This window comes from Pelobates fuscus, chromosome 1, assembly GCF_036172605.1.
Source record: "Pelobates fuscus isolate aPelFus1 chromosome 1, aPelFus1.pri, whole genome shotgun sequence".
NCBI classification, from domain to species: Eukaryota; Metazoa; Chordata; class Amphibia; order Anura; family Pelobatidae; genus Pelobates; species Pelobates fuscus.
In genome coordinates, this window is record NC_086317.1 from 291998378 (window position 1) to 292070466 (window position 72089).

A 72089-nucleotide genomic window follows, 5' to 3' on the forward strand; every position below is an offset into this window, starting at 1 on the left:
AGGTTTTTCAACGAACTGCGTTCCCTGCGTGGATTGCTGTAAACTAAACAGATCAAATTACGGAATTCAAAGTACTACATAGCTGCTGGCTGTACATGATTCAGCAGCTTATACCAGCTAACTGTTATACCAGGAACTGTTTCTAAGTAATGCAATTCCTTGATGTGAAAAAAAAATAAAAATAAATCACACTACAAAAATGTGCTATCTTCCAGCAGTAATTAGAGCTAAATTTACCATGGGAGTCTTAGATAATGCGATAGGAAGGTCATTTTAAAATTGATTCACGTGACAAAGCCTCCATAATACCACAAATCACAAATGTTATAAAATAAAATTGGTAATTTACTAAATCAATCATAGTTCACACGTTTATAACCATTAAGATTCAAACGAGATCAAAGGAAACACAGTCTAGCTAGAAAGCACCTGGGTTACTATATAAAACCTTAATGATAAAAAAAGAGAAAAAGGTAGCGCCTGTGTATACAAATAAATAACATTTAATTAAAATTACAAGTGTCCAAATGAAACACTCCATTTTGTTTGAGAAGGTACCCCACGTTTATAGGTGTGCTGCCATTTTCTGTGGCCTGTTAGCGCTGATTTACTCTTGATTTTCTTTTTTTATAAAACCTTAAAGGACCACTATAGTGCCAGGAAAACACACTTGTTTTCCTGGCACTATAGTGTCCTGAGGGTGCCCCCACCCTCAGGGTCCCCCTCCCTCTCCATCCAGCCTGGCGGAAGGGGTTAAACGTACCTCTTTCTCCAGCGCCGGGCAGGGAGCTCTCCTCCTGCTCTCCGCCTCCTCGGCTGAATGCGCATGCGCGGCAGGAGCCGCGCGTGCATTCAGCCGCTCTCATAGGAAAGCATTTACAATGCTTTCCTATGGACGATTGAGTCTTCTCACTGTGATTTTCACAGTGAGAAGCACGCAAGCCCTCTAGCGGCTGTCAATGAGACAGCCACTAGAGGCTGGCTTAACCCTAACATAAACATTGCAGTTTCTCTGAAACTGCTATGTTTATATAAAAAAGGGTTAAACCTAGCTGGACCAGGCACCCAGACCACTTCATTAAGCTGAAGTGGTCTGGGTGCCTATAGTGGTCCTTTAATGACCCGTATGAAAACTGACCCAAGTATGTTGACATTAATTTCATTTTAATTTAAAAAAACAAAAATGTTTCAGCAGCTTTAATATGCTAGTAAGTATTTATTATTATTATATGCTAATAGTTCTGCATTACCTTTTTACAGTTCACAGGGCTTTATGGCTTACAAACTAAGCAGAAATCAAATAAACGCCAATGGATATTTTGGTGTGGAAGGAATGATACACTCTCTCCTTTGCCAGTAACTTTAATTTGGACATACAAATGACAAAAATTCATCTATCTGACTCTTCACAATGACTGGTTCAGGATGTAATGCATGTGGGAGATAGTGGGCCAGTGACATTTCCCAAGCATCTACAATAAGAACATGGATACCTGCAAACATAGACCTCATGACCGTGTCAAGCTGCAATGAAAACCAATCACTGTTAAATAGGCTCACTTCAGGCCCTAGCTCCTGGACATTTGCGGAGCGTATAACGATTGCAGTGTCCGGGCTCCGTTCCAGCAGACGAAGAATTGCTGCTCGGATGTTTCTCAAACGCCGTATATAAACCTCCACAGGGAATGTGCTAAAGTGGGACCATATGGTTATAGCCACCACTGTGTTTTGTCCACCCACTATTCCATCCAGTTCATTAGCAATGTAGCGGAGTTCGTTGCTAGAAACCGTTGAGAAACGGATTGGTGGTCCATGGCAGCGGAATTTCAGCATTATGTTATGTTCAACGTCAATGGACAAAAAAGGCCCAACATTTTTAGGGCTTCCAAGGTCAAATGGCTTAAGGTCTGAAATACAGGAAGAAATACACCATTTGCTTTTCAATGTTACTGCAAAAGCACAAACTCATATTTCCCTTCCAACATTATACATTATATATTTGAAATCAAGAGGTAAAAGATAATCTTACATGTATTGTTTCTTTAGGAAGCAGGGATTTTCCCAAACACCATCTGTTGCCAACACAGACCTTGTACCTTCTATGCTCTCACAGTTAAATTATATTGTTAAAAAGAATAACAGAGCATAAAATCCGGTTATTACAGGCATGGGCCTCTTAACTACCAACATGACCTTTCAGAAGTATTAGCTTGATAGTATGAATTGTAACAAGGTTAAAATGAGAGCAGAAAGTGTATCCTATGTTCAATATAATGAATCCCAAATTAATAATATACATGGTATAAGAGTGGTCTTAACAAAAAAAATAAAAAAAAATAAAAAATACAAATGAACTTATATTTGGCACTGCCAAACTTTAAACGGAGGGTCAATGATTGGAGTTGCAATCAAGAGGTACAAGCTAGCAAGTACAATATGTGACATGTACAATCATATTCTAAAATAGGGATCGATCCATTTAAACAACTTTATATATTATATACATATAAAATGTATTAAATAGCTTTCATTGCACCTAAAAATTAGTTGGTAAAGGTTCATAGATATTAATCACAATATCACTCATGTCTTGTGACCATATTGGTCACAGGGATTTTCCTGTAAATATCTGTGAAATAAAAATAAAAAATTAAATAAATAAAACATTAAAATGTGAAAATAAGTGTTGCTTCATTTTAAACAGAAGTGCTAGTTGTTAAAAAGCTCTGGAATTTTTGTTTTGAGTCACATTATTGAACAATATTTTCTACAACTGGCTCTTCTTGTTTAAGATAACAGGGATATGTTGCCTCCTGCTATTTTTTAGAATGAGAGTATATTAAATGTTTATGGGATATGTATAGTACAGGCGGTTTCATATTCATGAGAAGAAAATACTTCCAATTTTATGATAGCTTATTTTGCTGTCATGATCTGCAGTACCACAAAGTCAATCTTATTATTATTATGTTATTATTTATATAGCGCCAACAAGTTCCGCAGCGCTTTACAGTGGGTGGACGAACAAACATGTAATTGTAACCAGACAAGTAGGACACGCAGGGACAGAGGGGTTGAGGGCCCTGCTCAGTGAGCTTATATGCTAGAGTGACACAAAAGGTAAGGATAGTATTAGACTAATGACAGTTGCAAGAGAGGATCTTGATTTAAAGTATTTGTAGTATTGTAGTATCCCATAAACCTCTGTTGTTTAGCACAGGTGTACAGACAAGTAAAGCAGTATGCAAATCTACCAACTAAATAACAGTTTGTGGTGCGATATTTTCTTAAAAGCTACGAAATGTAACAATAAAACAAACAAATAAAAAGTCTAACCTGGTACAAACTCTGTTAGATATTCAAACCACTGCCTGATTGTAGAATCCCCAAATAAATGCACTACTTTGCCTTGTAAGCATGCAGTGACTTCTGAAGGCCGGCTGAATTGCCGTACAAATGATCTCCCAGATATCCAGCGGTCTTGGTAATAATAACCAGATGGAAGGAATTTGAAGTTATGGAGCATATAGTTATCTGAAAATACACAAGATACACAAGATACACAATTAAAAACATACACTGGTATTATAAAGCTTGCTTTCCTTAATGAAGAAAATAAAGCAAACAAACGTTTTAACTTTTAAAGGTGAATTCCAAATCCCTTTCTTGGTTACGAGAATAAATCAGCACTCTTATAATGTGAACCCTGTCAGCCGTCAGACAGGTGCTTCATGATTGCTTTAACCCCTTAAGGACACATGACATGTGTGACATGTCATGATTCCCTTTTATTCCAGAAGTTTGGTCCTTAAGGGGTTAAGCCCCAGGACAGAACTATGCTTTTAATACTCAATTCAATGTTGCTCAATGAGAAGCATTGCGGATGAATCGTTACAACTGCAATGCATACACTTTGCCCCCCACTGCTTCTCTAAGTAGATGGAGATACTCTAAGATGAGAGGACCTTTCACTGCTAGGTAAATTAACTGTTGTATGATGCATTCCAAAACACAATCTATTAGACAAGTGTCAAAGCAGGGGTAAAGTAAAAAAAAGAAAATAAACAGAGTCCTGTTATGTTGTTTTTTCTACCATTTAACATAAAAATGCTTCCACGGCACTAGGTCCACATATGAGACATGCCTTATTAAACGCAAAGTATTACATTGTGTAACATGTGCAGAGGGGAGAAACTAAAATTTTGTGCAGTACAAGGCATTTCCTCTGGGAAATGTACAGCACACATTTTTTATTATTTTCCACATTTGGTAGTGTATCTGGGCAACAATACACTGTGTGGACTGCAGAATTTAAAATAATAATTAAAAAAATTAAGTGCCTATTGATTACACCTCTTGCTGTACATTAACATCTTTCTGTAACCAACATTTTTTTAATATATATTTAAAATCAGATTTATTTAAGTAAAATGCTTTTGGAGGAAAAATCCATCTAAATATATTTTTCTATTTAAGTTATGTTATAGTTTATTCAGCATGAAATATGGATACGTAATGTAGCAGGAGGCTGCATATTCATGCAATATTTACATTTTTGGTAAACAAATTCTATTAAACCCTTAAGGATACAACTTCTGGAATAAAAGGGAATCATGACGGAATATTTCCGTCATGTGTCCTTAAGGGGTTAATGCAAGTTAGTTGAACTTGTGTCTGGAGAGATAAGATGCAGGTTTTATCAGCAATAAAGTTTAAAAAAAAAAAAAAACATTCAAAAGTTCAGAAAAAGACCTTTAATCCCATTGTTATTCTGCATATCTACATACACACAACAAACATCTTTAACCCCTTAAGGACACATGACGGAAATATTCCGTCATGATTCCCTTTTATTCCAGAAGTTGTGTCCTTAAGGGTTACTTAATAGGTTAACGCATATTTGGAGAACAATTTAAATTAAACAGACAATAGTTCACGTTGCAATGTCATCACTATCTATATATGTATTTTTAATGGTATATAAGAAAAGCAGTTATGATAATCTGAAAGGTTATTGTTCTTAATATGAAATCATCCGGTTGCAAATATTAAAGATTACAAGAGTGTCTTACATTTAAAAATCATGATTTTTGACTAGTGATTTAAACCAACGCTTGCTACAAGGAACCTACATTTATGTATAAAAAATTGCTCTGACATACATATTACACACACTATTAAGGAAAATGCCTTAAAACTAACTGTATCACTGCCTAACTATGTCAATGAAGGAGAGTAAAAAATAAAAAACTTAAAAATGATTTCCCAGGGATATCGAAGAAACATGTGTAACTCTAGTAAAGGAAGCTTTTTAAAAAGGGGAAGAAAACATAGCTGTCACCGCCTTGGATTGGATTTAAACCAAATCCAGCCCAATGACAGTGAAGCAGGGTTTCAAACTATTATGCTAGTAACGTGCTCATTGCATCACCCTAATTACAGTCTGTATTAGGCAAACATCCGGTGGATCTTCCCATGATAACTAATACTTCTTTTAAAAATTAAGGGAACAGGTAAAAATAAAACAGAAAAGTTCATTGTTTCTGTAGATTGAAATGACTTATTCATATCCATAAGTAAATTGCAGTTACTAAAGCAATTAAAATCTTCTGCTTAACAGAAAACAGATCAAAACAAAAGTAGAATTTTCTAATGAAATCTTCAGTACATTCAGTATATGCATACAAGCATATTTTATTGTATAGATAAGAATAGCTTGAACAAGTGATTTATCTTGTATCTTAAATGGCTCTCTTTTTCATATTGCATGACTGGATACATTCCAGACAGACGGCTAGAGATAAGATGCCAAAATACCAAAGCAGACTAATACAGCTAATCCAATCTACTATATATCTATAATAATACATAAATACATACATGCATATACACACACACACCTTCCTGATGGCCAGTTATATTGGCATATAACTGGCCATCAGGAAGGTGTGTGTGTGTGTGTATGTATGTATGTATGTATGTATGTATGGATGGATGGATGGAAGAGGGTACACAAGATCTGTGGAATGTAGAGCTGAAAACACAAGAACTGCAGCATGAAAAACCAAAAGTGTGGTGTTCAGGAACAGTAAAAAAAATATATATTGTATACTACCTAAACTTACAATTCTTTTCAGATCTATTCCATTAGCGGTTCCTAAAAATAGTATTATCTGAATTTCAAAAGATATTTAATCGATTCGTTTGCAACTATAAGAAACCGAGAGTTGCATTCAAAGTATTATCTAGAACCATGAAAGAAGGTGGTTTAGATCTTCCAAATATATAAAAAAAAAAAAAAGTTATGACTCAATTATGTTATCTCATATAGTGAAATGATGCAATACAAATCAAGCTTCACAATGGTTAGAATTAGAAAATAATGCGCAAAGAAATAAATTAAAAAAAGGATGTGAGAATCATTCCATGGTCAAAAGAAGTAAAGTCTGTAATAGATAACCCTATTTTAAAAGATTTAAGCTTTGTTTGGAGAAAAATCAAATCAAAACATTTAGCAATGTAGGAGCTGACATCCTATATCCTATATCCCATTAGTGTCAGGAAAACAAACCCATTTTCCTGGGGGGACCCTCACCCTCAGGGTCCTCCTCCAGTGGCGCTGAAAGGGTTAAACCCCCTTCAGCAGCTTACCTTAATCCAGCGCCGGGCTCTCTCGGCACTGGTGACCTCTCCTCCCCTGCCGACATCAGCTCCCGAGTGGAGCGTAAGGCGCATGCGCGGCAAAAGCCGCGCGCGCATTCTAACAGTCCATAGGAAAGCATTTCCCAATGCTTTCCTATGGACGTTCTGCACGCTGGATGCAAATTTTGCATCCAGCATCGCAAAAGCGCCTCTAGCGGCTGTCAGGAAGACAGCCACTAGAGGTTGGATTAACCCTGCTATGTAAACATAGCAGTTTATCTGAAACTGCTATGTTTACATGTGAAGAGTTAAAACCTGAGGGACCTGGCACCCAGACCACTTCAATGAGCTGAAGTGATCTGGCTGACTATAGCGTCCCTTTAAATATCATGGGAATTCTTCTAAGTGATATAAGTTTAAAATCTTTGGTAGATAAAGGGATAACTAATTTAAATCAAATAATAAATGAACAAGAAGATGTACCCTTTTGTCAACTTTCCCAAAACTTCAAACTCCCACCAAATTAATTTTTTAACTATTTAAGATTGAAAAATTATTTGGAAAAGTAGATACTGAGGTAAAAAAAAAAAAATTAAGAACAAAAATATAGAAGAAATATTTCTAGGGAAAATAGAAAATAAGATGGGGAAGACCATGTATAATTTAATCAATCAACAAGAACCATTTTCTGAATTGATGCAAATAAAGAGATGGCAAGAAATTGAAAACATGGAAATGGAAAACGGCTATAAATTTCACTAAATATGTTACACATAATGTAAATCTTTTAGAAATATATTTCAAACTCCTATTCCAATGGTATTTGACTCCAAATTGTTATTAAAAATTCAATAGTCGGGGGCGGGGCCTGGCTGCAAACCTGAATGGCCGCATGCAGAGTGTGCTCTGTGTGGAAAAACTCCTGAAGTGCCTTAAATCTGACTCTTTGCCCCACAAAACCAAGCCATTTAAAGGCTGTCAAAAAGCTAACTTCATCTCTACACCACCCTGCAGCTTTTCAGAAGCACAATGAGAGGCCTGGACCAGATACACACTTGCGGCCTACTTGTGGGTGCTGGCGTGGAAGAAGCGGCCGATCTTCCTGCTGGATATCCCGCTGACAGAAGTGGACACAGCAAGGGATCCCGTCCCCCCCCCCTAGCTGGTGGGGGTTATCCCGGCCCCAACACTCACACCCTACTCACAAGCCCTGCGACCCAGCACACGATCCTGCTGGCCGAATCGGCGGGAACTAAGATGGCGGGCGCAAATCCTCAAGCCATGCCACAAGGCCTTCGGGAATCCACTCTCACAAGGCTGGATGCAATCTTTACGGAATTCTGGCGCCGGCTAGAGGAGAGACAAATGGGCACCGGCAAGCAATGCTACTCACCCCCTGTGGCTGACAGCTCCACTCCTGATGCAAAGCGACGAAACAAGACTACACCTAATAGTCCGGGTGCCCAAGGGAGGGTAACTCCCACTCAGCGACCACACACCACAGGGGTCTCATGCTCCTCGGTTCCTACTAGGCGGTGGCGGAAGGTCCGCCGTCCTGATGCAACAACCCCACGTTGTGAAAGCCGGAGGAAATCCAAAGCAACAGCCGCAACAAAGCCGACTCACCTGGGGAGACATGCCAGGCTACAACCTGCTAAGCGTACTGCTAGGCGTTCCGCCACCATGATGCTGAAAGCAAAGAGGTCTGCTGGACACTGCCGACACGCATCTGATGCGACCTACTGCCAAAGGCACGACTTACACCCTCGGAGGGATCATACATGCCGAACGGAAAAGCAACACGGAGGAAGATCGCTATCCCAGGGAAAGACTCACGCTACACCACGAGCTATCACTTACCTGAGCTCATCATCAGGGACAGACAAAGCCTTGCGGCTCTCTAGCCTGACTGGACACCCCACGGACCGGGAATATGTACAGCCATGGAGGGGTATTGGTTAGCCACAAATGCAGAGTCTTACTCGGCCATAGGCCTCCCTCTACGCTAGGCCACACACAGCAGCACTAAAATCAACATTTCGCAGAGCTGTTTGAACAAGTGGAATATCAAGCTCTAATGGAAAAAGGATACAGGCAAAACAATGAAAAATTTGGAAATTCATTAAAAAAAAATATTGGCCGCAATGGTACAAAATGAAAGACAAAATATGGAGTAAAATCAAATAAACATCTCTGGGACTAGTGAAGGATTCAAAAAGATAGAGGAATCAATTCTGTAAATATTATTAAGACCAATTATCCCCAAATGGTCAGACTGAGTATGAATGTGGTATGAATGTTCATGATTTCATCGCCAAATTAGATACAGATAGAGAAGAGAAGGAAGGGAGAAGAAGAGTCTTTCTCCCTCCTTAAGTTGCTGGTGTAGGTGTTTTTAGATGTGTTGTTAGATTTATAGGTGGAATATTGTTAAAGAAAGGTAAATAAATAATCAAAATAAATAAATTATGATAGAGGTATCAGAAAAAATGTGAGATGATACACGGATATTTAAAAAATAAAATAAAAAAACAACAACAAAAAAACACCCTCAACAATATCTATTCATTGGATAGCCAAATTAAGATAATGGAATGTTAAAACATGACTTATATTTTACAGCCTCTTCAAATGGGTTCATGAATGAAAAATGTTATGCTTCAAATACACGTCATCAAAAATTACCTCCCAACATTCAGAAACCGGTAATGCAGGAAGCAGCAGCAGATACAGGGCAGAGATGAACACATAACATATTACGATTGACAGACAGTGGTTGATATAGTTCAGGTTTCTCCCAAAATTGTGGATAGAAGGCTGCAAGTGTACAGGCTTGAATTGGGTATTGTTATATTTGATGAATAGGTTTTGTCTAATTGTGCTAGTCAGTGTGCTTGGTAAATATATTTTGTAATTATAAAAAAGTAAAGTGTGGTGATTTTGCACTCAGTATTACATCAATTGTATATTATGTTACAAAACAGTTTAACATTTCCAAATACAGAAATTCAAACAAAATTTGGTGACTCAAGTTACATGTCATGGGTCAAGACATGTGGCAACCTAGAGGCAAGATAGTAGAAGCTCAATATGTCACGTGAAATGATCCAGTTCCCTCTAGTGCCGGACATTGAAACTGCATGTAATCATGTGTGCTTTTCTGGACTCCATTGTCTACATGTAATAAAAGGCAGGCCATGTTGGGCTCTGTCATGTATATAAGAATTTTATATATCACACTAGCTTATATGTGTAAGGTTTAAACAAGGTTTAAATGTGATGTGTCAGTGCCTGGTCCCCAGGCAAAAATAAACCGTATCAACAGAAAAAAACACCAACTGCATGAATAATCCCAGTAAAACCAGTTATACATAAGCATTAATCATCCATTGGAATGGTGTTTTACTGAATATGACGGGCTTGTGCCTATTTTAATTGGACACTAAGCACCATAACTACTTTAACATATTGGACATAAAACTGTTGTTTATCAGTTTAACAATGAATGAGGGGGCACCGGCAGCCAACAGTTCCACTGCTGCTGTAAATCCACATTAACCATACCAAATACATACCTACAACAGGCAGAAAGTGCTTAGCATTAGCCAGGTTACTGAGAGGAGTGGGCTGTAGGTACCCGAGTACTCTCATTCAATGTTGAACCATTTGAACATGGATTAAGACAGAACAGTGGGACAGCAAAAGTGGATTCCAGGTACCATAACGACTTAAATTATATGACTTAGTTATGATGTCTAGAGGGTTTATTTAAATACAAAAACATATTGCCATTAGGAAAGCAGATCGGGAGACCAGTATCTATTTTGGAGTCATAAACTGGAGGCAGATCCTATTAAACACACTTTTAAAAGGGCATTTAAAGGAAAACAGAACTTTTATAGGTATTTTAAATAAAAGAGCATGCCTAGTGTAGTTTTGGTTTATTTATGCATATATAATTCTTTGCATCTGGATTACTCTTGCTTATGGCGGCAGCCTTTGTAAAGTCCACTGGGTAATAAGCACCATTTATTTTATTATTATTTTTTTTAAATTCTTTATTTATTCCAAGACAATCTGAGACGTTACAGGCATTTCACAATATTATTATTATTATTATTGCCATTTATATAGCGCCAACAGATTCTGTAGCGCTTTACAATATTATGAGAGGGGATTTAACTATAAATAGGACAATTACAAATAAACTTACAGGAACAATAGGTTGAAGAGGACCCTGCTCAATCAAGCTTACATTCTATAGGAGGTGGGGTGTAAAACACATTAGGACAGGAATTTGCAATCAAATAAGGTGGGCTGCCCTTTAGGAGAGGGCAAGAGACAGGTATGTGAGGTAGGGGTTAGTCTTGGAGGCCATAAGCTTTCCTAAAGAGGGTTTTAAGGCACTTCTTAAAAGATGCAAGACTAGGGGAGAGTCTGATGGCAGTAGGCAGGCTATTCCATAGGAAGGGAGCCGCCCGCGAGAAGTCCTGCAAGCGCGAGTTGGCCGTACGAGTGCAGACAACGGACAGGAGGTGGTCACGGACAGAGTGGAGAGACCGAGAAGGGACATACCTATGGATCTGTGAGGAGATATATGAAGGGCTAGAGTTGTTCAGTGCTTTATAGGTGTGAGTTAGTACCTTGAATTGACTCCTATAGCATACAGGAAGCCAATGTAAGGACTGGCAGAGGGGTGAGGTGTGAGAGAAACGACTAGAGAGAATATCAATATCCGAGTGACATGCATAAGCAGGAATTGACATATGCTTAGTGATTATATTTAGATGCACACATTGAGCTGGTACACGTCCAGGTGTGGTGCCACCCATGTATCCTTCACTTACAGATATTATGTGGATTCTTTTGTGCGAAGCCCTCCAGTGCTCAACGTCTAACATCTTGTCCTTTTTCCCATCATTAACAATAACATTATGGTTATGTGCTAGAATAAGCACCATTTATATGACAAAATAAAAACAAACTAAAAACAAAAACATGCAGGTAAACAAACAATTAGCATTAGCAAACAAACAAGCAGCTGGCATCTAAGAAAAATGCACTATGGGATGGTATTTGGAGAAAAAAAAAAAGTTGTTTCTGACCAATTATTTTACAAAACATTTGAATATTTCAATATACAGAAATACTAACAAATTTGGCAAGTCAAATTACATGTCATGGGTCAAGACGTGTAAACCTAGAGCCACAGAGCAAAAGACCGCCCCATGGAGCATGGGTAAGCCAGGAAATGCACTAAAATAACAAACAAATTTAACTAATAAGGATAGGAAAACACCTATCAATATGCTTTATTAAAGGGGAACTGTCACTTAACATTCTGTTTATGTATCCCTATTGTATGCAAATATGATTTTGCACGGTATGAAAAGTAAAATGTAGACATCCACACATAGATCCTAGACTTGGGCCCCCATTGACCTTTCCCTCCTTGGCATAGGACAAATGTTGCTCTTTTCTGCCATTAAAGATAGTTAAAGGAAAAAGAAAAAACAAAACGTTGTTTCTGTCGACCTGTTCTACTCATTTGCATTAATCCTTAAACTGGATTGCAAGGTTACATGTTAAATATTGAAAATAAATTTTAAAAGAAAACAAAGCAGCACATGAAACAGGTTAAATGAAAACTATAGCCTAGGAGGAGGTCCAGCGTCAGGGGACCAAAAGTCACCTAACAACCCGAAAACGCCTCTAATGGTTGTCTGGAAGACAGTCACTAGAGGTGGAGTTAACTCTGCAAGATAAATATTTCAGTTTCTCAATAACTGCAATAATTATATTTGCAGGGTTAAACTGACAGGGACAGTGCACCTAGACCACTTCAATAAGCTTGTGGCGAAACCAACTTCGCCACTGTTAACTGGAGAAGCCTGGTTGCTCGCCTGCTGCCTTTAGATTATGGACCGGCAGCTAAAGAGTTAATTTCACTGTGCAGAAGGATTTATTTCTCCCTTTCTGCACAGCAGTTCGGTAGATTCCATCTACCGAACAAACAGCCGTTTTTCAACCTCCCCAGAGCCGTGGGAAGCCGACCGGCGCTGTTAGTGGGCCACCCAGAAGCTGGCATGTGCCTCCTATTGACCTCCCTGAAGCCGCGGCTTAACAAGCGTGTGCCGGCAATTGACCACCCAGTAGCTGCAGTTAACCGCAGCCTAATTGATTGTGGCTGGGTGGTCGCGGTTACATTCAGCCGCCACACGATGGCGGTGTTCTCGAGCTCCCCGGGCAGCCAGCGCTTGTCTGCCCGGCTTTCATGCACCAAACCTGGACACTTTTACGTGCAGGCACCGCTGAACCTCCAACCCCTGGTTCTATTCGTACGGATTGAGCGAATGCATGTAATTCGGTAGTTTATTTTATGTGAATGTTTTAACCTAGATAGCCATGCCATGGAGCCTGTTCGTATAATTAAAGACTTTAGCTCCATGGCAATTAAACTGTATTCGTGTGGTCTGAGTGCCATTCACCTAATAATGTGCACTCAGACCTGAGCTATGGGGATATGTTAAATGTGTGTATTTTCTGTGCCATTTGTCCTATGGTATATTTTAAAGTGATATACTGTATTTGTATCACCACGTGCATAATGGAGTCTTGCCTCTGTCCTGGGAGATAATAGAATTACTTCTCTAATTATCTCCAGGACAGAGAGGAGGAAGCCAGGATGCATTGTGGGAAAGTATTGTGTCTGTATGTACTAAAGTGATACATGTCTGTCTGCTGTTTCAGTCTCCCATATGGTCCCTTAGGGGAGTGTCCACCAGGTGGGAGACCTGCATAAATACTGGGCAGGTAGCCCTCAGTAAATGAGTTCCTGCTTAACCCTCAAAGCGATGTGTCGTCTTGTTCTTTGGGGGAATTGGATTGTATGCTGACTGCCAGGAGTGTAAGCGGATTGTATGCTTTTCCTGTTCGGCTGATTCCAGGGTTCGTGTGTTTCTAGTTCGGGAGATTGGTGAATTCGTACAGTTTGGAGTTCGGGAGATTGGTGATTGCAGTAGATGCTGGTCTCTGGGAAAGGGGATTATCGCGTAAACGATTTTAACCCCTTGTCTGCTGAAACGGTCCGCAACAATTGGTGGCAAGCGGCGGGATCGTTCCTACAACCAGAAGGACATCTACAGGTAACACCATCCCCTGGATTTACAAAGTGAGGGCAACGCCAGTACCCATACAGCGCCCCTATCTACTAAGGAACCAACTTCAGCAGAGCAAGCATGGCACCCAGCTACACTCAAGAGGCGTTTGACAGAGAGGTCACCGCGGTGCTGGCTTTATGCACACCCAACCCCTCGGAGAGTATAGTGCAGCTTGTGAGGAAAACAGTGGGAGTACTTGCCGTGGGAATCAGAGCGGGCAAGGGGGTTTTCCGTCCTTCCTCCCCAGCGGCAGTGTGTACTCCAGGGAGCTGATGGTGTCGTCCGTCCTCCCCAGCGGCAGATTGTATCCCAGGGAGCAGAAGGTGTCCTCCTTCCTCTCCAGCGGCAGTGTGTACCCCAGGGAGCTGAAGGTGCAGTCCTTCCTCCCCAGCGGCAGTGTGTATCCCAGGGAGCAGAAGGTATCGTCCTTCCTCCCCAGCGCCAGTGTGTATCCCAGGGAGCGGAAGGTGTCATCCTTCCTCCCCAGCGGCAGTGTGTGTGTCCCAGGGAGCTGATGGTGTCGTCCGTCCTCCCCAGCGGCAGTGAGTGTCCCAGGGAGCAGAAGGTGCCGTCCTTCCTCCCCAGCGACTGAGTGTCCTGCAGGGAACAGAGACCGTCAGTCTCGCACCCCAGCAGCAGGACAAGAGAATAAAAGGGGAGACAGCTAGTTCCCCTCTCCACCAGCAGATTGAGTGTCAGGGAGAGGAGCCTGCTAACCCCTCCCCCCAGCGTCAGTTTACCGCCCAGAGAGAGGAGCTTGTTACCCCCTCTCTCCAGCGGCAGCCTGACACACCAAGGGGAGATGTTAAGCCCCACAACTGTGCAGATGGGACCGTAGTCTCTGCACTTACAGCACAAGAGGTAGGGACGGTCGGTCCTGTCCCCCAGCCACAGAGCGGTGTATCCAAAGGGGAGACAGTCGGCCTCCCCCTCCGGCAGCCGAGCTATGCACCTAAAAGGGAGACAGTCAGTCTCCAGCAACCAGGCTCCAACCAGACTACTCCCGTGGTAGTGCTGGCACCAGGACAGAGTACCGCTGGTCTCTGCCCACTCAGCAACCCACCAAGGCAGCCTACCAGTCCCCCACACAGCCGTGGTGAGGCACCTGGACATGGACAAGATTCTCCCTTACCCAGGTGTAGTAACCATTTATTGTGGGTGGGCTGTACTGCTGTTACTGTCTTGTGGGTGGGCTGCTGGACTAACAAGGGCACTGACCAGCAGGAGGTCAGGTACCCTGTTAGTCTAATTGGTAAAGGGGAGAAGTGTGGCGAAACCAACTTTGCCACTGTGAACTGGAGAAGCCTGGTTGCTCGCCTGCTGCCTTTAGATTATGGACCGGCAGCTAAAGAGTTAATTTCACTGTGCAGAAGGATTTATTTCTCCCTTTCTGCACAGCAGTTCGGTAGATTCCATCTACCGAACAAACAGCCGTTTTTCAACCTCCCCAGAGCCGTGGGAAGCCGGCCGGCGCTGTTAATGGGCCACCCAGAAGCTGGCATGTGCCTCCTATTGACCTCCCTGAAGCCGCGGTTAACCGCGGCTTAACAAGCGTGTGCCGGCAATTGACCACCCAGTAGCTGCGGTTAACCGCAGTCTAATTGATTGTGGCTGGGTGGTCGCGGTTACATTCAGCCGCCACACGATGGCGGTGTTCTGGAGCTCCCCGGGCAGCCAGCGCTTGTCTGCCCGGCTTTCATGCACCAAACCCGGGCACTTTTACATGTTAAATGTGTGTATGTTCTGTGCCATTTGTCCTATTGTATATTTTAAAGTGATATACTGTATTTGTATCACCACGTGCATAATGGAGTCTTGCCTCTGTCCTGGGAGATAATAGAATTACTTCTCTAATTATCTCCAGGACAGAGAGGAGGAAGCCAGGATGCATTGTGGGAAAGTATTTTTTTTTGTAAATCTTTTTTTTATTAAGCAGTTATATGTTATATACGACAAGCAATAAGATTAAACAGGTGAAACTCGCAGGTTTCTGTCAACTGTAAGGCAAACGGTAAGTCAAAATGCAGAGGTTGTGGGAAAGTATTGTGTCTGTATGTACTAAAGTGATACATGTCTGTCTGCTGTTTCAGTCTCCCATATGGTCCCTTAGGGGAGTGTCCACCATGTGGGAGACCTGCATAAATACTGGGCAGGTAGCCCTCAGTAAATGAGTTCCTGCTTAACCCTCAAAGCGATGTGTCGTCTCGTTCTTTGGGGGAATTGGATTGTATGCTGACTGCCAGGAGTGTAAGCGGATTGTATGCTTTTCCTGTTCGGCTGATTCCAGGGTTCGTGTGTTTCTAGTTCGGGAGATTGGTGAATTCGTACAGTTTGGAGTTCGGGAGATTGGTGATTGCAGTAGATGCTGGTCTCTGGGAAAGGGGATTATCGCCTAAACCATTTTAACCCCTTGTCTGCTGAAACGGTCCGTAACAAAGCTAAAGTGGTCTAGGTGCCTAAAGTATCCCTTTACAAGTTATAGGTGATTTTAATGGATTCATTTCAAGAAAAGTGACAATTTCCCTTTACCCCATGCATCATAACCGCTATGGAAACCTATAGTGGTTGTGATGTCAGGAGTACACTGGCCCTGTTCCCCAGTTATGGGGCAAAACATTTAATAATGGTTTGGCCTTTTACTTGGAACCCCTTCAGGCTTAGAGTCTAACACTCCTCCTTGCTGATGCTAAGACTTACACAAGCAAAAAGTAGCTCCAGTCTCCATTCACTGGCTAGGTGAAATAAATTTGCACAGAACGGACTTTAATGCAAGACAAGCTAAAATAATCTTACACGTTCAGAGAAAGACAGTGTAAAATTTACCTTGTCACAGTGTGTTTTTCCAAATGACTTTTGGACATGATCACATGTATGTCTATTTTGCCTAATTCGTTTTCTCATTGTAATAACACAGAAGGCAGCAATTGTGGTTTCAAATGTGTTACAAGTAATAACACTCTGGCTGCTGAAAGCTAAAAGGTTAAAAACAGCACAGAATCAAGAAGCCTTTGTTTGTTCCTTTGAATACAAGGTCACTCAGCATCACATGACAAGCTTCACAAGTTCTTGGAAGCATTTTTTTATCTTTTTAGGCTAGTGAGGAAATGATGAAGTGCCTCTGTCAAGAAAAGGACTTTCCTAAGTGACAGTAAAATTTAACCATTCGTGAAGGAGATGATTCACAAGAAGAAGATGTGCTATGAAACTAGATATGTAAATTAGTACTTGTTTTTGGGAACAAAAATGTCACTGAAACCTTTTTTTTTTTTTTGCTCTCAAATTTTTTTTAAAAAATTATATCCTCCCGAGACCCAGCCCATTAACTCTATACTGTACATTTCGCTCACATGCATCTCCTTTTATTCTTTAGCTGTATTGTAAAGAGGACATCCTGGGCTTTCCAGTGATATGTCATGTGATAGACTGGGATGCTGGGAACTTACTTTTCCTTTTCTTTTTGTCAATCTGTTTTTTTATTTGAGGCATAGTTGTAACAATACAGATATTTTAGAAAAACTAGATTTAAACAAGTTAGGCGACACATATCTAAGCATTCAACAAATTATACTGACAAAAATTAGTCGAGATATGTGGAGAGTAGATGTGAGAAATGCTTTAGAAATAGGAAGATATAGTCAAAGCATGGTAGTTTAATAAAACTAATAAGAATCATGCGGGTATCTGATTAGGGCAACAGGCTTGCATCCACCTGGAGACACACACATTGCTAGGGACATGGCCATTAAAGCGGCACTGTCATGCCGAATCCAGTTTTTTTTTTAACCCGCCTCCACTACATCCAATTGACCCCCTAGTCACCCCCAAATGCCCCTAAACCCCCCAGATTACCTATTTTTAAATCTGTATTTTCTGCCCTGATCTTTATTCAGGGCGCCGCCATCTTTGTGTGGGTAGGTGAAGTCCCTGTGGGACACGTCATCTACCCACACTACACAGACGGTGAGATTCCCGCACATGCCCAGTGAAACACCTGGACATGCGAACGGGAATTTCATCTATTCATTCGTTCATCAGACAGACGAATGAATGAATATAAAAAATCAGATGAACAAACTAACACTGTGTATCAGTGATCGTTTGTTCGTTCAGTTTATTACAAGGAGGGAGCTACCGGCGTGCAGCTCCCTCCTTGTAATATGTAAAGACAGAAGCGGTGGGGAGCTGTGCTCCCCACCACTTCATAAGCCCCCCAGATCCCCCCCTCACTCTATGGGGGTCAATATGACCCCCATAATAGCACAAGGGAGATTAAAATCTCCCCAATGCCCCTACTCGCTATACCGCGAGTAGGGGCATGTCCACTAAACAGTGAGCAGCCTGTGGCTGCTCACTGTAAAAAAATAAATGGTAATAAGGGGGGGGACCTACTGTCCTCCCCCCTGGCCCCCACCCCTGCGCGGTGGGTGGGGGCTCTAATAAAATAATAAGGGGGGGGACCTACTGTCCTCCCCCCGGCCCCCACCCCTGCGCAGTGGGTGGGGGCCCTAATAAAACAATAAGGGGGGGACCTACTGTCCTCCCCCCCGGCCCCCACCCCTGCGCGGTGGGTGGGGGCCCTAATAAAACAATAAGGGGGGGGACCTACTGTCCTCCCCCCCGGCCCCCACCCCTGCGCAGTGGGTGGGGGCCCTAATAAAACAATAAGGGGGGGACCTACTGTCCTCCCCCCCGGCCCCCACCCCTGCGCGGTGGGTGGGGGCCCTAATAAAACAATAAGGGGGGGGACCTACTGTCCTCCCCCCCGGCCCCCACCCCTGCGCGGTGGGTGGGGGCCCTAATAAAATAATAAGGGGGGGGACCTACTGTCCTCCCCCCTGGCCCCCACCCCTGAGCGGTGGGTGGGGGCCCTAAATAAAGATAGGGGGGGGGAATAAAATAACTAACCTGTAAGAAAAAAAATTTAACTTACCATTTGACGTCTTCTTTTTTCTAAATTCTTCTTTCTTCAGCCCCCAAAAAGGCCAAATAAAAATCCATCATACCCGTCGCACTTTAAAAAAAACAAACAAAAAAACACCAATGGAGAAACTCTTCTCATTCTGTTAGGATGCAATTCGGCAGTTTTGCCGGCGTTCTGTCTAAGTGACAGGACTTTCGGCAATACTGACAGGAAGTATTGTGGGAACAGGGAGGAAAGCTAGGGATCATGGGAAAATTGCTCTGACCAGCGGAAATGAAGCACACTTTGCTCCTCCACTGGTCAGAGCTGGTCAAGCGGAGGAATCCTCCATAAGGCAAAGAGTCCCTACTTTGTCTTATAATTTTAAAGAAAACTAAAGAAGACAGGAAGAAAAGAATAACAGATCCCGAGAGAGGGGGAGAAGAGGAAGAGATTGAGGAAAGGTAAGTTCGGCATGACAGTGCCGCTTTAAGCACAACATTTTTGCAACCTAAGGAAAAAATATACATGTAAGAGTATGTCTCAAGAAGTAGGTGCTGGGGTCACTAGCAGTAGGTGGTTTGCGATCTATAAATAGCAGATTGGCAGTGGTGCCACGCTTATAAACTACTCTGGGAGCCTGCATTTAAGAGTGCCAAGCACAGGATAGGCATGCTGGTGTCTCCAAAAGTATTACTTAGCAGAAATGTGTCTAGTTAATGACTTAGAGGTTAACATTTGACTGCTAGGTATTGTACAGCAGACGCTATATAAAATAAGCTGGAGGGGTAAAACAGAGGGATAATAAAACAAACTCATCTTGTGTGGTATAGCTGGTACCCATCTATGGCAAAGTCCTCATCAAGTGTTGTACTGTGCACAGTTCACTCGCCACAAAGTCATCCAGTTCCCATACTGGGCAGCGAGATGCATGGTCGTCCGCGGGGGGGGGAGGAGGGGGGGGTCAAGAGGGGGCACTTGCCCACCCCTGGATTTTTCAGCTTGTGCTGCTATTTTTGGTTTGTGTGAATACACTGCAATACCGGCACCGTGAATGTTGAAAGGCAGGAAGCTACAGGTTATCCCTGCCTCTCGCTCATCACTGAAACCGCAGGGGAGCAGCACAGAGGCAGCCTAAGTGAGGGATGGGGGGCACTATTACCCCCACACCATCACAACTCACCATCACCCCCTCACTATCACCCACCCTCACTATCACCCACCCTCACTATCACCCACCCTCAGCATTACCCCCTCACTATTACCCCCTCACCGCCCTCAGCATCACCCCCTCACTATCACCCACCCTCAGCATTACCCTCTCACTATTACCCTCTCACTATTACCCTCTCACTATTACCCTCTCACTATTACCCTCTCACTATTACCCTCTCACTATTACCCTCTCACTATTACCCTCTCACTATTACCCCCTCACTATTACCCCCTCACTATTACCCCCTCACTATTACCCCCTCACTATTACCCCCTCACTATTACCCCCTCACTATTACCCCCTCACTATTACCCCCTCACTCAGCATCACCCCCCCACCATCACCCTCAGCATCACCCCCTTCAGCATCACCCCCTCACTATCGCCCTCTCACCACCCTCAGCATCACCCCCCTCAGCATCACCCCCTCACTATTATCCCCTCACTATAATCCACCCTCACCACCCTCACTATTAACCCCATCACCACCCTCAGCATCACCCCCTCACCACCCTCAGCATCACCTCCCCTCAGCATCACCCCCCTCACTATCACCCCCCTCACTATCACCCCCCTCACTATCACCCCCCTCACTATCACCCCCCTCACTATCACCCCCCTCACTATCACCCCCCTCACTATCACCCCCCCCAGCATCACCCCCCCCAGCATCACCCCCCCCAGCATCACCCCCCTCATTACCCCCTCACCACCCTCAGCATTACCCCCCTCACCACCCTCAGCATCACCCCGCCCCACTATCACACCATCACCCCCCCATTACCCCCATCACCACCTACAGCATCATCCTGTAACGAATATATACCCCAACACGCAGGATTCAACTTAACAAAAGACAACACAGAGGAGAGATACATCTACCGGACCTTAGAATGGCCGGACTCGACATATATGAGAGGAGACAGAGTCAGGAACGATCCGAGGTCAAGGGCACAGAGAGACAGCGTAAACTAGGACTAGCCGGGGTCTGGTACACAGTAAACAGCAAGCCGGCAAACAGAACAGATAAGGATAAAGAGAATACGTAGTCAGAAACAAAGCCAAGGTCAATACGAAGGAATACAACTGAACACAACAAGCGCTAAAGGTAAATGGTCTGAAAGACCATGTCCTTGAAGGATCATCCTTGCAGCAACCATCAGGTGAAACATTTCCAGGGTTTCTACGGGAAGAGTCACATTCTCTAATATGGTGGAAGAGATTGGGAGAGACCAACGTGAGATGGTCATGTTTTCCACTTCTGAAAAAAACAACTTCTGTTTGGCCAGAAGGGCAGGACTGCTAAAATTCTTGCCTTCTCCCATCTTATCTTCTGAACAATCCGTGGAATAAGAGCGACAGGAGGGAAAACATAAGCCATGTCGAAGTTCCAAGGGATCGATAGACCGTCCAGGACATCTGGGTAATCTCCTGCTTGGAGAGAAGCAAATCTCTGTACTTTTCTGTTTCTCCTTGTGGCCAACAAGTCTATCTCTGGCCTGCCGAAACGGGAAACTAGCTCCAAGAAAACTTGGTTTGATAGCGCCCAGTCTGCCTGAGACCAATGACTTCTGCAATAACGTTTAGAGACCCTCTGATATGGGTAGCCGAGATTGCGAGAAGATTCGCTTGGGCCCAAGACATTATACGGTAGCAGAGATCTTGTAGAGCTTTTACCTTTGTGCCTCCTTGGCGATTTAAATAAGCCACTGTAGTGGCGTTGTCCGACTGAATCCTCACTGTCCGATTGGTGATGACTGAACTGAAGGATACCAGTGCCTTCCAAACCGCTTTTAATTCCCTGAAATTTGAGGAAGCGCATGCCTCTTCCCTGTTCCAAAGACCTTGATGGAATTGAGAACCTAGATGGGCGCCCCAACCAGTCTGGGAAGCATCTGTGGTTATCGTAATCCACTGTTTTTGTGCAAACGATAGGCCTTTTGAAATGTTGCTTCTGTCTTTCCACCAGTTTAGTTGCTTTTTCACCACTTCGGATAGGTGGAAGGCAGAGTCTAGATCTTCCTGTTTTCGTGTCCATTGGGAAAGAATGTCCCATTGCAATGGTTTTGATTCTGCCTTTGCCCAGGCCACTGCCGGGGTTGCAGAAGTGAGGAGGCCTAGTAACCTCATAGCATCCCTTATTGAGCTTAGGTTTTTCTGCAGCTTTGATACGGCTCTTAAAATCCTCCTTTGTTTCTCTATTGGTAGAAACAGAGACAGGGACTGTGATTCTACCCGAAGACCCAAGAATTCCAGACTCAGTGACGGAGTCAACTTGGATTTTTTTCAGGTTCAGGATCCAACCGTGATCTTTTAAAACCTTCATAGCAATCTTGAGATGATCTTTTAGCAGTTGTTTCAATTGGGCTTTCAAGAACCAATCGTCCAGGTATGGAGCAATCGAGATACCTTTCAGATGTAAGACTGCTGCTATGGGTGCCAGGATCTTCGTAAAAACTCGAGGAGCTGAAGACAGGCCAAAAGGGTAGAGCCTTGAATTGCAAATGGAGAATTCTTCGACTTCTTGTTAGAACCGCAAATCTGAGAAACTTCCGGGAAGATTCTGAAACCGGTACATGGAGGTAAGCATATTTTAAATCTGTGATCTCCATGTGATCTCCTTTTTGTAAAATGTGCATTACAGACAGAATTCTTTCCATGCGGAACTTCTTGTACGGTATGCAGGTGTTGACTTGTTTTAGGTCTAGTATCGGCCAAAAGGATCCATCTGGTTTTTGAACCAGGAACAGGCGTGAGTAAAATCCCTGAAATTCCCAACGTTTGGGTACCTTCTCTACCACATCTTTTCTTAAAAGAAGAAGAGCTTCTGTTAGGAGTGCTTCTGTTTTTTTCCTTGAAGGATAGTTTGATAGTAGGAAGGAAGGTTGTGGTCTTGTTGAAAACTTTATTCTTTAACCTTCTGAAATTGTTCTTATAATCCACCCATTTGAGGTACTCTTTTTCCATTCGTGGGCGAAGAACCGAAGGCGTCCTCCCACTCTTTTGGCGTCAAAACTTCCTCTTTTTGTCTTGCCTGTTGGATTCTTGTCTAGACCACTGGCTGCTGTTTCCACCCTGTTTTTAAAACCTTCGAAACCGCCCTTGGTAACGAAAGGACCGCTGACCCTTGTACTGAAATCTTTTATATCCCTGTGTTCTTGATTCCAGAGGTAGGGCTTTCTTTGTGTCCGACATCTGTCTAATAATGTCTTCCAAAGGCGTTCCAAAAAGTTTGTTCCTCTCAAAGGGTAATTCACACAAGGCTGCCTTAGACGCTGAATCAGCTGTCCATGTTCTGTCCAGAGCTCTTCTGGCCACTGACGACAACCCCATAATTCTTGCTGCTAAACGAAGAGACTCATCAGAGGCATCTGAAAGGAATTCATTGGATAATTTCAGTAGGAACATAAGATGGGAAGGATCTGTATCTGATTTTCCCATAAGGGACTCTTCCAGGGCTTGTAGCCAAACGCTCTGAGCTCTGAGAACCGCTGAACCTGCAATTTCAGCTCTGCATTGGTATCCTGCGGCTTGAAAGATTCTTCTACACAAAGTTTCGGCTCGTTTGTCCATTGGGTCTTTAAGTCCTGAGACTTCGCCAATGGGTATAGTGGTTTTCTTTGACAGCTGGGCAATCTGAATATCTACTTTAGGAAGATCTTCCCATTTTTCTTCCGACTGTAGCTTGAACAGCAGTTTAAAATGTTTTGAAATAAATGCACGTCTTTCAGGAATCTTCCATTCTCTATGAAGGAGATCCAAGATTTTAGGTGACATCGGGAAACCTTTAACCTTACCCTTGGTAGGTTCAGTTTCTTGTACAGCTGTTGTCACTTCTTTAATAAATTTCTTCAGCTCTTCTGGTGGGAAGCCCTCCTCCACACTGGAAGCTAGGCTGGAAATATCAGAAGGTGAAGAAAAAGAGCACTCTCCTAAAGAGACGTCAGGCACAGAAGGAGATCTATTCCTCCTACGTTTCTTAGGCAGCTTCTCTTGAATAGCTGGTTCTTTCTTCACAGCATCTTTAAAAGACTCAAACGTCTGGGACAAATTTTCCTGAAACCAGCCCAGGAAGGATGCCATATCAGTCTGCTTTGCTTTTTCTAGCAATTCCGTAGAGCACTGATTACACGTCTTTTTGCCACATCCGTCAGGTAGAGGCACAGCACATTCCAGACAACATAAGTGCTTAGATTTGCTTGTGGCTTTTTTTGGGACAGATGTTGACATCTTGTCTTTATCAGCTTTATCCGGAGATATAGGACTGGACATATCTGTGGAATCAGAATAAAATAAAAATAAATAGAAGCATGCATAATAATAGGTGAATAAAAGGAGAGTTTAAGGAGTTAAATCTCACCTTAAATCACCTAATGTCTGTGTAGGAGGGCTGGTGACACGGATAACCAGAACTGTACACCCACCCTTGAGGTCAGAAAGGTTCTGCACAGCTTATATACCATTTTTTAAAAACAAATTAAAATTTGGCGCCAAAAACCCGGTTTCGCGCATGCGCAGTAGCGCGATTCCGTTTTTGGTGGAACGCAACGCCTCCCGGGCGTGCGTTCCACCGGTGTGCACATGCGTAATGCTATTGAGGAGGACCGGATTAAGAGCCGGATTAAGAGCCTATTGGGCCTGGTGCTGACAATTGTGATGTGCCTAATTACAGAATCTTATCGACAGAAAACACTAAAACAGTTATACCTCCCAAGCGTCATGTATCTGATGGAGGTGGTGCTGGAGGGAACACACAGTATGTATCAGAAAAAAAAATATATACCCTATGCCAATTTCTCGCTTTCATCTTTCAAGTAAATCCAAAACCCATAACAGCAATGTCTGGTGCAGCAGGTCTTCAATGGGCTTGGTAAAAGGGTGGGCCACTTATGTGAATCACGTAACCAGAACTTCCCAATAGACAAACACGCCCAAAAAGGAGGAGTGTCTGCACAAAGAATTAGACCAGCCTAGCATGAATGCACCTTTTCTGATAGCTATATCATGCAGGATGACAAACCAAGGGCATACTGTGCAGACAGCACCCTGAGCTTGGCATAAATGCATCTAATGATGTGCTAGCTCTATGCTTTTTAAGAGCTGCCCCTTAGCATATGCTGGTCCACCCCTCCCTCTCCTAACTTTCTTACTAGCAGAAGCTCCTATTACACAGTCTAGGACAGAGAAAAAGTGTATGTAGTGAGTGTAAAAGAAAGGGAACATGCCCCAGTGTTAGAGAGATGAAGCAGCAAGAGCATTTGCATTGTGCGCAAAGTCAGCTTTACCTTAACTAATATCATTGTCAGCCAGTCCTCAACAATTTTGTTCCCCTACATCACTCTCAAGTTTCCATACTAAAGCAAGAGCATGTGAAGAGTAGAAAACATAAAAAAAAAATTAAAAATTCCCTAATCAATGATCCATGCAGCACCATCAACTCCTATGTTAATCCGGCCCTTGTGTACGTGGTCTGCAACAATCTCTAGGTAGGTCGTACATGTTAAAGCAACATCCACATGAATTCCAGGACCCAAGGTTTCCCAGCAAAACATTGTGCTGAGCAGAACCTTCTTCCCATAGTGTATCATGCTAATTCATCACACCAGGCTACCTTCTTCCACTGCTCCATAGAGTTCTGACGCTCACATCCACATTGAAGGTGGACAGTGGTAATTTAGGGCTTGACTAGTCTGCTGCTATGCAGCCCCATATGCAGCAAATTGTGATGCACTGAGTGTTCTGACAGCTTTCTATCATGGCCAGCATTACACTTTTCAGTAATTTCAGCCCTTCTGCGTGAATAGACCAGGCTAGTTTCGCTCCCCACACCATGATCCTGACATCCAGGCCCGGACTGGCCATCGGGCACACCGGGCAAATGCCCGGTGGGACGCGATGGCCGTGGGGCCGAGGGCGGCTGGGGAGATCACAGGATCTCCCCTGCCAGCCCCTGCAGGGCCAGCGCTACCCGAGCGCCAGCCCTGCTGTCTGCCTCCATGGGCCGGTGGGGAGATCAAAGATCTCCCTCACCGGCCCACAGGCACTCAGATGCGGCCGCTTGGGGAGGGAGGAGAAGACCCGGTGAGCTCTATCCAGCAGCTCCGCCGGGTCCTCTCGCGGGATTCTGAGCGTTGACGCGGTTACCGCGGCAACGGTCAGATCTCGCGAGAGTGAACTCTAGCCTGCAGGCTAGAGTTCACTCTCACCACTGGACCATCAGGGAAGAAAGCACCCTCCATGGCAGCACGCCCCTCCTCATGGTTGAACGGACTCCCCCCTCCCAGGATAAAGGTAAGAAGGGGGAGGGGGGGGGGGGTCATTTAACATTTTATTTTATTATTTTTATAAATATATTTTTATTTATATATACTCACACAAACAGCACCCCCAGACACACACACAGCACCCCCAGACACACACACAGCACCCCCAGACACACACACAGCAACCCCAGACACACAGTTCATCCAGACACACAGCGCATCCAGACACACAGTTCATCCAGACACACAGTGCATCCCCAGACACACAGCGCACCCCCAGACACACAGCGCACCCCCAGACACACAGCGCACCCCCAGACACACAGCGCAACCCAAACACACAGCGCACCCCCAGACACACAGCGCACCCCCAGACACACAGCGCACCCCCAGACACACAGCGCACCCTCAGACACACAGCGCACCCCCAGACACACAGCGCACCCCCAGACACACAGCGCAGGACCCAAACACACACAGCACCCAAATAACCCTCAGTGAGTTAACAGACAAAGAAAATTAGAAACCTAGAATGTGACGGCAGATAAAAACACCCTCACACACAGCACCCCTCTTACAGACACACATACTGTGCCCCTCAAACATACAATACGCCCAAATATAATATACACACTACAGCACCCCTCACACTGCATCACTACACACATTACGCTCCAGGTACACGCTAGATCCCTTATCCTATATGCACTCTTAATCCCCTACACACACACACACACACACACACACACACACACAATCTCCTATACACACTCTAGGTCCTTTACGCAGTAGATCTCCTACACACACACACACACACACACTGCACCACCTACACACACACTACATTCCTTATCAGCAAACACATACAACATTCTCTAAACACACCCTACGTCACCTATACACACACACACACACACACACACACACTACAGCCCGTATGCACACACTCGCTACATCCCCTATAACACTATGCCCCCTATACACAAACTCTCTACAGCCCCTAGCCACACATTACACCACAAACACAAATGAAATTTACCTATTTACACAATACCACACCACACTCTACACACATGCAATCCCACAAGCAGGCTCCAAACACATGCACCATGCACTTTCCTGGCCCTTTTGTCCTCTGGTATCCCACTTGTGGAGACACCAGAGACAATTTAAAAGCAAACACAGTGCAAGCATGTTATTAAATTTGCTTGCGCTGTGCAGAACAAATTCAGGGCCTTTTTCTAATGCCAGAGCTCTTCAGTGGAGCTCTGCGCATTGAACCAACATGCTCACTTTGCGAGGGGGCGTGCTTGTCATTAGTGATGACAAAACACACCCTCTCTGGCCCCGCCCCCTTCTTAGGGGGCCGCTCTGATTGAAAAATGCCCGGGCCTAATTTTTTTGGCCAGTCCGGCCCTGCTGACATCAGTTCATCGGTTATTCTTCCTTGCACCACTTTTGGTCTAGTAATCACTATTTGGCCCTTTTTAAAGTCACTCACATTTTTGCTTCTTTCACAAACAATTGCTACCTAATAAATTCCATCAATGTGACTCGTGCAATTGTAACAATATAATCAATGTTATTCTCTTCACCTGTCAGTAGTTTTAATGTTGTGGCTGATCATGGTTGCACTATTTTAGTTAGATTTTTCTCATTTCTGAGTATAAAACCCAATGAGATAAAAACAAATATAGATTTTCATTAGCCATCAGTCTGAAGCACACAAGTGAAAGATATATTTACCTTTTTTTTGTAAGCGGTGTACAGTCACTGTGTCCGGTCCACTAGCCATAACTGGTACTTTTATATTTATGCCACTTTAATGAAAAAACAATAAAAAAAAATTTGTACATTAAATTACATTACCATCATTCTTAAAAATTTAATATATGCCATAGATCAGTGGTTCCCAACCTTTCTTTTCCTTGTGTACCCCATGGTAGTTTATTTCCATGAACTCTACCCCTCATATTAGAGAAATGTTTGTAATTAATATAGTTCAACAGATTAGAGTGGTTATGGAACCTGGTGTCCTGCATCACCGCTAAATGGTTCAATCACAATTTAGTAAAGTTGCTCTGTCCCTGGCAGCTTGCACCACAGCCTCCAACGATGAAATAATGGTCCTATACACCATACCAAAAGTAGCAGGCAATAATATGCTGCATGGGTCCACAGAGCGCTCTCAGCGAATCACTGCCTAATTCCCTACTATGACTTGGCATGGAGTGAGGCTGAAGTATAGCATTTTAACAACTTGAGGCAGGGCTGTTGGCTGCAGGGAATCAATCATCTTAGCTACACTTTTAGTAGGTATATAGTGTGATATTGCAATACAAAGTCAATTAACACGCTTGTTATAGATTGTACTCACAAAATGGAAGCTTTAAGATCGCCTTGAGGGTGCCTCCCGCGAGTGATGGGGGGCTAAGTCAACCTCTTCACTGTCACTGGTGTTCTCAGTTCAGGAGCCGAATAAAGGTCAGGAATGCAGGTAGCTAAAAATCTTTTTTTATTATACTAAAAGAAATGAATTTAAAAAAATAATGGAGCCCAGGTCCTACGCGTTTCGTTCATGTATGAACTTCCTCAGGGACCTCCAATGATAAAACAAATAAAATACAATAAAATTTCGGTATACAATAAAAAACTGGCTGAATTCCTCCCTGCCCCGAGTCCCATTATAAAGGAAAAGTCCTTCCTGTTCATTGATGGTTGAGTGGGCGTCCTTCCTGTTCCCTCAATTGTTTAATCAATGTTTGCCAATCACTACTCCTTTCTTCGTACACACCTTCCTCCCCAACTGTAAGTCCTAATGTCACTTCATACATGCTGCTGCCAGTTTCTCATGCGTTCCAGAGTGCACTTCCGTGCATTCCAGTAACGTCACTTCCGCTTTTGCATTCCACCAACGTTAGAGGTGTGTTCCATGGACGCCAATGTTCGTACTTGGATCGTGGATATCATATGTGTTCAAAGATCCGTTAGGATTAAAACTATTATCTGCTGGGGAAAATGGTATTAGATTCCAAACTCTCAACTGTAATCTCAATTTATTTCAGAGCCACAACCTACACCACATCATAGCCATGACAATGCAGGAAAACAACACATAGCCACGACCGGTTCAATATATTTCAATAAATACACCTTGAAATAAAGTGCCATTAAGTATGATATATATTTTTAAATGTCATAATGCATATAAAGTGCTTAACAAGTAATAGTTGCACATACCGGTTTCCAAACCCAAACAAGATTTAAAAAAAATTCATACATGAATGAAAAATATATATTAAAAAAATGTATATATAAAAAAATCCTGTCTGTAGGTAATAATGATGATGTCACTAGTGAGCAAATAAACCAATAGAGATGAAAACAAATATGAAAGTAAATGTAAAACAAAATAAATAAATTACAAGACCAATATTAACCCCTTAACACCGCAGCCAAATGTACAAGTTGTGAACGAAACAAAATGTAAACAAAACCTGGCATTTGCGCTATATGTCTGTCCAACCGTAATTCACCTCTTTCATATTAAATGCACCCCCCCCCTTATTATATATCATTTTATTCAGGGGAAACAGGGCTTTCATTTAATATCAAATATTTAGCTATGAAACATAATTTAATATGAAAAAAATGGGAGAAAATAAGATTTTTTTTATGTTTTTAGTTCTACATTACATTTTAACTGTCAATGTCATAATACTGTTTGCTTTTACTGCAATAAAATACACATATTTGTATTCAGCAAAGTCTCACGTGTAAAATAGTACCCCCTATGTACAGGTTTTATGGTGTTTTGGGAAGTTACAGGGTCAAATATAGCGTGTTACATTTGAAATTGAAATTCGCCAGATTGGTTACGTTGCCTTTGAGACTGTATAGTAGCCCAGGAAATAAATTTACACCCATAATGGCATACCATTTGCAATAGTAGACGACCCAAGGTATTGCAAATGGGGTATGTCCAGTCTTTTTTAGTAGCCATTTGGTCACAAACACTGGCCAAAGTTAGCGTTAGTATTTGTTTGTGTGTGAAAAATGCAAAAAACGCCAATTTTGGCCAGTGTTTGTGACTAAGTGGCTACTAAAAAAGACTGGACATACCCCATTTGCAATACCTTGGGTTGTCTACTATTGCAAATAGTATGCCATCATAGGGGTAATTTTCATTCTTGGGCTACCATAGGGTCATAAAGGCAACGTAAGCAATCTGGCGAATTTTTATGTGAAAAAAATGAAACACAAGCCTTATATTTGACGCTGTCATTTTTGAAAACACCATAAAACCTGTACATGAGGAGTACTGTTGTACTCGGGAGACTTCGCTGAACACAAATATTTGTGTTTCAAAACAGTAAAAAGTATTGCAGCAATAATATCGTCCGTGTAAGTGCTGTTTGTGCGTGAAAAATGCAAAAAACTTCACTTTTACTGGCGATATCATCATTGTAATACATTTTACTGTTTTGAAACACTAATAATTGTGTTCAGCGAAGTCTCCCGAGTAAAACAGTACCCCTCCATGTACAGGTTTTATGGTGTCTTCGAAAGTTATAGGGTTAAATATAGTGCTAGCAAATTAAATTCCCTATACTTTCGGCATGGGTTGTCAGGCAGGTCCCGCTAATTGTAATTAATTAGGATACCTAATTATGTAAAATTATTACATAAATATATGTGTAGAATTAATATATGTATATATATACATATGTGCATATATACGCATATATATATAATTTTTTTTAAATATTTTTATTTATATATAGGTATATATATAGTGATATATACGTATATATTTATGTATATAGATATATATATTATTTCGTTCTACGTGTATTTTGATATAAATATATATATAATATCACAATACAGTTAGAACAAAATAAAACATCTATATATTTTTTAATATTTTATTTTTAATTATTTTTTTTATTTTATTTTTTTACGTATTTACATATTTTTTTATATATTATATATAAATATATATATAACAATAATTCTATATATATTTAATCAGTATCAGTCTATGTGTAATTTGATATATATATATATACTTAGATCATATATATATATAATATATATATATATGATCTAAGTATATATATATATTTTTTTACACTTATTTTAATTTGATTTTCAGCCAGCAGGGGGACTAACTGTCATTACAGTTAGTCCCCCTGCTGGCATTGCTGCAGGCAGCTATCCTGGCCATGTGATTGTGAGGTCCTCGCAAGGACCTCACTCTCACATGGCCCGGGGGGGGCTGAAGAGAGCAGACGTGCCGCGGGGGGCTCCCTGGGAGTCCCCCCAACCACGATCACCGGCGACCGGGTAAGTTACTAAAAACCGGAGGGCGTACTATTACGTCCTGCGGCGTTTAGAGCCGCTTTTAAAAGGACGTAATAGTACGCTCTCCGGACTTAAAGGGTTAAATCAAAAATAATTAAAGGAGAAACGAAAATATAAAAATAAAATAAAAAAAATCAAGTGAAATTAAGGGGCGGGGCCGGACCGCCGAGCTGAGCGGTCGCAGGACAGATCAGCTCCTGCCAAATATGTCCTGCTAAGCCTTAAAGTTGTGCCTTTGGAGGGGACAAATGACCACCAACTGCGACCCTCAATATCCACGGGCTACCGGAGCTGAGGAGAGCCTTGCTCCAGTGTGTTAGTCCCTCAGATGTGGGGTCCCTGTGGCATCAGGCGAGACCTTACATGGCGATGAGTGGAGTGGACGGCCACCACTCCACTATCCTGCCCAACGGAGCCCGCAAACCCGAGGAAAATCGGCGGACCCGGTCCTGATCCCCCCCCCTCCTCTGGACCGGGGGGGTGATCCCAGTCCCCACCAAGCGGCCTCACAGCCACGCAAAGAAACACCGCCGCACCAACAGACAGGCTTAGGGCCTAGATCTAAGATGGCGGGGGCCATGTGCGTGGGAGCCGAGCTACGGAGCCTGAAAGCAGACTATGGACACCATCGGGCTTGACCTTAAAAGCGACTAGCACCAGCAACCCATCCCCACACAGCAGCCACTAAGTCCGGAGACACGCCGGGCCCATGGTGCCAGTAACCCATCACGACGCACCACCCCCGTGGCATGGGCTGCCGACGGGACTGCTCGCCCTTCATATGAGCTGGGTGCCCACTGGGAGGACTCCTCCACAGCCTGCCATACCCCCAGGGAGAGGATTGAGATCCATCGGAACCCTGGGCCCACGATCCAGCTGATGGGATCAATGGCGACCAGGCACAAGCACCCATCAAGGCCTCAGGCCGAAGATAGGCGGTCCCTGGAAACAGTGACACCACGACCCCAGACAGAAACAGCATCTAGGTGAACCGGTACAGGACTCTGACCCAGCAGGGACTCAAACAGATTCCATCATGAGAATGAAAGGCGCTCCTTGCGAAGTGGACTGAGGGCTTTACAGCACACTAACAAGCACGGGTCCCCTATGGAGGCAGCGGAACAGGTGCGCATCGACCGAGGCCCAAAACGCAGCCTGGAGTACACAGGGGGGTGAGCCCCGACCCACACTCAGGGTTTCTGCAGGAACATAACCGGACACATTCATAAGATCCCAGGAGCCACACGGACACACAAAGCCGGGGCACTGGCGGACAGTGCCACATGTCCCCGAGCATGGTACCGTGCATATACCCAAGGACTGGTACCGCCTTATAACCTGTCAGGTTGTAGACAATCATCATTGTTAACTCTGTACTTTTATTTTTATTTTTCTGTCTCACTACGTTGCCTGCATAAACAGGGTAGCGACACAGGGGTAAAACCCACAATCAGTCAGACCGCAAACATACCCACAGCAGGTAATCATATATACCCAACACATAGGTCGCACCATACAGTCTGCACTAGAGAGTCTCACATGCTGGACACACCTGCGAGCATGCCCCCCCCTCTAACGCATATATACTACACCTAGATGTACTCTATCCTAGCCTCACATGAAAGCTTACTGCCTTCTTTAATACACCTGCCCCTAGGAACACACTAGTAACGTTAACCGAAGCTCAAAAGTTATCTTCAAACGTGCTGCACAATCTTGATCAAAACTCCAGCAGGTTTCCTGCTAGCAGTGTCTGTCTATCCTCTCTAATCGATACTAGTCTTGAAGTCTTGAACGGCGGAACAATTGTGTCTGACCCTCGTTAGTTGGCTTTTAGTTAAGCCCTCCAGCCATGGCCGTTGGTGACAGCTAGTCCGATGGACATAGCTATTACCATCTGTCGGCTTAAAGAAACATTTAGTTAGAATATCTTTTCCCCTATTTGATAGAGTGACATTTTATTTTATATAGATAGATAGATAGATAGATAGATAGATAGATAGTATAATTTTTCATCTATGTATTCATTTTTAAAATCTTGTTTAAGTTTAGAAACAGGTATATGAAACTATTCCAAAAAACGAAATCTCTTGGGATCCGGTTAGTGTTTCCACTTTCCGGGTCTCAGATTAGAGTGCAGCGCTTAGTGAATAATATGGATAACTCACCCCAAATTGGTTAGCTTGCGGGGGTATACATGAAATATAAAAGAAAACAAAATACAAAATAATAGTGCAATATTGTATGTATATAGTGATTGATATTAAGTGTGAGTATAATATTACTCACATTCTTTAGAGCCTTTTTAGTTTTTAGGCTCTAAACTTCCAGGCCTCCGTGTCTTTAAGGTAGACAGCTTAACCCCTCTTTTTTCCTTCCGTTCTTTTTGTCTTGCCACCACACGGATATAAGAGAAAAGAGAGACCAGATTCTGGGTGTAGTATTTTCAAGGAAAATTTCCTATAGGTAAATTGTAATGAAAGCGAAAATTGCTCACCTTATTTAGAGCCTATTTGTCCTCGGCTCTAAGTTTGTACGCTTGGTGTCAAATTGGGGTGACACTTCCCCCTCAGTTGGAAGCTGTTGTACAGCGAAACGCGTCTTGGCAGAGGAGAACGGAGCTACTACTGCACCTTATACCTATATGGACTACTTTTTTATTTTCTAGCATTGTATTAATTTTATATATATACTTTTTTACCTTAGCTAATAAATTATTTATATTTGACTGCTGCATCCTGCATTTTGTCCGGTACAAAGGGGGAAGTGTCACCCCAATTTGACACCAAGCGTACAAACTTAGAGCCGAGGACAAATAGGCTCTAAATAAGGTGAGCAATTTTCGCTTTCATTACAATTTACCTATAGGAAATTTTCCTTGAAAATACTACACCCAGAATCCGGTCTCTCTTTTCTCTTATATCCGTATGGTGGCAAGACAAAAAGAACGGAAGGAAAAGGAGGGGTTAAGCTGTCTACCTTAAAGACACGGAGGCCTGGAAGTTTAGAGCCTAAAAACTAAAAAGGCTCTAAAGAATGTGAGTAATATTATACTCACACTTAATATCAATCACTATATACATACAATATTGCACTATTATTTTGTATTTTGTTTTCTTTTATATTTCATGTATACCCCCGCAAGCTAACCAATTTGGGGTGAGTTATCCATATTATTCACTAAGCGCTGCACTCTAATCTGAGACCCGGAAAGTGGAAACACTAACCGGATCCCAAGAGATTTCGTTTTTGGTGTTGTTTTATGGTGGGATATTGGGAATACCCACAGAGTGTTCACAGCAGCTGAAACCTACGATCATCACAAAATCCCTTACTAAAAGCGCCATTTTCCACACCTTTTGTTGTTTACATATGAAACTATTACTTGTTAAGCAGTTTATATGAATTATGACATTTAAGAATATATCACACTGGGGCGGAGCCTGGCAAGCAAGCTGGCAAGACATGTCTCGCATGAGCTCCTCCTGTCGGAGCAGTATACCCAGGGATTTCTCAGGCTAAAGTGCTGGAAAACTCACTCTAAGGAGCCCTAGGGACTCCTACACGGAACTTTTGATACTTGAACAGACGCCTTGGGAAGCCAGGAGTCGCGGCAGCAGGTTGCAGCCTACAAGAGACTATGTGGGGAAAGTGGCTGATTTCTTCCCACTGAACTAAGACACGTGCAAACGCGACTTACCTGGCCCCCGCTCTCCCCTCATCCCTCATTTGAACTGGTGGGGGGTATCCTGGTCCGAGCTGGTCTGAGCTGCCACAGCTTCGTTCCTCTCAGTGGGTCCTGCATTACTCCCAAGCTGGATGGGAGCAGAGGTCGCCAACGTGGCAGACGCATGAGGCCCTGTTACACATGGCTTACAGATGCTTTGGTCAGACTCACCAGGCCTCCATCATACAGCCATGAACACTCAAAGCTATTTTCGAAATATTTTGGGCTACGTTGCTGGAACGCACAAGGCCAGCAATGGCTGAACATTTCTTGCCTACCCCTGATGTTGCATGATTAGATGCCTTACACTCTGTTGATACGGTTGTCTACGCCATGTTAGATGTGGTCACATAGGAATGCGACCTGTTGGTTATGTGACTCCAATGATCTCACATTATACCAAAGTATATGTATATGACACTGTGTATAACCTATGTTTTCTACCAATGCCATCACTGTAAATGGGGCCTGCGAGTACCAATATCTGACTCTTTATATTTCTGTATGTTATAATCCCAGCAAAATAAAATGAAAAGATAAAAAAAAAAAAAACATGTCTTGCCTAATGGAGAACAGGAATGCGGCAAGGGGAGGCCTGGGAAGCCTCTCAAAGTCTCAAAGTGGACTCGAGCGTCTGCAACCTATACACGCTGCCCACCGAGGGTGAGAGCTAAAACGACTCTGTACCGACAGTACCAGCCACACAAACGGAGAACTACAAGGCGCAACCAAAGAAACGCTCTGATGGCATGCAGTGCCCACTGTACTATCCCGAAAGTGAAGACCCCTGACTTCAAAGGTTTCCAGGTTCATGGCAAGAGGGTACCGGCTGTCACACAACTCCAGGGCTGGAGAGGCACCGTGCCTTCACAATGCTGCACCTCTCCCCAAAGTGACCTGAGCACACACCTCAGACATGACCCTCATAGGGGTGTTGGATGACTGTTCACTCTATACCCTCGACGGGCCTGCTTGGTAAGTCCCTCATGAACTACAACGGACTCATCTACCTAGTCCAGCTGAAGATGGGGCAGTATACCCGCAAAGTTAGATCACCAGTCGTTACACATATTGTTTTGCATTAGTGTTTTCCCCTTCTTAACACCATCAGCATGCCTTATATTATGGATGTCTCTCTACTTACTTTAGTAGGCATATAATAAGCATCTGTGGAGTCTAGTTACACGTAGGTTTTGTTAGCTATATGTACGGACATCACAAACCTGGGCTATGTTAACATAAGCATGTAAGATGTCCGCTCATTCCACTCTGTGGGAGAAAGGTAATACATGACATACTTTTTTATAGAGTCTTTCCCACAGTATACACTTACAACCTCTGTGTCTAAAACTTGTATAATGTCACGAGTAACTTCGCTCTACAACCCTAAGCTATAACTAGCGACACCTACGTGTTCCTCTCCTCGTGATTTTACAATAGCCTACTCAACTCTACCTTAACCTACTTCATCTTGTTATACCTTTTTCTTAAAAAAAATAGTGCAATGTATCTACATGCCATGCTTCTGTACCAATATGTATGTATGTATGTATGTATGTATGTATGTATGTATGATGCTATAGGTCTGTTGAAGTTGCCGTGGCACCACAGGATTGTTTGTAACTACCTGCACTGCAAAAATTCAAAATTTGGGTTGTGGCTCCGAAATAAGTTGAGATTTCAATTTTGAAATTGGAGTCTAATACCATTTTTCCCAGCAGATAATGGATTTAATCCTAATGGAACTTTGAACACATACGATATCCGCAATCCAAGTACAAACATTGACGTCAATGGAATGCAGATCTAACGTTGGTGGAACGCAAAAGTGGAAGTGTCGCTACTGGAACGCATGAGAACAAGCAACAGCATGTATGAAGTAACATTAGGACTTACAGCTGGGGAGGAAAGTGTGTACGAAGGAAGGAGTTGTGATTGGCAAACATTGATTAAACAATTGAGGGAACAGGAAGGACGCCCACTCAACCATCAATGAACAGGAAGGACTTTTCCTTTATAATGGGACTCGGGGCAGGGAGGAATTCAGGCAGTTTTTTATTGTATACCGAAATTTTACTGTATGGTATTTGTTTTATCATTGGAGATCCCTGAGGAAGTTCATACATGAACGAAACGCATAGGACCTGGGCTCTATGATTTTTTTAATTCATATTAATGATCACTATGTTCTTTTTGGTATAATAAAAATGATTTTTATTTACCTGGATTCCTGACTTTTCTCCGCTCCTGAATTGAGAACACCAGTGATAGTGAGGAGGTCGACTTAGCCCCCCTTCACACGGAGGAGGTACCCTTAAGGAGATCTTAAAGCTTCCATGTTGTGAGTGCAATCTATAACAAGCGTGTCAATTGACTTTATATTGCAATATCACACTATGTTTCTATTGATATATTCTTTTTAGATATACAGTTGTATCCCTTTCTTCCTTATATACATATTTCTACTACCGTGGTAACCAGCTGGGGAGGTTACCAAGGGAAGCTGTTTTGTAAAAAGCCAAGTTAATTTCTTATGGTTTTATTCACCGAGCACTGGTTGTGTTAGTATAGGTGATTTGTTGTATTCTGATACACTTTTAGTAGTGACACAGGACCATGTGTCCATGAACTCCAGGCACCATAAAACACTTAAAATTAGTTTAAGGTGCCAGCAGAGTTACTTAATAAATTTAAACATGCTTTACTTTGTCTTGAACAACAAAACAAATTGGATCGACTACTGCAGTTACCATAAGGTACTGAATTTTATATACAAGTTTGGTAGTTAAATCTCAGAGGGCCAACTAATACCCAACAAAACAATAAGACTTGGAAACTAAACTGCAGGTTGTGTATACAGATCTTGTTAATCATAAATTGGGAAGAGATACAAAGGTGCTGTAGGCAAACAATTCTCTATCTAGAAGAAAAGCAATAATTGCTAATAATCTACTAGAGGACATATATGAAATACCTTTGAAAGAAAAGCTGTTCATCATAGGTCAAAAGATTCTTCGAGTACCCTCCTTTTGCATGATTGATCCTATTAGAGCAAGACAATTTCTTGGGCTTGTAACAAAACCAGGGCTCGCCAGTTTTTAGGTCTGTGTAATTGCATACAGGCAGTTTTCTAGGCAAACAAATATTGCACATTTTAGTCTCTGCAGTTTCGCCAGATCGGAACAAACTCTTAAAGTACACACGGTCAGGCTTCTCTTCCCGTAAACGCTTAAGAACCTGGATCCCTTCACTTGGATGCACCAAAGTTACTGACACAGTGATCTTTCCAGGCCAGAGCAAAGTAAAGTAGACAGAATAGAATCCGTTCTGATGGTCCACTACTTTCCCTACTGCTCCAGCTTTCAACAAAGGCGAGTGAATCCTTGCCTGCAAGTAATCGCCTCCATAATGTTTCGGATTTCCTTCAAAATCCTGCATTCTGACCAGTACCTCCATTACATCGCCTACTTTAAACAATGACTGGGAGTGTAAAATGACAAAACGACTATGAGTAGCGTCAGTACTGCTTAAAAACGTTATCTCATTGTGTGGTGGTCCCAGCCACTTCAGAGAGTTAAGTAACAATTCTTGTTCTGCATGCTCTGCTCTAGACAAAGCTTGATGCTGATAATCACAATATGTTCCTTTGGTCCCCACTGAGAATGGCCCGTTTGTATCAATATTTTTCTCCGTCTGCTTTAAATCAAAGTCCATTTCATGATTCAGATGCTGGAAAAGAAATAGAAATTAAAAGGTATGTCTTTGAAATCGGGACTTATTTAATATTATATTCTGTACTCAAAGTGTTTTGTGATTTTGTTAACCTTAAAGGAATACAACATGTATGCCTAACGTTCGAGTATTATACTACTTAGATTTATGGCCCCGCTAGAAATAGTAAAATTAGGAGTTTTACTTAGTGTGTGTCTGTCCATGGACCTTCATTTACATTATTTGTCATAACTGATCATTTTAACTTTATGGAAGCACTAAGAGGATAGCGCACATGCGCGACAATAGATGCACTGTGCCAATCAGCATCTCTTTATGGAGATTCATTGGCTCAATGTATCTGTATGGAGCTCGGTGTCTTAATGCAGAGCAACAGGAAGCACATCTAGTGGCTGTGTAAGTGATCTTCAACCCTTTGAAGGAACACTTACATTAAAAGTGCATATATCTTTTTTTAATGTTAAAGTGTTTCTTAGGACTATTACGGTTTTGCTTTGTTTTGTTTTTTGTTTTTGTGTTTTTTTAGCAATTATGCATAACACCAATTGATGATTCTTTTATTAAAAACACGGTTTATTGGGGGGCGGAGACAGCTGCCTAAGCGAACAGACGCGTCCTGCGGGAGCTCCGTCTTCACAAACAGCCAAAAGAGACAAAAAACCTAGTTTTGCCCTGAAAATCTTGACCACAGACGGACTACAGCTTGTAACCACGATGGGGCGCAAGTCGAAAAAATATCGGGCAGATAAACCCCTGACAACCGCTGATCTCCTTTGGAGGCCCCAGGGCTCAGTGAGGCTGACATGGCGCCTCTACCAGATGGGCCGTCATGCTCATCCAGCGAAACTTCCCTCACGATTTGAGAGACCTGGAGGCACCGGCACACAGTAAAAGACCTGACAAACGGTCTGATCGACGACCTGGGGAACCGGTGACAGAGAACACCCTAAAGGCCCTCCTAGACGAACTACGTCGTAACATTGCCACAGACATCTCCACATTTCGGGATGAAATTAGAGGGGTCTCAGCCCGCCTCCATAACACGGAGGTAACTACAGCAGGCCAACGGAGGTAACTACAGGGCGAACAAGCTAAGATTCAACACTGCATGGCCGCAGCAGAAGACAGGAGGCAGTGGAAGAATATAAAGATCCGCGCCCTACCTGATACAGTCACCACAGCGGAACTGCCTCACCTAATCCGGAGGCTCCTGACCCAACTATTTTCAGCCAAACAAGCCAAAACAATGCACTTATATGGCAGCTACAGACTCCCAGCGCCACCTGCAAGTGCCACAGAAGGGTAAAGGGATGTCATAAGCCGCTTTAGAAACAGCCCTGACAAACAGGCGTTCATGGCAGCCACTCGTAACAAATCGCCCTACTCTTTTGAGGAACACCAACTGACTTTCGTCCCGGACCTCTCTAAAGCAACCTTAGAGTGGAGGAGATCCCTGAAACCACTAACGACAATGCTCACAAAATTCCAGGTGCCTTACAGGTGGGGAACACCAAGGAGCCTTCTGATCGCCCAAGAATCCGGGACACTAAAAGTACTGGAGGCGGAAGAAATACCCAGCGCTCTGCGGACCCTTGGGCTTCCAACCACTCCATAGGGATCACAGACCTCCGCTCCGGTTACGCGGCCGAGCACCTGGGACCCCGAGAGGGTCCACCCGTTTGTTCCTGCTGCTCTGCGGGATGATCCTGCCACAACTGCTGTGCCCTGAACGGCCACGGACTGAAACCAGTGACTATACCTTATACTTATATATATGTTGTTGCCTGCTATATGGCTTACACTGCTTTCTCTCTTTTTGCTTTATGTTTTTTGATGTTTACCTTACACACTGACGCAAATACCATACCCCTAGGGACGCATCCCTTACCTTCAGATGCATGCTGGCATAGGGAGTACACTCCCTCTATCACCCCCCCACTCACCTACTTCTGTCTAGCAGCACTAATATATAATTGAAGTGAGTGCCAACCTCTTGCCACTCAACAGACACGCAAGTATACTTTCATACACCGCAAGAGGATCGAGACCCGCGATACCCCCTAGCTACTAACCATACCTCACCATACATTCCACAGGGATCGTGAGTTCAGTCTCCACTACTCTCTGACTCCTTACCAAAATCTTTCATTATATTAAACCCTCATCCACAAACACACACGACCGTCCACACATAGGATTTCGATATCCATTGAACATCCCAGCTAGAGCACTCTCATTCCTGAACACCATAGTGGATTAACCTGCTAATAACGATATCACAAAATAACAATAAAATTGTGCCAATGTATGCCACTCTAATGTTATAATATGTTATGTTGTGCAACGCAGCTGCTGTTGTGGCACTGCCTGCAATGATGTATAAACCTGCACTTCTAAAATAAAGAATTTAAAAACAAAAAACAAAAACAAAAAAACACGGTTTATTGTGATGTTATGGCTTGATAAAGGTCATGGTTGCCTTGTAACATATTACAGTAAATGGCTAACTAGAGGCATGTTTATGGGCAAATTTAAACATTGCGGTTTGCCTGAAAACAATGCTTTACACATTTCAAGAAAAAGGGGCATGGTCTACACAACCACACCACTTCATTAATACCAAATGGCTTTGGCGCTTCGATATAATTGTCTACTAACCTCACACTGCCCAAAAGCTTTATGATAATTATATTTATAATAAATAACTGTGGACATATGAAGTTAGGGAATGCATATACCCCTATACTTTGAAGTGATACCCACACTACAAAAATATGAACAGAAATTGGAAAGAAATATAAGAAATTAAGATTTTAGATACCTATGTCCATTTAAAAAACTGTAAAGTATAAGCTCCCCAACAACTAACACCAGGTTTTACAGATTTTGGTACTTCACCAAAAATTACTGTTTAGTGAGTAAATCACACTCAAAACAAACTCAAATTTTACCACAAGTAACACAATGATTCCTTTTTTTTTGTCTTCTTATTTTTGTAGTGCGTTTTCAACATCACAGATATGCATAGACACATTGGCGTACATACCAGGGTCGCAGGGGTCGCGGATGCGACCGGCCCGGGCCTCCTGCATCAATAAGCGATGCGCGAGGGAGCTGGGCAGAGAGCGCTCAGGAGAGAATGCTCTCTTGCCGCCTGCAGGACCGGCCGCCGGGCAGCCCCACTGGACCCCAGGGAATCCCCTCAGCACTCCCAAAGGTAAGAAGGCTGGGGATTAAATAAAAAATATGAGTGTGTATGTGTGTGTCAGTGAGTGTGTTACTGTGTGTGTGTCAGTGAGTGTTACTGTGTGGGTGTCTGTTAATGAGTGTGTTACTGTGTGTCTGTTAGTGAGTGTCAGTAAGTGTGTTACTGTGTGTCTGTTAGTGAGTGTCAGTAAGTGTGTTACTGAGTGTGTTAGTTTGTGTGTCAGTGTGTGTGTGTGTTACAGTGTGTGTCTGTTAGTGAGTGAGAGTATGTTTTGTAAGTAAGTGTGTATGTGTGTCTATCAGTAAATTTGTGTGTCTGTTAGTGTGTATGCGTCTGTTCGTGAGAGTGTGTGTGTGTGATTAAAACCCCTTTAGAACTTACCTTTCTCCAGCGCCAGGCTCCCTTGGCGCTTGGGATCTCCGCCCTGATCCGCCTCTCAGCTCCAAATGCGTATGCGCAGCAAGAGCCGTGCACGTATTCAAACCGCCCATAGGAAAGCATTACTCAATGCTTTCCTATGGACGTCCAGAGGAATAGCGGAAGCATCTCTAGCGGCTGTCAGTGAGACAGCTACTAGAGGCTGGATTAACCCTCAGTTAAACATAGCAGTTTCTTGGAAACTTCTATGTTTTCGGTTGCAAAGTTAAAACTAGAGGGACCTGGCACCCAGACCACTTCATTGAGTTGAAGTAATCTGAGTGCCTATAGTGATCCTTTAAGTGTATGTGTATCGTGCACACTGCGTGCCCGCCGCCATGTGTAGCGGCCCCGGCCCGCGCAGAGTAAGTGCCGAGGGGGGCCCACGGATCGATTTTCGCACCGGGGCCCCATGGATCGTGTGTACACCACTGCATAGACATGTCATATTTCAACAGTGTGGAGTGTTAGAGAGGTTTAGCAATGCATGTCAAGATTACTGCACTATTTTTAAATTATAGGTTGCAAGAAGAAGTAAGCTGCTTAAACTCAAAGAAGGAATTATATAACATGGTATAAGCTTGTACATGGAAATAAAACTAAAATATAACTGAAAACATGCAAGAGGTGAGTATCAGAAGCATATGTGTCTGCCTACAGTGAAAATGTCCCATGGGGTTTAGAATGTAGAGACAGGACCTCAGGAATACATGCCCACTGAATTAACCCCTTTTAGCCTATACCCACAGAGTATACATCACTGTCCAGCATGGAAGTAACTCGCCAGGGGGCTACACGCTCACTTGGTGAGGAGATACCCAGCCACAGGGCTCATGAGGGGCAGCTCAGAGGTGACTGTAGTGGTCTCTTCATGTAGCTTAGTACTGACGCTCTGTGTATAGTGGGACTCGGCACTCCACGACAGCGGCGGGCAGGACGTCAGTCCACAACTTGCCTCCTTTGCTGGTAGTGCGGTTTCCGTGGCGAACGTCGATTTGGTGTAGTCAAGTTAGGAGCCATCTTGCAGGTACCTCCATCATAAGGTAGAGGTGCACTTTGCTGAGTTGACTGAGGCAGGGTAGGTGCCTTTTGAATCTCCACCGGAGCTCCCATGAGATGGACGAGCCTAGACCAAAAGTCTGCAAACAGTATGTACCTTTTTTTCCAGGATTGAAGACTTCGGATTTCGTAGTGTGAGTTCACATGTGGCGTCCGCCATTGTGTAGGAGGCAGGAGGGCTGTAGTCGAGAGGGTACTGCTGGAAGGCTGTCACCGCAGCACAGGTAATGATTACAGGGATATCCCTCACCAGTAGGTGAGGTGAGGGAAGGGGAGAGAGTGAGAGACCCCGAGCTTTATTGTTGCCAGAAGGTAGAGGGATCGGCCGATTCCCTCACCTCGTCCGTGCGTAGGCCCCTGCTAGGCCGCAGGTCAGTCCCCAACAAGATCCGCCGAACTTGGTCAGAGGAACAGCAAGAACAGCCACCGAGGGGTTCACTTGGTTACCGACCAGCGTTGGCTGCAACTGTGGGCCGCAAGTCGTCGATTTAGGCAAGTTTTATTTTTTATTCATTCATCGGAGCACTCTGGATGTGTGACTGATCAGAACAGCAGTCAGGACCTGCCCCCACACCATGATTTCAATATGACATTGAAAATTACATGATACCTTGGGGGCTGTAGTAAAGAAATAGGATTATTCAAAGTTGAACTCTAAGATTATAACTTACCTCGACTAGGTGGATGTTGTTAACTAATACGAGCACGGCTAATCCAGTCAGAATCACAAAGATTATCTGGAGTCTGAAGAACGAGCACCACATTTTCCAGCAGTCTCTTCCATATCCACATAATACATATGGATACGCGTGGCACATTCATTGTATGTCAAATTGACCCAATGCATTCCAATCACCTTCATTCATTATACTGTGAGAACAAAAAGTTACAATGTTAACCAAAATAAATAGCTTCAAATTTGGTGTTTTAACATCAACAAAATAAAACAGTCACTACGTGTATGGTTGTATCCGGATTTTTATATATTTCCCAAAGAATACATTTAATCCTACCAACCAAGGTCAATTTAATGGGTTTTTTTGCACCTAAAATATTATTTACAATGCAATATGTTTATAGCTTTTTTAATGTTACATATTATCAAGGTTATTCACTAAAGTGAGAATTCAAAGTGCGTTTTAGAAAGTGGAGAGATGTCTTACTTATGGATTTTTTCCAATTCAGCTATTTTGGGCTTAAATTTGAAATTGACTTTAAATTGTCACTTTAGTAAATAACCCTAATATATACATTTAAAAAAAGATGAGAGCACTCAAATGGTGAATAAACTACTGCTTCATTTTCAATTACACTTTGGGAAATCCCCCCTCCCCGCCTCGTGGTACAAAGTTCAGAAAAATACCTTAATCCTTTTGTTATTCTGCAAATCTAAGTACAATGAGCATCTTTAACTTAAGTTATAACAAGAAAGAGTCTTTATGTTTACAAATCACAATATAAAGGGACAGTAAAGGCATCAAAACAATTAAAAAAAAAAAAAAATTAAATGGAAGCATACACTTCCGGCAGTGACTTTTCGGAAGGAAGCAAATTAACAAATGCTTAAAAAAAAATAAAAATAAAATCTTGTGTCTCCTATTCTATTTTTCTACATTTCAAAGCAGAGTAACCTTGTACTCCTGGCACAGCAATTAAGAGATTTACAACTTCTGTAATTTGACTGGCCCCTATCAGGGTTATTAACTAGCCAGTGAATTGTCATGTACTTACTTGTTAGTCAGTGGTTTTATGGGGTAACCTGGAGGATACATTTCTAAATTTTTAAGGGTTTTTGAGTTGCTCTAGGAAATTAGACATTTATTCACTAAATACCAAACTGTAGTTAATTGTAAATGGATCTGCAATATTTAAAGGGAAACTATAGTCACCCAGATCACTTCAGCTCAATGAAGTGGTCTGGGTGCCAGGTCCCTCAGGTTTTAACCCTTCAGATGCAAACATAGCAGTTTCAGAGAAACTGGGGTTAATCCAGCCTCTGGTGGCCTCCAGCTTTGTTTTCCTGACACTATAGTGATCCTTGAATCAAAAAACATTTTCAACACATCTACATTAGTCTCAATTATGCAATTCAGATTTTAATTCACGAGACTTCAGAGTTTAGTGAACGTCTTCCGAGAGAATGTATTGTTGGGAATTTCAGGTTTTAGGCTAAAATGGTTGAAATGGAAATATTCCCCAAGTCATCTATGTTTTCAGTTTGGCTGTTTCAAAGGGACACTATAGTAACCAGAACAACTACATACTAGATTATATAGTGCCAGGAAAACAAAGCCGTTTTCCTGGCACTATAGGTGCCTACAGTACCCCCTCCCGCGGTGCTGAAGGGGTTAAAACCTTTCAGTCACTTATCTGAATACAGCACCAAACTCCCTCGGCACTGGGTCAGGCTCCGCCCGCGCTTTTGCCCTGCCAACATCAGCCGGCAGGGGGGACCTAATGCGCATGGCAATGGCAGCACTCGCATTAGCATTTCCTACGGGTATTCCAGTGACGCTGAAAGTCCTTATGTATAGTGTGAGTACGTCCAGCGTCGTCTAGACGACCAAAAGTCGTTTAAGCACTCGGAAGTTCCTCTAGTATCTGGTAGACAGTCACTAGAGGAGGAGTTAACCCTAGCAGGTATTTGTTGCAGAATTTAATAAAAATCTGCAATAATTACATGCTCAAGGTTAAAGGTGATGGGACAGTGCACCCAGACCACTTCAATAAGCTGAAGTGGTCTGAGTGCCTACAGTGTCCCTTTAATGTAGTGGCTCTGGTGTCTATAGTCTGTCCTTGCAGGCTTTTTAATGTAAACACAGCCTGTCCAGCCTGCCTATTAACACCTCTAGTGGCAGGCCCTCAGATGGCTACTAGAGGTTCTTCCTGGGTCATGACCTTCAGTCTCTCCACGCTCTGCATGCATTGATTAAATGCATCCCTATAAGGATATCCTAATTGATGCAGTGCTGCGTTTTGCTGGGCATGTGCCAAAGCCTCCCAATGCTTTCCTGTAAGAAAGCATTAGCTAGGCTGAGATTATCAAGTTTGAGCTCAGCCAAGGAGGCAGAGCCAGCTGCAAGGAGACCCGCACGGTGTTGGAAAAAGGTGAGTAAATTTACCATTAAATCTTAGGGCCGCCAACCTAAACTTATTTTAGTACTATAGTATCAGGAATACATGTTTGCATTCCTGACACTATAGTGCTCCTTCAACCTAGAAGAGCAAGGGTAACTAGGAACTAAGAAAGCTGGGTTGGAATCCAGGTCAGACCACCTCGCCAGTAAATGTCCTTGGGCAAAACCTCATAAATCATAAGCTCATTTGAGCAGTGCGTTCTTCACTACATATCCCCCGTTCTATAATTGTAAAGCATTGCGGAATATGTTGGCGCTATATAAAGAATAATAATAATTGTTTCTTTAAACCTATGTGTAATTGCATAACAATGTAGATAAAAATGAAAAACCGTGGTTAAGGACCAAAAAAGATATACTAAGGGCAAGCTTTATCTTAAATAGAAACTCTAAGCACCATAACCTCTACTGTGCACTGTAGTGAGTACATAACCATGAGTCTCCTACTCCACTGTGAAAATTATTATTTTTTTCTTTAATTTCATTTCACTGGTTTACAGAAGAGAAAATAAAATCAGGTTAAATAAAAAGGTAATGAATAGTGAGCGACTAGGGAAAAAAAAAAGTGTCCCCAGTAACAAGCATACCAATAATAAATACAGCATTTTAGAGATTTGACTTGGGTTCAAACCTTTATTCACAGATATCATTAGATTGGATGTTCCTCATTCCATTTAGCAATATCGATTTTGTCCAACTCTGGATAGAATTAAATAGCGAAGAGTGTCAGCTGATCGGTTTACAAGGGTCTTACAGTTATACTGCCCCATATTTTTCAAAGCAAAAGCAAGTTCTATTCTAACTGTACAGTGCTAAATAAGGAGCAATCACCATGGAAACCAACAGTATACCTCAACATTTAGTACTTTACACCAAACTAGCAACTGCTTTGCTGTGATAAATCTGACACAATGTGCATTTTATAAAATACTATCCATACAGATAATGAATTGGTGGCATGTGTGGAATAAAATGTATTCAACATGAATGAAAATTAAAATAAATTAAACACATGCTGGAAGAGTCACCTTGGGATATCTGTATAATACAGGAGGCCTTTCCCCCCCCTCCCCAATGTGCTCTGTGCTCTCACCCCTCCACCAGTAGGTCTGGGACAGGTTGTGCCATGTCTGATGCCGGGTCAGGTGCTCCCCTCCCGCCCCTGTGTGCGCCGCTTCTATCAGCCCCTTCCTGCACTCGGGCTGCAGCACCACCTCCAGCTCGGTGAAGCGCTCTTTGCGGGTCTACGTGACGCTATTCCCTCCGCGGTGACACATCGCGTCGGGTCTGCTGCAGGTCCCACCACTTACCATTGACCTCAGTTTGCCTATGATAGCGGGACGGACAGGCCGCACCAGATGTATCACACACTGACTCCTCCTAGCTAGGACTGTCTGAGAGAGGAGGGGAGGAGGATCCAGGCTGCTGTCACAGGAAACCGTATACAATAGGGTTTAGGTTATGGTTTGCACCCTGGAGAATGGGGAGAGTTAATTATACATAGCATGCCGTTTTGACAGTTCATTTTACCAATTACTTTTTATTTGAAATGGTTCTAGAATGCCAAGTAGCGATTGATAATAAATAGAAGGAAATACATGGGTTTATTTACTAAACTCCAAATTGCAGAGGACTGTGTACACAATAGTAATATGGTGTATGTATGTATATATATATATATATATATATATAGACAAAAAAAACAAAAAGCTTTTTACGCCATAGTCAACGTTTCAGCACCTCTTGGGTGCTTTCATCAGGACAGCATGTCCTGATGAAAGCACCCAAGAGGTGCTGAAACGTTGATTATGGAGTAAAGTATTTTTTTGCTTACCGTATTTATAAATCCTGGGAGTGCTGATTATTTTTTGGCTTTATATATATATATATATATATATATATATATTTTTTTTTTTTTTCCATCTTCTGGAAAGGGATATTAGATTGCCCATTGGGGTAATGATTTTATTTTATTTTTTTCTGTCACTTTGGGTGATTGCAATTTTTCATGGATTGTGGTAAAGCTATCTTTTTCCAATCGCAACCTCTTTCAGAATCTGTTCTTTTCTTTATCTCTGCTCTATTTTTCTTTAAAATATAAAACAAAGTAGAAACTAGTTTGTCTTATGTATTTTTCCTACGTTTGTCTTTCTTTGAAAAACAGGAGGAGCTTAAGTCAGCTCCATTTCATGTATCAGAGAAATTTTCCCAAAGTACTCACCACCCTCCTCCTCTTTCATGAACTCCATTCGCTTTGACAGAACGTCAAGTCATTTAGACTAGTGTGCCGGCGAAATTATTGAATTTAATCTGAAACTGAAGTGGAAATCAATCAATAAATTGATTATTTTGTGTATCTGCCCCTGGCCAAATTAAAGAAACAGTGCGTGCACGCTCCCTGAAGTAATTCACACCAGACACAAGTTTCAGGTTAATGAAAAACTTGAGGAATGTTTATTAGAGGGGGTGGCATGCGATTATAAAGCAGAATTGAAGATTATGCTAGCGTCAGTGTACTTATAATCTTAATTTTAATAATGACAGGAGGCGAGTATTTTGCATTTCTCTCTTTACTAAACTCCACAGCAGTAAAGAAAGTGAAACATTTAACCAATGAAAAATGCAATAGGGAGTAGGAAGTTCCCAACAATTAGGCTCCTCCCCCTCTTTCAGAAGCGACATCGCAATAGTAAGAAAAGTTCAATACATAACAAAATACAACTGGTGAACGTTCATAGTGGGATGATGAAGACTGTAATCGGCACCAACGGGTGAACATCTGATCTTCATGGGGTAAGAAGAAGTCCGGGTATTTTACTGAAGAAACTCCAGGATGGCACAGAATTAGACTGAAATGAGAGTGTGAAATGGGTTAGAATGGGATCTCCGAACTGTTTGTTACAGTGACCTTTAGCCTTTTACGATATTTTATGATAAGGTTATAACCAATCTTATTAAACAAATAGGAGTACATACAGATATATATTAACCCCTGTCTAAATGTGTTAGCAGATGAACAAACCCGCTACAACAGATGTAGTGATATAAGTGAGAAAAGAGACATGTGGTATCAGAATTCAAATGTTCCCATCTTCCCTAGGGTGGGAAAGGGTGGGAAAATACTCGCCTCCTGTCATTATTAAAATTAAGATTATAAGTACACTGACGCTAGCATAATCTTCAATTTTATCACATGACAGGAGGCTTCCTATTTTGCATTTTTAACGCTGTAATAGTGATAAGGCCGCGTCGGAGTTCGGGCGGAAATAGAAAGTGCGAAAAGTGGATTCTCTAGACCAGTCCACGGAACGTAAGATATCTGCTAGAGAGGCACCCGCTGTGAAAGCTGAGGAAGCTGCCGCTCCACGTACAGAATAAGCACCGAAGGAAGCGTCTATGCCTGCTAAAGAAAGAATCCACCGAACCCATCTGGCTAGGGTAGTAGTAGTGATGGGGACGTGTGGTCGAACGTATGACACGAGGAGTTGCCCCGAGGGTGGAGTCCGTATCGGAAGCGTAACCTCCACGTATCGCCGTAGTGTGGCCACGACGCAGAGTTGTGGATCGGAATTGAAGAAAGGGTAAAAAACCGTCGCAGAGTCAGACTTCGTGCGACGCGATATCTGGAATGTGACTCCCTCCGGGGAGACCGAGAACGCGTCTATGTCGAACGCTCGGACGTCCGATACCCTGCGGAATGAAACTAGACAAAGTAGAACTGTTAGTTTCGCAGAGAGTTGCCGGAGGGAGAGATTGTCGTTGGTCGGCCATTCCCTCAGGAAGCGGAGGACTACCTCGACATCCCAGAGTCGTGAATATTTTGGTTCCGGGGGTCGTCGTAGTCGAATGCCTCTTAAAAGTCTGCATATCAGTGGGTCTTTTCCCACTGGGATTCCCAGTGTGGGAACATGGGCCGCTGAAATGGCTGAGCGGACTACGTTAATAGACCTATATGATCGTCCTGAGGAGAATAGGTGTGTTAGAAAGATTAGGATGGTAGGAATAGAGGCTGTAAATGGATCGATATTCCGTTCCAAGCACCAATTGGACCAGGAATTCCACGCGTGTAGATAGGATCTTCTAGTTCCTGGAGCCCATGAGTCCCATAGGAGGTCCTTAGCAGCCTGCGGTAGTTCGCCGACTTGCCAGGCACCCCGGAAAGAGTCCAAGCCACTAGGGTGAGTCGGTTGGCCAGGACGAGCGGATGAGGGCTCCCTTTCGGATCTGTGAGAGTATATTGGTGTGAGGGTAGTAGGAGAGGGTCCTTGTAAGATAGGGCTAGGAGGTCCGGGAACCAAGGTTGTCCTGTCCATAGAGGTGTGATGAGTAGCAGGGATACCCGCTGCTGTCTCAGGTAGTGAATGGTCCGTGCTATCATGGCGAAGGGGGGAAAGGCATATGCTCCCGTGATCGGCCATGGTTGTAGGAATGCATCCGTTGCTTTGCTCTCCGGGTCTGGGAGCCAACTGAAGTATGTTTGAGTTTGTCTGTTGTTGCGAGACGCAAACAGATCTAGGTGAAATGGACCCCGGTGTGCCGCTAGACTCTGGAAGATCTGTGGATCCAGTTTCCAGTCGCTGGCATCCCTCCAGTGGCGTGAAAACCAGTCCGCTGTGAGGTTCGTTTCCCCCGGAAGGTATTCCGCTTTGAGGGAGATGTTGCGGGGTAGGCAGAAATCGAAGATCTCCTTCGTTATTTCCGAGAGGATCCGGGATCGGGCTCCGCCCAGGCGGTTGATGTAGCGGACTGCCGAGATGTTGTCCATCCTTAGAAGGATGCAGCAGTCCGTCTTTTCCTTTGCTAAGCTGCGGATGGCAAATGATCCTGCCAGGAGTTCTAGGCAGTTTATGTGTAGGTTGAGGTCCTGGGAGGTCCAGGTCCCGCCTGTTGATGTGCCTGCGCTTGTGGCGCCCCATCCCCAGAGGCTGGCGTCCGATTCCAGGACTAAGTCGGGCGTGCTCCCGAAGATGGCCCGACCGTTCCATGCTTCCATGCTGTCCAGCCACCATCTGAGCTCGTCCCTGACCTCCTCCGTGACCGGGATTGGTTGGTCGTAGGATGGGTTGTGTCTGAGGAAGGATGCTTTGAGGCGTTGCATTGCCCTGTAGTGGAGTGGTCCCGGAAAGATCGCCTGTATGGAGGCTGAGAGTAGTCCCACTATTCAAGCGAGGGTGCGGAGTGGAATGGTGTGGGCGCGGATGGTCTTGCGCAGTTCTTTGCGAATGGTCGAGATCTTTGAGGCAGGTAGCCGTAGGGTGCTCGTGGTGGAGTCTATCTCGAATCCTAGAAATTGTACCGTTTGGGATGGTGACATGGCTGACTTGCGAAAGTTCACAACGAAACCCAGGGATGATAGTAGGTTTGTGGTATAGTTCGTGTGTTGCGTCAGTCTGGACTTGTCGGAACAGAACAGTAGGAGGTCGTCCAGGTATATAATGCAACGAATTCCTTGTGCGCGAAGATGAGCGACTACCGGCTTCAGTAATTTGGTGAAGCACCATGGAGCCGAGCTGAGGCCGAATGGGAGGCATGTGAATTGCCAGGGGCGATCTTGCCAGTGGAATCGTAGGAATTCTCGACAGGAGAGATGGACGGGTACTGAGAGGTATGCGTCTTTTAGGTCCAGCCTCGTGAACCAATCTTTGTCCTGTAGTAGGTCTCTCAGGAGATGTATGCCTTCCATCTTGAAGTGTCTGTACGTGACGTACTCGTTGAGTCTTTTCAAGTTTATGACGGGTCGAAACTCCCCTGATTTCTTCTTTACTAGGAATATGTTGCTGAAAAAACCGCGAGGTCCGGAGGCCGGTTCTATTGCGCCTTTTGATCGAAGTTCCAGTAACTCGTTGTGTATGAGTTTGGTATCTTCTGTCGAGCATTTGATCGGGTGCGGTGTGACTGTTTGTCGTGGGTGCGACGTGAAGTCGATGATGTACCCCTGAACCGTTTGTAGGATCCACGCGTCTGTGGAGATGGTCTGCCATTCCTGAAAGAACAAAGATATGCGACCTGCTGGACGGAGAGTAAGGTAATGAGTTAGGTGATTGCTTACCTGTGGAGAAACGTGCTCTGCCTCGTGTACGTGGTCCACGGCCTCTATCCGCTCCTCGGGTATATGAGGATTGTTGTCTGTATCCCACCACCGGGTAGAAAGAGTGAGGTCTTGAGTTACGGGGGCCTGAAGGCCAGAATCGGCTGGCAGCACGGCCCCTTTGGCGGCCAGCCCATCCAAAAACACCCCTGTTGGGGGTTTGTCTAAATACTCTCCTCATGGAGGACTGAGCCTTGTTCAGGGAAGTAAAGATATTTACGTGTTTGTTCAAGTCCTTGAGGAAAGGATCGCCAAACAGTTTGCCCTGTGCCAGAGGACCTAACTCCTTGGTGCCCAATTCCACCAACTTTCCGTCGATACGGAGTAGTGCTGCCTTGCGCCGCTCGGAGGAGAGGGCTGTATTCGTGTTACCCACAAAGCAAAAACATCTTTGTGCCCACTCCCGAACATCATGAGCCCATTCGCGAACCATGGTCGCGTCAAACTGGTCTGCCTTTGTGAGGGCATCGTCCGCCAGGTACATGATCCTGGAAAGCGGTCCTACTGCGTCTAGCAGTTTGTCCTGGACTGCTCTGAAGCCCTTCTCCACGCCTTTGCGTGGGTCCCGGCCACCTCGGGACATGAAGGTGGTCATCACCTGGTCAAATTCTGGTGTCTCTGCCACGTGGTCGGGTAGAGAAGGTCTTGGACATTCGGACCGAAGTCGGTTGCGGACCGTCTTGTCCATGGATTTCCTCAGCCAAAGGTGCATGAACTTTGCAAGATGATCTGGGGGTGTCCAGTCCCCTGAACGAGGATGTCTTAGGTTCCTCGGATCAAACAGCTTCTGACCTGATGGGTCAAAAATGGCGTCTTCGTCTTCCTGCGGGTCATCCATGGTGTCCTGAAGTTGGGAGTCTCCCAGTAACTTGTGTGTTACGAGTTTATGTTGGGATTCGGACTCGGAGCCCCATGGGTCCTCGTAGGAGTCTGATCCCTCCGCCTGCCATTCATCTATAATTGCCAAGGATTTTTTGTTTGCATCCTCCTCATCCGAGGAGTAATCAGGTGGCGGGGGCGGGGTAGTGTCCTTTAAGGGCTTAAGCTTTTTTGCAGGGGTCTTACCCTTGGCCGGGTTCTGTCGGCCCTTTTCCCCCTTCCAGTGGCGTTTGCCGGTGGAGGGTTCTTGGCTCGTATGTGGTTCCGAATCCTCGGAATCCGAATCGTGTCGGGGTCGGTGGGTTTTTGATGGTTTCCTCTTCTCGCCATTAGAGGCCATCATTAAGGAGAGAGCTTTCTCCATGGAGGCTGCTACCGCCTCATTAATCATTGTTTGGAGGTCTGCTGTATTTTGAGCAGCTTCCATATTGAGATTAATACATTTTCTGGCACAGGGAATATTAGAAAAATTTAATTAGAAAAATTAATTAGAGGTCAGTTCAGCTGTATATTTTTTTTTTTTTTTTTTTTTTTATATATGAATAACACTATGTCGGCCCTAACAGGGTACCGTAGTGTGTAATATATATATATGTACTCCAAGTATAGAGTAAAAACCCCAGCAGGGTGTGTGGTGGTGATGGTACTGTGGACTCCAGCAGAGTCTGATTATAAGGTGTGATTAAGATCCCAGCAGGATCTAAGCTGCCTAGTCAGGCAAAGGGTAATCGTACCAAAACAGTAATAGCAAATACAGTAATAATATTGAGAATATAAATGACACCACACTATTGGGCTTTAGTATTTCTGGGCCTCACCCAGGATCACAGAGGTGGCCACAAGGCGACCTCCACAAGCAGCACAAAATAGGGCAGCACCCTTAACAGGCACAGGGTTATGATCCCTTAAGTGCCTAGATACAGCAATTTATTTTTTGCAAAAAAGACTGACCTCTAGAGGTTAACCGGACTGTCTCTGGTCGCAGACTCGCCGAACTGAGTGGATACTCAAAATGGCGGCCGTAATCTCGCGAGGCGCGAGATTGCAAATGGCCGCCGCGAGAATGCCGGCGGGGGTGGGAGCCGCGCAATGACAGAGCCGACTAAGCGGCTGAAAGACCGGGATAGGGGATAAGGTGACCGACGGAGGAGGAAAAACCGTCGTGCGGTCGAGTCCTCCCGCGGGCGGGAAGGAGGCTATGCGGCCGGTTCTTCCCGCGGGCGGGAAGAAAAAGGGGGCTGGGCGGGAGCCGAGCAGAGAATGAGATTACCTCATGAAGAGGTAAAATAAAGGGAAACGAGCAGGTTGGTTGCCAAGGGGAAGTCCCCCCAAACTACAAAAAATAGAAATACAAATAATAGGGTAAAATAACACCATGAACAGAATAAAAAATAAACTCTTAGTAACAATTTTTTACCAGAATAAGCAAATAAATGTATGAACGTTTTTCAAACAGTAGAGGTGACCACAAGCTTAAAATAATAATCCCCAACAAATAATAGTAATATGCATTAAAATCAATGAATTCAATATATATATATAGACATATAAAAGGGGAGCCAAAAGCTCTGACCTGTCTGCGATGGAGCAGTAAAGAAAGAGGGGGAGGAGCCTAATTGTTGGGAACTTCCTACTCCCTATTGCATTTTTCATTGGTTAAATGTTTCACTTTCTTTACTGCTGTGGAGTTTAGTAAAGAGAGAAATGCAAAATAGGAAGCCTCCTGTCATGTGATAAAATTACATCATATGCTTTGTCAGAGATAACATGAAATAATACATTAATAATTGGTTAAGTGTTAAGTGTTTTAGTCAAAGCACGTACTACTGGGTGTGCCATCTTATGTCATTACTGTCGTCATGAAGTTCTCCCCCGGATTCCAGCGCCATCTTGAAAATGAGAGTGTTTAGTCGATGGGTGGGGTACTACTGAGTGACATTTAGTGGTCATTTTAGTAATTTATTGAATAATACTGATTATAACTAAATGGAGTAAATAGGCATTTTACTAACTAAAATTAGGGTAATATTTCATGTCCACAACAGTCCCCCTGATACCGGAAAAACTGACGGAAGCCAAGCACAGAGAGATGGACACAGGTTTCTTCAGGAAGGAAGAGATTCTTTATTCGATTCACCGATCGGGACTCAGAGGGACTAATGTCACCAAAATACAACAAGATCTGAGCCCCGGACAATAGTGTAGGCTCCTTATATAGGTATGTAACTCCTCCCATAATAAGCTCCACCCACACATACTCTTACCCAATCAATCGAACAAGAACTAACTTCTGGTTTGACCGCATGGCTTGCCCAGCACAATGGAGGAGGGGAATACTACATCCGGTATTCTCGCACATGCTCCGTACACTACTGATCGTATCTTTGCCACGTGCAACCAACCGACCGATACACCAGTATATGCACGTACAAATGCCACGTGGTAATCTCGGCCTACTAAATTTATTTTTACCGAGATTCCACCACATTCCCCCTTTTGATGCCTCTGATATTTTCACAATTACGGAGGCATCACTTAACCATAGTTTGCATATACCTCAGGTTGCCATGAACCAGACCAGACTTTGCGATTAATGATATGAATCCCTCAACATTCCTCTTCCTGCACTGGTTCTCCCTGATTTAGAGCCTCATATCTATATATGGCCATTATCTGTGCAGCAGCCTTTCTCTCTGCTATATTTTCTATGATGCTCTGCACAGACCTAACTACCAAAGGAACAAGACATGGTAGGAGAAGACACAGCATTAAGATTAGCATGACTCCACCTACCAATGCATTAAGTCCTCCAAACTGCTCATACCAATTACCAAACCAACTACTTGGATTATACCCTTTCCATACCTGAGTAGGCACATGCGCTAGTTTAACCATATGGCTAGTAAGCTCAGCTATTGCTTGCCCTTCATCATCTATTTGAAGACAGCAATTGCTTAGGTTAAACTTCCCACATACACCTCCCTCTACTGCCAATAGGTAATCCAAAGCTAATCTATTTTGGTAAACGGCTGTCCTCATCCTAGTATTATGCTTCGCTAGGAGATTGAGCGCTTGCGATGTCTCATTGGTAATTATCTCAACCACCGCCTGTAATGCGGTTGAGCATGTATATAATGCGGTTGAGCATTATAATGTGGTTGAGCATATATATTGGGGTTCTATAACCAAAAGTACCATCCTCTGCCCAAGTGGCTGGCCCATAATAATCTATGATACGCTGGGGAGGCCATTCATTATCTTCCCAGGTACCTATCTCTAGGGGTCCCCTTTTCTTCCTATGATTCACATCATATACTTTAACTCCCAAAGTCTCTCCTGTTTCAATAGGCAACAAGAAGAAGGATGGTTTGAGCATACCTAACACACATGCCCCTTCCCAGTCCTGCGGTAACTCCGAATAAGCCTTCTTACCACAGATCCAGTACAAATTTGCTGGGGCTTTCCAACTAGATGTGATAGATAGATCGAACCACACGTCCTTTAAATTGGCATAATTTGCAAACGGGTTAGGTGGTTCTGAGACATTTGAAGCCGACCACCAGGTTGTATTCTTTGTAGTGTCATCATAAGCTTTTTGCCCTAGACAAGTTAGTTCTCCTACAGATGTGTTAAACATTATTCCTTTTCTTGCTATGCAAACATAACCTATGATGGAGGTCTTTAATCGCCACTCAGATTTACCTCTAACACTCATTTGATAATCTGCTTCAGAAGATATTATTTGTTCAACTGTCTCAGAACCGGACATTACCTCCTTTGCTTCCCAGGGCCATTGGTCTCCCATGTTAGTACCTCCACATACATAGCAGTTGGTCACATTAAGACTACCAGCAATACTTTCAGCTAAATCTATAAACAGGTTTTTAGCATTATGGGGGATCTTATTTTCTACACTCATCTCTTCATAAAAAGAATGGAAACCTGACGAGTTTGGGATGCTACGGTATCGGTCTCTATCCCGATAAATAATATTGTTGCAGGATCTAAACCCGTCCCATATATCTGGTACCCAAATAAGTTACCAAACCTATCTAAAAATTGTTCAGGATTATTAATAAATATATGGACTGGGTTACACTCCATAGACTTACAATACGGTTTGGTAGGCAACTTAGTAACAATCATATCCTTATCTACTGCCTGTCCCCAAGTTGCCCACCCCACACAAGACCAATATGGGCAATAATTATAATCCCTATCTGGGCATTTTGGACTTACGTACTTTTTTTTACTACTGGGACAAATATACTTATCGTTAGACCCATACGTTCTCTCCCATTTAAGATCCCCACATACATTCCACGGCTTTCTACCACTTGATATCGCCTTACATGCATCAAATAGCAGAACACCCGAAGAATGTATGGTTTCTAATACTGTTTTATTTATTAGGGTCCCCTGTGGATCTCCATTCCGGAGAGTCAACCAAATTGTACGGGGTTGATACTCTGGATTGAAGCACTTAGGTTCTCCTATTCCTAAATGGCATACACTATATTCTATACCTAAGTATCTACACCTAGACACATATCCTTTACACTCATATTGTGAATGCCAAATTAGGGTCTGGGAAATATGATTACCTGTTATAGTAGTCTTAATGCAAACCTCACAGCTAGGTGTGTCGGTACCTCTACCTTCCTGAATATTTAAAAACACAAAAATACACATTATCAAAAACACTTCTTTCGACGTCTTCATCCTCAGTCTTCGTCCGTGCGATGGCACCTCAGCTTCCAGGATGTAAGGGCTGCAAGGAATGGAGTTCTGCTCTTCTCTTCACAGAGGTCCCTTCGAGACACCCTGGCTATGACACGTGGGTAAGTGGTCAGGCTTTATTATGGCCGTCAAAACACTCACTTACTGATCTCTTTACATACAATTGTAATCCCAATATCTCCTCATCACTCCGACTGAGTCGTGCGCTTTAACCGGATCTTGCAGGGATTCTCTGGATCTGGTGTAGCTTGCCAAGAATCTACTGCTGCTGGTTTAACCCTGGAGTGATGAATCCACGGAGTCACTTCAGCCACCTTTATTGCTGTAGGGGTAGACAAAAGAACAACATAAGGACCCCTCCACTTAGGCCCTAACGGTATACTGTTCCACTCTTTAATCCACACTTGATCTCCTGGATGATAGCTATGAACAGGGGGATAAATATTCACAGGTAATCTATCTTGTACCCATTTCTGTACCTCCTCCATAGTTTTACCCAACTCTACAACCTGCTGCCGGGTAATTCCTTCTCCCAACTGACTCAAATCCCCCCTTAAGTTACCAAGTACGGGAGGTGGACGCCCATACACCTTTCAAAAGGTGAGAGACCCATCCTTCTGGTAGGTGTACTACGAATACGTAACAGAGCTATAGGCAAAAGAACATCCCACTTAAGCTGAGTCTCTTGACACATCTTTGCCAACTGGTTCTTAATAGTTCTATTCATTCTTTCTACTTTACCAGAGCTCTGAGATCTATATGCTGTATGAAGCTTCCACTTAATACCAAGCATATGAGTCAGTTGTTGTAGGCACTGATGAACAAAGGCTGGACCATTATCCTATCCTATAGAGCATGGTAGTCCATATCGGGGTATTATTTCTCGTAACAGGAATCGTACAACTTCTCCTGCTTTCTCTGTACGAGTAGGACATGCTTCTACCCAGCCTGAATAGGTACACACAACTACTAGTAGGTAGCGATGTCCGGATTTAGGCATTACTGTATAGTCTATTTGAAGATCGGACATAGGGAGTCCCCCCATATACTGGACTCCCGGTGGTTTCACTGGTCCTTGCCTTGCGTTGTTCTTAGCACATATTACACATCTTCGTACAATGGCTTGAGTCAAGTTGGACAATCTTGGTATGTAGAAATGTTTTCTGAGAGATTCTTCCATACTATCTCTTCCAGAATGTGTCCCGTTGTGATAATTCTGGACAATTTCTACAGCTAGTGATGCTGGAATGACTATTCTTCCATCTTCTAACTGATACCATTTGTTCTCCAGATACTTCCCAGCTTCAGTCTTTAACCACTCTTCTTCTTGAGCTGTATAAACTGGAGTCCATTGAGACAGTGGAGTCGGTATAAGTGCAGCTATATGTTCCACATATTCCTGCCTTCCTGATTCAGCGGCACGCTTAGCTGCATTATCTGCCATCCGATTTCCTTTGGTTACATCACCATCTCCTTTCAGATGCGCCCGACAATGTATAATACCAACTTCTTTTGGTTCCCACACGGCTTCCAGTAGTTGTAATATTTCAGCTGCGTACTTAATTTCTTTACCCTCTGAATTCAATAGTCCTCTTTCTTTATACAAAGCATGAGTGGTTAAAAACGCATACTTGGAGTCCGTGTAGATGTTCACTCTTAAACCTTCAGCCAATTGTAACGCTCGTGTTAGTGCAATTAGTTCTGCCTTCTGTGCCGATGTTCCTTTTGACAATGGCCGTGCTTCTATCACCTTGTCTATGGTTGTTACTGCATATCCTGCATAGCGAATCCCTTCTTTCACATAACTACTGCCGTCCGTATAGTACTGGACATCAGGGTTCTGGATGGGAAAATCACGAAGATCTGGTCTACTTGAGAATACTTCATCCATCACCTCCAGGCAATCATGTTGACTTTCAGTAGGTTGTGGCAAAAGGGTAGCTGGATTTAAAGTGTTAACAGTCTCTAAATGCACTCTTGGGTTTTCACACAACATAGCTTGATACTTAGTCATGCGGCTGTTACTAAACCAATGATTGCCTTTATAGTCTAGCAACGTCTGTACTGCGTGCGGGACTCGCACATAGAGTTCTTGACCCAGAGTGAGTTTATCAGCTTCGGCTACCAGCAGGGCGGCGGCAGCTACGGCTCTTAGACAAGGTGGAAGACCACTGGCCACTGCATCCAGTTGTTTTGACATATATGCAACAGGTCTTTGCCATGATCCCAAGTACTGCGTCAATACTCCCACAGCCATTCTTCTTTGCTCGTGTACATATAAGTAGAATGGACGTGTATGATCAGGTAGACCTAATGCTGGGGCACTCATCAAAGCCTTCTTCACATCTTCAAATGCGTTTTGCTGTTCAGGGGTCCATAGGAAGGGATCGTGTTCTGTACCTTTTATAGCTGCGTAAAGAGGTTTCGCCAATATCGCATAACTGGGAATCCATATCCTACAGAAGCCTGCTGCCCCCAAGAATTCCCGCACTTGTCTTCAATTCTTGGGTATTGGTATTTGGCATACAGCTTCTTTTCTCTCTGGCCCCATTATTCTTTGACCTTCAGAGATATGGAATCCCAGATATTTGACAGTCGGCTGACACAACTGAGCTTTCTTCCTGGACACCTTGTATCCTGCCTTCCAGAGAATGTGTAGTAGATCATGTGTTGCTTGCTGACATATTTCTCTTGTAACTGCCGCTATCAACAAATCATCTACATATTGCAGTAGTACACACTCTCCTGGGATGGACTTGAAATCCAGTAAGTCTTGACTTAAAGCTGATCCAAATAGGGTAGGTGAATTTTTAAACCCTTGGGGCAGTCTTGTCCAAGTCATCTGGCGTTTCGAGCCCGTTACAGCATTTTCCCATTGGAATGCGAAGATACACTGGCTTTCCGCAGCAATTCGAAGGCAAAAGTGTCAGGGTACCTGAGGTCTCTACCTCTAAAAGAGGTAGAGACTTAGTAGTTTATCCGTCCAAACGAGCTGTTTCCTTCGTTCCTCGCGGTTCATCCAGTCACTTAAACACCGACCGCGAGGAATCCACGTCCTTTTCTAGCGGTACGCTCAATACGTGACGTCATGACGCTATCACGAGCGACCTGCCACTCAAGTGTCCGATATCCAATCGGTACTTGTCAGAGGCGTGTCTACCATCCGGAGCCAGGGTATTTAAGCTTACTTCTCACTTCAGCTCATTGCCCTGTCGTGGTTCTAGCTTGTCTAGTCTCTCAGTGCTCTGGTATTCTAGTTTGCTCTATTGGTTTTGACTCGGCTTGTTGTCTACCCTGCTTATCTCTGTTATCCCTTGACCCGGCTTGTCTCTCGCTTATCTGTCTTCTCGTTCCCTCGACCTCGGCTTGTCTCTGACTATTCTCTATTACTCTCGGTACGTTAGTCCGGCCATTCTAAGGCCCGGTATACGTACCTTTCCACTCTTTGTACTCTGCGTGTTGGATCCCTGTCCCGATCCTGACATAACGACAGGGCCAATGGATCCTGCAGGTACAAACAGTCAGCTTGGTTCTTCTGATCCCAGGTTTGACGCCATGGAGCATAGGATGGATCAGATGGCTCTAGCACTACAGGCACTTTTGTCTCGTGCTAGTAACCCACCTGAGGAGACACGTACTCCTTCTATTTCTCCTGCAGTCTCAGGTCTAGAGGTAGCCACTGTAGGTGCTTCTTCCCGTATTACCCCACCAGTACGTTATGGCGGGTCACCGGAGAAGTGTCGTGGCTTTCTGAACCAGATTAGCATCCATTTCGAATTACAACCCCGCTCTTATCCTACAGATAGAGCGAAGGTGGGATTTGTTATTACTTTACTCATTGAGAAAGCTCTGAGATGGGCCAATCCTTTATGGGAGAATGATAATCCACTAGTCTATAATTATAATGCCTTTGTAGCTGCGTTTAGAAGAACTTTTGACCCTCCTGGTAGAAAGGTCAATGCAGCTAGATTACTGTTGCGCCTTAGACAGGACGATCGAACACTAGTGGATTATGCACTAGAGTTCAGGTCCTTGGCGGCAGAAGTTAAGTGGAACGAACAGGCTTATATAGATGTGTTTCTGAATGGGTTATCAGATGTAATTCTTGACGAGGTTGCTACTAGAGAACTCCCTGAGAATTTGGAGGATTTAATTTCCTTTATATCTCGTATTGATGAACGCCTAAGAGAGAGGCAGAACACTCGAGATAGGACCCGTAGACCCTCCTTTAAACTATTTAAAAATTCTGAGTTCGAGGACTTACGTATTTCTGAACCTATGCAGATAGGCAGTACTCATCTCACAGAGAGGGAGAGACAGTACAGAAGAAGGGAGGGTTTATGTATGTATTGTGGAGTCAGAGGTCATTTACGCCTAAATTGTCCTAATCGTTCGGGAAACGCTCGCACCTAAGTTTCTCTAGAGGACAGGCCTTGGGTGTTTCTACTTTGTCCTCTATTCACAACTACAAAGAGTTCAGGCTTCTGTTACCCGTTTCTTTAAAATGGGAAAAGGGAGTAGTCAAGACTATGGCACTAATCGATTCTGGAGCTGCTGAGAGCTTTATAGATCAGGGTTTTGCTGCCAAGCATGCTATTCCATCCCAGTTAAAAGAGACACCACTGGCTGTTGAGGCCATCGATGGTAGACCGTTACTTGAGCCTGTCATTTTCCGTGAGACCATACCGATTAACTTAACTGCTGGCATCCTACATAGAGAGGACATATCCTTACTGCTCATTTCTTCTCCGTCTATTCCCATAGTCCTGGGGTACTCCTGGTTGAGGAGACATAACCCTATTATTAATTGGGAGTCAGGGGAGATAGTTTCATGGGGACAGAATTGTCAAGAGAAATGCTTGCGGAAGGTCTCACCTCTCTGCTTAACCAACACCTCGACTAACTCTGACAATCCTACAGAGACACAAATTCCGTCTCAGTATCTAGATTTAAAGGCAGTGTTTGACAAAAAGAAAGCCGATACCTTACCCCCACACAGGTCCTTTGATTGCAAAATTAACCTACTCCCTGGTACCATGCCGCCCAGAGGTCATGTATACCCGTTATCTACGAAAGAGAACTCAGTTCTAGAGGAGTATATTCACGAAAATTTAGACAAGGGATTCATTAGGAGGTCCTCCTCTCCTGCCGGGGCTGGATTTTTTTTTGTTAAAAAGAAGGATGGTTCTTTAAGACCTTGTATTGATTATCGAGGCCTAAATAAGATAACCATTAAAAATGCCTACCCGATTCCCTTGATCACCGAACTCTTCGATCGTTTGAAGGGCTCTACAATTTTCACCAAATTGGATCTCAGAGGGGCATATAACTTGGTGAGAATCCAGCAGGGACATGAGTGGATGACGGCATTCAATACTCGATATGGCCATTATGAATATACAGTCATGCCTTTTGGGTTATGCAATGCACCAGCTGTATTCCAGGATCTGATAAATGAGGTTCTTAGGGAATTTCAGCAAGATTGCGTCATTGTATACCTAGATGATATACTCATACATTCTAGTGAGATTGAGACTCATCACAAGCAAGTCAGGAGGGTTTTGCACAAGCTTCTTCAACATGGCTTGTACTGCAAGTTGGAGAAATGTAGCTTTGATCAAACCCAGGTAACCTTTCTCGGCTATGTGATCTCGGGGGAGGGATTTAAGATGGATCCGGATAAGCTCCAGTCCATTCTAGAGTGGCCTTTACCCAAAGGTCTTAAAGCCATACAGAGATTTATTGGTTTTTCTAATTATTATAGGCGCTTTATTAAGGGTTATTCTTCAATTATCGCACCTATCACCAATATGACCAAACAGGGGGCTGATACTAAGAATTGGACTACTGAAGCCCTTCTTGCGTTCAAAACTCTCAAGGAGCTTTTCGCTTCCGCTCCAATTTTAGTTCACCCCGACACTTCCCTGCCTTTTCTACTTGAGGTAGACGCATCAGAGACTGGTTTAGGTGCTGTCCTATCTCAAAGGTTGGGTGTTGATAAACCATTACATCCATGTGGATTTTTCTCTAAAAAATTGTCTGGTACAGAGAGCAGATATGACATTGGTGACAGAGAATTACTAGCGGTTATCAAGGCTTTGAAAGAGTGGAGACATTTATTGGAAGGTACATTACATCCTGTTACCATTCTAACGGACCACAAAAATTTGTCTTATATCGGAGAGGCCAAGCGTTTGTCCTCCAGGCAGGCTCGTTGGTCGTTATTTCTTACCCATTTCAATTACGTTCTGACTTACAGACCTGGGTCAAAAAATTCCAAAGCCGATGCGCTATCTCGCCAATATGAGCCGTCTGCTTCAGTTGAACCACTTTTGTCCTCCATTGTACCCAAAGGCAATATTATTGCTAATACCAGTCTCAAGATCCATTCTCCGCTACTTGACCAGATCTTGAAGTCACAACATCTGGCACCCGGAAACACTCCTGAGGGAAGAAACTTTGTCCCTCCTGAACTCCAACTGGAACTCTTACAATGTTTTCACGAAAGTAAAGTAGCTGGACATCCTGGTATTCGCAAGACATACTCTCTGATATCCAAAGATTTCTGGTGGCCTTCACTACGAAAAGATATTGAGGAGTTCGTCGCAGCTTGTGAGACTTGTGCCAAGACTAAGCAACCTCATACATCCCCTTGTGGCCTGTTACACCCCTTGGACATTCCTGAGAAACCTTGGTCCTGTTTGTCCATAGACTTTATCGTAGATTTACCTGCTTCCAAGAGACAGACTGTTATTCTCACGGTGGTGGATAGATTTACAAAGATGGCCCATTTCGTGCCATTACCTAAACTTCCAACTTCTCCTGAATTGGCAGAGATTTTTGCGAGAGAAGTTTTTCGCCTACATGGGATTCCTTCGGAGATTGTTTCTGATAGAGGTTCTCAATTTATCTCACGTTTCTGGAGATCCTTTTGTTCTCAAATGGGAATCAAATTGAACTTCTCCTCTGCCTATCACCCTCAGTCTAACGGAGCTGCTGAACGCACCAATCAAAAGATCGAGCAGTATCTACGTTGCTTTGTTTCCGAACACCAGGACGATTGGGTCGGTTTGATCCCTTGGGCGGAGTTCGCACACAATAACCTTGTTTGTGATTCAACTCGCTCTAGCCCTTTCTTCATGAACTATGGCTTTCATCCTTCAATTTTTCCTTCGGTTTCCTCTTCTCAGGGGATACCGTCGGTTGATGATCATGTCGCCAACCTGAAGAAATTATGGGATCAGACTCGGCAAATTCTGTTACATAATTCCTCGTTGTTCAAGAGACACGCTGACAAGCATAGAAGAGCGGCTCCGGTCTTCGTTCCTGGGGATAGGGTGTGGCTGAGCACTAAGAATATTCGCCTAAAAGTTCCATCTATGAAATTTGCTCCTCGCTACATAGGTCCTTACAGGGTTCTCACTCGTATCAACCCGGTTGCGTATCGCCTTGCTCTGCCACCTGTCTTACGCATTCCTAACTCTTTTCATGTCTCCTTGTTGAAACCTCTTATTTGCAACAAATTCTCCTCTAAGGTTTCCTCACCTCGTCCTGTTCAGGTGGAGGGTCGGGAGGAGTACGAGGTCAGCTCCATCATTGATTCCAGAATTTCAAGGGGAAAATTGCAATATCTGGTCAACTGGAGGGGATATGGTCCTGAGGAGAGGAGTTGGGTACCTCAGGAGGACGTTCATGCTTCTCGCCTTCGCAGAGCATTTCACCTCCGCTTTCCATCTCGTCCCGGTTCCTTCCGCCCGGTGGGCGTATCTGAGAGGGGGGGTACTGTCAGGGTACCTGAGGTCTCTACCTCTAAAAGAGGTAGAGACTTAGTAGTTTATCCGTCCAAACGAGCTGTTTCCTTCGTTCCTCGCGGTTCATCCAGTCACTTAAACACCGACCGCGAGGAATCCACGTCCTTTTCTAGCGGTACGCTCAATACGTGACGTCATGACGCTATCACGAGCGACCTGCCACTCAAGTGTCCGATATCCAATCGGTACTTGTCAGAGGCGTGTCTACCATCCGGAGCCAGGGTATTTAAGCTTACTTCTCACTTCAGCTCATTGCCCTGTCGTGGTTCTAGCTTGTCTAGTCTCTCAGTGCTCTGGTATTCTAGTTTGCTCTATTGGTTTTGACTCGGCTTGTTGTCTACCCTGCTTATCTCTGTTATCCCTTGACCCGGCTTGTCTCTCGCTTATCTGTCTTCTCGTTCCCTCGACCTCGGCTTGTCTCTGACTATTCTCTATTACTCTCGGTACGTTAGTCCGGCCATTCTAAGGCCCGGTATACGTACCTTTCCACTCTTTGTACTCTGCGTGTTGGATCCCTGTCCCGATCCTGACAAAAAGAAGGCATATTTGAGATCTAAGACAGTGAAATAGGTAGCCCCGCCCGGAATTAAAGCAAGCAGGTTATATGGGTTGGGCACGACTGGGTGTATACTTACGACCGCATCATTGACTGCTCTCAAGTCCTGCACAGGGCGATACTCATCTGTACCGGGCTTTTGAACAGGCAGCAATGGGGTGTTCCAGGGGGAAGTACAGAATTTTAGGATACCATACCGTATGAACTTATCCAAATACGATTGTATGTTCTTCTTGGCCTTTTGTGGGATATGATATTGCCTTAAGCTCACTGGATAAACCCCAAGTTGCAGTTCGATTCGAATTGGTGGAATATTGCGAGCAAGTCCTGGTGGGTTGTTCTCTGCCCAACTCCTGGTATATTGAACAAGGATTCACCACTCTTAGGGTTTTGGCTAATCAACACTGTATAAAGTCGCCACTCTTCTTCCTTTGGTACAGATATTGTCATTATACCTGAAGGTCCATTGAACTTTAAAGATGTTGTTCCATTAGGTAGAAACGTTATCTGCGCTTGTAGTTTTGACAACAAATCACGTCCTAGCAGTTGGACTGGACATTCAGGCATATAAAGGAATTGATGTTTCACTATGTGGCCTCCCAATGTACAGAGTCGACTTTTAAGAACCGGTTTAGCAGCACTCCTTCCAGTTGCTCCTATTACGGTGATGGTTCTTCCAGATGGAGGAGCAACTAGGTCAGTCACCACCGAATGTTCAGCACCAGTATCGATCATGAACGCACTCCTTTTTCCCCCTATTGATACATTGACCATAGGCTCCACTCGGCCAAGGGGGATGGAGCCCGGTCGGTATCAATAGTCCTCCATGACCGCGTCAGCCAATCATACAAAGTCCCTATCTTCTCTATCGTGGGATCTCTGCGCTGCTGGATAGTACCTATCTTCTCTAACATTTCCTCTATTGCTACCATTATTCCCTCCAGGACCTCCTCTACCTCTCGCTCTGCCTCTATAATTACCATATCCTGCCCTAGGTCTGTCTCTCTCATACTGTTCCCTTTGTGGGCACTCACTTCTCCAATGCCCTTCTTCCCTACAGTACGCGCATTGATTCCTACTCAGGGGTTCCCTATTCCACTTACTCTCACCTTTATCTGCTCCCCTATACACCTCCTTTTCCCTTCTATCTACGCTACCGCTAGCATATCTGCCTTTCTACGCATCTTGCGCTCTTCCTCTTTCTTTGTCTCTGTTTTCCTGTTCATATATACTTTATTCGCTACCTCCATTAGTTGGGTTATAGCAGGGGAGGGCTGGCAGCCTTAGGCCTGGGGGCAAAACCAGTCAAGTGGCCCATTGCACCACCAAATCAGTTCACCATCCATGCCCACCTTTTTCTGGTTTTATAACGGATATTGATGTTATGCTAATCAGTAGCTCTTTGCCATACCCGCTCCTTCACGGCTCTGACTTTCAATGTTGTCAGAGCACAGGCTGAGAATCTCTGAGCCTGTGCTCTGACTCACTAACTGAGCGCCGGAACCACGAGGGAGAGGATATGATCAGACTGCACCTACTGCTGGTGCGCACCAGTGGACCACCAGCGAATCGTTTAAATTAAATATGCTGGTGTACCCAACTTGTGAGCTGTGTTGGCCGCCGGGCGCCTCCTGCGTGACCGCACAGCTTGCCCACCCCAACGGCTGGCCCTGCTGACACACACTGATGTTACTACTTAGACATCCCTCAATATTAATACAGACATCAGAGTAAACACCAATAAACTGTGGAAACAGAGCTGATCCCCCCAAATTTATAAAGGTTTGCTTAGAGGATTTATTCAAGATTAAATCATGCCTCCTCCTCTCTCCCCCATGCGCTGCTCTGTAGGCTGGGAGGAAGTGAAGAGTAATCACAGTTTCCCAGCACAACGCCACCTGTGGCTGCATGGGGAACAGCTGTTTAATGTAATGCTTGCAGGACGGCCAGCTGCCGCAGAACCTCTTTGTTTCCGTCTCTGCAAAGGGCTCCAGGCACTGCTTGTTGTGAGCCACTGTAAATTAGGGGCAGAGGGCACTTGCACTGCGGTCAAGACGGGTCTGGGCAGGAGGAGAGTGCAGTGCAATCAGTGCACTCCCCTCCTGTGGGTCACCAGTAGACTGGTGCACCTGCCCAGGATCAGAGCCGGTGCAAGGATTTTTGCCGCCCTAGACAAAATATAAATTTGCCCCTCCCCCCCATGTGACATCACAATGCCCCACCCATATGATCTGCCATATGAACTAACGCCAGTGCTGCACACAGTGTGTGTTTACATTAAAAAGCCTGCAGGGAGAGGGGGGCGTGTCCGAGCTGCGCATGTGAGCGGACGTGCGAGACGAGTGCTCTCCAGTACAGCGACCTTTACAGCCTGATTTAGCCACAAAAAACATCCCGAAAACGAGCCGACTACCGAGGGGACACATCACAAGCCGACATGTCATCGAGATCAACGAAAAAATATAAACAACAAAAGCTAAACTCGCACTTCGGAGTGCAAAATTCACTAGACCACGATGTCCAAGATGGCGCCGACGGGCCCACCTCACCGGCTCATGACTCCGACATGGGAGACCATACTGCAGATCATGCTGAATTTTCCAACCCAGCAACGGACCTCTCGGTGAGGACAATAATGCAGGAGCTGAAAGCTTCCTTTAAAGCAGACATCCAGCAAATGACTGCAGAAATAAAGGCCGACATAAACAACATCGGCGAAAGAACGGCAAAACTTGAAGAGCGCACGGATGAACTTATAGACGCCCACAACTCCATGGCTGAGGCCTACTCCTCGCTCAAAACAAAACTTCAATCTCTGGAGGAGAGAGTGGCAGACCATGAAGATAGGAGCAGGAGAAATAATGTCCGCATTAGAGGCATACCTGAATCTATCCAGACCTCTGATCTCCCTCGGTATGTACAGGATTTATTTAAATCACTGATACCCTCCTTAAACACCCTGGACCTGATGCTGGATAGAACACACAGACTACCTAAACCTAAACACCTACCTCCAGCTACCACTAGAGACGTAATCACAAGAATACATTTCTATACAGTGAAAGATAAAATCATGCAGGCTTCCAGAAACCTGTCAAAATGGCCGGAATCCTACCAACACATCAATATTTTCACAGACCTATCCTCTGCTACTATGCTCAAACGACGTACCTTCGCACCCATAACCACAGCACTGCGAACTGCTAACATCCCTTATAAATGGGGATTCCCCACCAAACTACTTGTGAAGAGGAACGGAGTAGACAGAGCCATCACCGACCTCAAAAAAGGCAAGCGTCTCCTGCAAGAATGGCAAGTACCGCTTCCCCCCACGGGTGCGGACCATCCAACCGCTACTGGTGCCTCCGCACCGCAATCGCTGACCAAGGAATGGTCACAAGCCCATAAGACCCACGGACACTCCACGAACTCTAAAGCTCCGACTACCTGATCCTGTTGTGGTCAAGAAGACGAGATTTAATGGAGAAAGTCATACCACCTTGACCTCTGATACTGTAACGTATAATGCTTTAATGCACCATTACATACGGATTTAATTGCTTTATAGCTATTTTATATGTACACCCCTTGCTTTTCCCCTCCTGACCAATGGCTAATTCAATGTTTAATCTATTACGCTGTTATGAGCGAGATGTACCCGCTCCTTGTTAACTTACTTAACTGATTTCTTAGACTGTTTAACTTTTGTACAAATGTCACTAATGAATCACCTCCAAGGCCTACTAATGGCCATGTTTATCCGTTGCTTTCAGCAGCTACATGTCACCTCCAGTGACATACGGAATGTTGTAAATAGTTTTACCCCAGTTATCCCTACCCCCAAATCAAAGGGCACATTAAATATAAACCATAGATTATCTACTAATGTTATGGCACAACTAATGGGCATCCACAAGTCCAGTATAATAGTATCCTGGAGGGAACAAAAAATAAAACGGAAAGGGAGGGCAGCGAACCTACGCCTTCGCAGTAGCACACCTTTTACCCGTCCTTATGTCGATTAAAATATTGTCTCTAAATACCAAGGGACTTAACTCCCCGAATAAAAGGAGACTAGCCTTACTTGAAGCCAAAAAGTGTAAAGCCCTTATAGCATACTACCAAGAAACGCACTTCACCTGGAAAGGCAGACCAAAATTTAACTCTAAAGACTACCCTCATGACTTTCACACTTGTTATAAATCTAAAAAACGAGGTGTGTCGACACTGATAAGTAAAGATGCCGCATTCACATTAATACGCAAGATCAGCGATAAAAAGGGCCGTTACCTAATCCTTCAATGCCTCATTAATAACAACCCCTATACCCTAATTAACGTGTACAGTCCCAATACTAATCAACATGAATTCCTGCTTATGGTTTTAGCACTCGCAGATTTGTACAAATACGGAGAGATAATCCTAGGTGGTGACACTAATTTTTTGATTGACAGTAACATGGACTCCTCCTCCACAGCTGATATCTCAGCGGCCTCTCTCACCCATAGAGCAGCACTGACATCTAAGATATGTGACACACTGTCGACCCACCAACTGGTTGACCCATGGCGCATTCAGCACCCCGCAGAGGTCGACTTCACCTGCCACACTGCGGCACACAATAGCCATTCCCGAATTGATAGGTTTCTGGTCCCAGCCACTTACATGCCTAACATAGAAGAAACCACCATTGGGTTGATTACGTGGTCAGACCATGCACCTACCACAATGAGCCTAAGAACACCCTTCCCTAGCAAAGGCACAGGTTCCTGGAGACTCAACGAGTCGCTCTTGACAGACCCAGCCGTTATCGCACAAATAAAGGTTGACCTCACCAATTATTTTAACGAAAACACGAACAATGAGACCTCAGTAGACCAAATTTGGTTAGCGCATAAAGCGTGTATCCGAGGAAGCTTCATAAAACAGGCAAGTCGAGCCAAAAAACTGAGAACCGCAGAATACAGTGCCCTCATAACTGACATTTAACCCAATTAACACATTCCAACAAACGCAACCCCAATCCTAAGACGCATACACATCTTCTACAACTGCAATCCAAACTTAGAAATATAGAAATGGCCAAAACAACTTATGCTCTCCGTAAGGTTAAACACAACTTTTTTGCCAATGGGAATAAAGCAGGTGCTAAACTAGCAGCGCAGCTCAAACGTAGAATGACGGCCTC

At 43.8% G+C, this 72089-nt stretch overlaps 1 protein-coding gene across 2 annotated transcripts; it reads right to left on the reverse strand.

Moving 5' to 3' along the window:
- Positions 1 to 1129: 1129 nt before the first annotated feature.
- On the reverse strand, positions 1130 to 48236 carry NXPE3 (neurexophilin and PC-esterase domain family member 3). Of its 2 annotated transcripts, none has more exons than XM_063457614.1 (6): positions 47921 to 48236; positions 44362 to 44560; positions 38249 to 39003; positions 27927 to 28000; positions 3337 to 3534; positions 1130 to 1907 (listed from the first exon to the last, which is right to left on the reverse strand). In XM_063457614.1, the coding sequence occupies exons 2-6, from the start codon at positions 44506 to 44508 to the stop codon at positions 1363 to 1365; spliced, it is 1719 nt and encodes a 572-aa protein (XP_063313684.1). In that variant the 5' UTR covers positions 44509 to 44560; positions 47921 to 48236; the 3' UTR covers positions 1130 to 1362. The 2 variants fall into 2 exon arrangements, with proteins under 2 accessions (XP_063313684.1, XP_063313675.1); XM_063457605.1 differs by having other exon boundaries at positions 47856 to 48236.
- Positions 48237 to 72089: the final 23853 nt, after the last annotated feature.

Excerpts from the sequence above, each read along its gene's own strand:
- NXPE3 (XM_063457614.1), bottom strand. The coding sequence starts at position 44,508 with ATGTGCCACGCGTATCCATATGTATTATGTGGATATGGAAGAGACTGC. Across the intron at positions 39,004-44,361 it reads ACAACATCCACCTAGTCGAG|CATCTGAATCATGAAATGGA; the intron begins GTAAGTTATAAT and ends TTTCTTTTCCAG. Across the intron at positions 28,001-38,248 it reads GAACAGCTTTTCTTTCAAAG|TGGCATAAATATAAAAGTAC; the intron begins GTATTTCATATA and ends TTTTCATTAAAG.